A 72,089-nucleotide genomic window follows, 5' to 3' on the forward strand; every position below is an offset into this window, starting at 1 on the left:
TCTATGGGTCTAGTCACAAGGTATTTGTTATATCTAAATCGTCCATCCATTTGGCGAGCTCTTCTTAGGGCTTGAGATGAAAAATAAGACAGTTCTAATTATCAAGTGGACCACACTGCAAAAAGCAGTGGGGGGAGTGAACGTCTACCATTGAAACCCTTTTTGGGGTCACAAAAGTTTTGGATCAATATAAAATTTATTTTTCCTCTTCATTTAGGTAGTTGTGACCCTAAGAACAAATTGGATGGAAAATAAATGTTATGGTGGGCCCTATAAATTTTTTAATGGTAAAAATCATTGTCTTCGCCGCTATTTATGGTGTGATCCAGATGATCTTTAGATATGATTCATTTTTTTGGCTAATGCTCTAAAATGATCTCTAAAATAGATGAATCGGTGTAGATATAATAAATACATTACTATGGCCCCATAAAACTTTGATCTCCTTTGAACCGTTCTTACAACTTTGGAGCTCGAGGAGCGTGAGTGCTCGTCTTCGCACGACACGTACCTACAGTAACTATATAGCTGCGGTGTGATACAGCAGCCAATCCGCTTCCCCTTTGAACCGTTCGTACAGCTCGTGGGAGTCAGCGCTCGCCTGCACACGACACGTATCTACCCCATTAGCTGGTGTGTGGTACACCAGCCAATCCGCTTCCCTCAACCCGTCTGCATCTCCCGTGTAGTCAATTAATTGCATGTCTGGGCAGAGATCCCGTTGGGACGCGAATTAGATATGACCGGTTGAGTAGCGAGTCTGCTATTGAAGTGGCGTCACCAGTTATGTGGGCCCCACTATGATTAATTGTTGTATCCGCACCATGAATCCACTTTAAGATATCTTAGGGCATGAGAAAAAAATCTGTAGTAGACCCCACCACATGAAAGAGTGAGGAGAGTACTCCTAAGACCCACCCTAGTATTTATTTGAAATCCAATCTGCTCAAAAGTAAAAAAAAAAAAAAGACATGAATGATGGGAAAAAACAAGCAACAGCTTGATCTAAAACTTTTGTAGTCATTGGAAGTTTTTAATGGTAAGCGTCATTGTCCCACTGTTTTCTGTGCTGGGTCCACAAAAGCTTAGAATTTAGCTCATTCTTTGAGTATTGCCCTAAAATGAACTCTCCAAATGGATCAAAGGTGTGGACACTGAACATACATATTGGTGGGGCCTATGAAACTTGGTGATGTCACTTCAATGGTGAGTTTCACTACTCAAACTGCCAGTAGCTAGATAATCCGCGCCCTCCCATCGGGTGGACTAACTCTAGGATCGACGGTTAGATACTCACAAGTTGAGCAGCGAGATTCCTATGAAGTGATGTCACCAACTTCTGTGGTCCACTATGATATATGTTTTGTATCCATATCGTTTATCCATTTGGAGAGATCATATTAGGGCACAATTCAAAGAATGAGTCGGATCTAAAGATCTAATGGGCCCTACCACAGAAAATAGTGGGGAGAGTGACACCCACCATTAAAAAGTTCTAACGGCTACAAAAGTTTTCGACCAAGCTGATATTTGTGTGTTCCCTTCTTTCATGTCTGATTTAACACATGAACAAGTTGGATCTCAAAGAAAAATCACGGTGGACTTTCAAAAGGTTTCAACAGTGGTGTCACTATCTCTCCACTATTTTCCACTATTTTCTGTGGTGGGGTCCAGTTCAGCCTTGGATCAGCGTCATTCTTTGTATCATGCTTTAAAATGATCTCTCAAAATGTACTGTCAGTGTGGATACAAAACATACATCATGGTGGGGCCACATAACTTGGTCATTTCACTTCAGTAGCGAGTCTCGCTACTCAACCTGTAAGTAGCTAATCCACGTCCTAACTCTAGCGCCTCGACTGCACAAGGCCCACCTTGATATTAGTGAGAAATCAGTCTGGTCTCTATATTTTCCCATCTCATCTAAGGCCATTGGCCCAAAAGAGATCAATCCAAAGCTCAAGAGGCCATGTGACACAAAACACATCTATGGTCAGGATTAGTGTCCACGTCAATTTATTTCATGTATTTTGTCGCTGAATAGCTTGGAGTAATACCACCCATATCCATAGCTCAACTGGCAGACTTAGTGGAGATACCTCGTTTCAACACTTGAGGTCTTGGTTTCGATCCCTAGTTAAGGTGATGTCATGTTCAAGTGCATAGACAAAGCATAGGGCAATGACTCATGCAACAGTGAGCTTGTTGAGATGGAGATATTGATGAGTGAGTTGGGATTTATGGTTGTTGCTCCCATGAAGCTATGTTTTAATAATCAAGTCAATGAGGCTGATTCAAATGCAAGTACATATAGGTAACTACGTGCAGGTGTTTACCAGTGAAAAGTAGATGCAGACTTTGGGAGATGCGGATTGCGTCCCCCAAGCTGCAGATGCGGTTTGCACGAACGTGGGCGGGTGCGTGGTCTTTGGCGGTTTGTGCTGTTCCAGTCACCGTCGAGGAACTTTCCTGTGAGGTGTGCAGATGAAACTTACGGTCCGTCGCCACTAGACAGTAGAAATATATGTACGGACAGTCAATCCAGACCATCCATCTGGAGGAATCTTCTATAGATGGTCTATACAGATCCCAAACCATCCAACTATTCATAAAGTCATGTAGGCGTGGATTAAGTGAAAAAACAAATGTCATCTTGATCCGAAACTTCTCCAGCTCCCAAGAAGTTTTTAATGGTGATGTTCAATCCCCACTTTGTGGTCCATTCAAGCCATTTAGCTGCCTCATTGTTTTGCACATACCTTAAAATTATCTGATAAAAACTATGAATGGCGTGGATAAAACACTTACATCACACTGGGCTCCACAGATCCCTACCCGGACGGATTACCGTCCGGGCGGGGGTAGGACGCGATCCGCGTCCGGCAATATGAAAAAGAAAAAAACAATAATCCCTTTTTCCCTTAAAGAACAGCGGAGCAGGTTAGGTGTTACCGTGTTACACTCATCGTGGGGCTGAATTAAATGATTTGTTATAATCCACGCCGTCCATCCGTTACTACAGCCTAGTTTAGGGAGTTTTGAGAGGAGTCCGGATCCTCTGTTATCAGGTGAGCAGAGAATTCCTGATATCCTTAATTCTCATTGGTCCACATCATCACTTTCTAAAACAATATAAATAATAAAAAACAGCTTCGGATGCAAACCATCAGGGTGACAGGAATTCTCTGTTGACCCGATAACAGAGGATCCCGACTTAGAAAACCCAAATCTCAGGTGGACCACACCACATGAAACAGTGATAATTGAACTTTCACCATAAAAAACTTTCTGGGGTTCAAAATAATGCCTACCGTAATGTTTCCTTTCCATCCGGTGATAAGGAGAAATAGACATGGATGAAAGGAAACTACAGAGATCAGATTAATCCAAAACTTTTGTAGCCCACAAATAGCCTTTAAAAGTCATCCACCACTATTTTAAGTTGTGTGGTCCATCTGATGTTTGGATATGCTTAATTTTGAAATTACCTTCTAAAATGCTACGGGATAATGGATGTACGGCGTGGATATATATAAAAAGCTCATCAAGTTAGCCCCCAAAAGGTAAGGGTAACACCCACCTATTCGGCTCCTAAAGAGGATAGAACCATTTATAGGACGGAGTGGTTTGAATAGTGACCCAACACCGCACAGAGCTATGACAGCAGCTAGCTGGCTGGTGTTGGGTCACTAGCCAAACCATCCTCGTCAGACCCATGCAGACTCACTTTTATATTTGCCAGTGCGTAAGATACTTTCGATGCATATCAACAGCATTTATTGGCTACCTTGGCATTTGGATGTTTGTCTATCTATCCACAACCAAGTTCGGCGTAAAAGATATGGCATCTACCCAAGGTGACCAACCAAACAGAGGATTTAAAGATATGGAACTGGTTTAAGGAGATCAACCAAGCATGACATCTCAAGGTATGATCCCTCTCCAAGGTACGTATCTTACCAAACATGGATTTTCAAGGATGACATCTCAAGGAATGATCCCTCTCCAAGTTATGGCAGGTGTTGCAAGTGATCACCCAAATAAAGGCATTCTACCATCCCAAGGTGGCCCACCAATGGTGGTGATGTTTCAAGAAGCGCATGAGAAAACCCCAATGGATGTGTTCCTTTGCCAACCAATGGAGCCTATGCCTGAACTCAAGGAAGACAGAGAGAAATTGTTCTGTTTAACCATGAACGGTAATTAGGATCAAGTTGTGAACATTTACGAGGATCCATCCATCCAAAAAGCCATGATCACCAAATCAGAAGGAACAGTATTACACATAGCAGTCAGCAATGGTAAGACAGACATAGTCGAGAATCTTGTGGAGAAATTGATGGATTTGAGAGTTCTAGATATAGTGAACAAGGTGGGCAACACTGCAATCCACTTAGCGGCGATAGCGGGGAATGTGAGGATGTGCAAATGCATGGCAGAAAAGCGGCCTCAACTGGTTGTGAAACCAAACACAATGGGCGAGACTCCACTGTTTGCAGCGGTTAAGTATGGCAGAAAGGAGGCATTTATCTACCTACATTCCAAATGCTACAAAGTTGATGGAAATGACTACTTGATCAGAAAGAATGGTTATCAGAACATTCTTCATGCGGCCATTGAAAGGGAATACTTTGGTAAGACTTAACTGAAATTCATTGATACTGGTTGTTTGATGGTCCACACCACACACGTTTGGAACCAACTTCAGATTGGTCATAAAGTATTTTTTTAAAAAAAAAATTTGCTGAATTATTTGTGTGTGTGTCGTGTTTAGAATTTAGGGTGCATAGTTACTCATACTTTGTTACTATTCTACTTGCAAGATTTGGCCTACCAAATTATAAAAAGGTACAACAACAATTTGAAATCGGATTGGGATCTTGCCAACTTTTTGAATGTACAAGGATTCTCAGCTTTGCATTTGCTAGCAAGCAGACCTTCTGCCTTTAGAAGTGGAAGTCAGCTGGGAAGATTTAAGCGTCTTCTCTACAAATGTAAGTCTCTCTCTCTCTCTCTCTCTCTCTCTCTCTCTCTCTCTCTCTCTCTCTCTCTCTCTCTCTCTCTCTCTCTATATATATATATATATATATATATATATATAGCACTCACTTGCGCACCTTTGCACACGTTTCATGGGCCTCTAATCCGAATGGTCCATGTAATGCAGAAATCCCATGAAACCTTGAGGGACTAATTTTCACCCCGATCTAAAATCTAGTGGGCCATAGCAAACAGAAGATGCAAGTCAAGGGAGGAAATTGTTTTCCTCTTTCATAGCCTACTAGAGTTTTGTCTCAAGTAAAATTTTGGCCGTAGAGGTTTCATGTGGTGCCGCATCACGTTGACTGTTCTGATTTTGGACTCACATCACGTATAATGAGGGGGAGAATTTGGATATATACATATATATACATATATATATATATATATATATATATATATATATATATATATATATGGTACTATAAGGTCGACCTCATGGGAACTGTTGTTTGGGCCCACCATGGTGTGTGTTGAACATTTACCTTATCGGTCAGATATAGATGCAGCATTCCATGGTATGACATGGGCTTAAAAATCAAGTTAATCAATGACTAGGGTGGGCCACAACACATACAACAGGCAAGAGGGGTTATCCTCCCATTAAAACATTCATAATCATTACATGGGATGTGGTTCACAAATTCAAACCATTCATTGTGTGTCCCACTTGAACGACCAATCCACTGTAAATTTGTTGGAGAAAGTGTTGTTGACATATATAGTTGGAAAGTTGCTTGTCACTTAAGTACAGTTCAACAACATGCGACAAGGAGAAGGATATTTAAAAGCGCCGGTAAAACCCAACGATTTTTATTTTCCCCGGCGCTTGCCAAGCGCCGACAAATGGAGGTGTCGGTAAAAGCTTTATCGGCGCTAGTACATTTTTATTGTGGATCTTTTCCGGCGCTCATTTAGCCTTTAGCGACGCTTTTGGTGGCGCTGTAATTTCCGACGGAAGCGCCGGCAAAAGTCTGGCCAAACCCCTGTAATAGTACTGTTTTTGAACACTTTTTTCCACATAAAAAGCACCGCTAATCTACACAAGCGCCGGTAAATGTCTTTGTATAGAGTTGAAAGGCCCCAATGGGCCAATAATATTTTTTTTATTATATATAATTCAATTGAAAAACCTGCAATTTTTTAATATTTGAAACATAAAAAATGATGCAATACAATTAAAACTGAATATTAAATAATATTTATATTACTTCATAATAAAAAAGTATAATATTTATTACAATAAATTAAAAATGGTCATGAATTCTATATATATATATATATATAAACAAATCCTCTATGTGGTCTACTCGTAGCACGAGTGGTGTCAAAAGGCTAAAGTGCTTGTAGGCCTAAATTTAGGCACAATTGATTAAAATCTTACACACAAGGGGAAAAAAAATCAAAAAGTAGCATTCAACGAATTGATGCATGGAAAACAATCAATCCTTTGATCCTCTGTCCTTAAAAAGTCACAAACTATCAAGGCAACAAATGTTGTAACTTGAATTCCGTTACATCTATTGGCCCTACATTGATGCATGTGTTTTGTCCACGCCCGTCCATCCATATGCACCCTTCACACGTGACATTCAAGTGTACATGTGACCAATATCAGTGGTGAATTTAGTTCATTAATTACAATTCTATGATCTACTTTAGGTGACATGGATGAAACTGGATGGTATCTAAGATGTGTTGAGAATCTAAGCAAGAATCTTCTACATAATGATCACAATCATAGTAGTAAAGGAACAGATTTAGAAAGTTGAGAATCTATTAGCATCTACAACAACTCTCAATTTAATTACACTCTAATATTAAAAAAAGAAAAAATCAAAGAAAACCATTCCAAAATATCAAAGCATTACCTCATATATTGTTGGGGTAAATGAAAACCCACGCCTTATTTCTCTGCATAGATAAAGAAACAATGTTCAAAAACTGAATCTCCAGACAAACCAATGAAAAAGAAAAAAATTGAGTTGATAAAAACTTGTCTATAATCAAAAGAAGACATGGCCCCAAGCTCATGTTCCAACTGTTGCATGGCAGCAAGGTTTTGCCTGATCCTTGCATCAAGTCTACAAATCTGCAGGAATTTCAATTTACTACAACTGAATATCAGAAAAAATGTAGAGAAAGTTTCTTCTTCTTCCTCTTCTTCTTTTCTTTTGCATTAAAGGAATTTCAGTTTAAGCCATGCTTGAATCCAAGGTTACTTCAAACATGAGGAATTTGAATTCACAAAAATATTGTTTAATTTTCTGTATACCTTTTTAAACTCTAGAAATTCAGTTAATTTTACTTATTTTTAGCTGGTGAATCTCTGATTTCAATTTTTCCAAAAACCCATTTTAGGATTCTTTTCCTTATGCTTGGGTGATCAACTGGATTCCATGTTTTAATCCAATCAAAATTGCATGGCACACAACTGGAGTCGAAGAATGTAGTATCAAAAGATTCTCTTCTCAAGAATGTAATATAAAACATGACAGAAAAAAGATCCTAGAATGTATATTTGTTGGAATTTCACTTCAGAAAATGGTAGGTTCTGGTAATATTCTCCCATTGAATTAGGTGTGAAATATTCCTTTTCACTATTTGTTTGAAGGTTACCAATCAGATAAAGCAGGGCGTGATTTTAGAAATCTACAAAATCTGCATTTAAAAAAGGAGCCAAGCTAGCATTGCAAGGCCCAGCACATTTTCACAATTTTTTTTACTGAAATTTCTATCCAAGCTGTCCCTAAATCATGTGGTTGGAAAAACTTTTAGGAAACAAGTCATCCATGGGCCTTAGAATAGGAACAATTCATATAGAACTCACATTCAACAAAAAAAGCAAAAAAAAGAAAAGCCTATAAAATAGTGGCATGGCTCTGGATCATTTGGTTTTTATGATTTCGGACATATGGAGTATCCACAATTAGGTATAATAGATGAACGGTTTGGATCTCATACATATGTGCCTTGCGTACCTGAAATAACTAAGATATTAGCATCTAGCACTGGATACTTGATGATTTATACAACAATGAAGCACTTTGGCATCTGCCCCATCTAAAGATGGGCCCATGGTTTGAGTTTGGATTAGTACATGTATGCCCATGATTTGAGCCTGACTTGTATTAGGCTGAAGTGTCCTGTTACCTGTTACAAGTGTGGCCAGTAGTTGTGAGATATAAACTTTAATTTGATAAGCTTTGTCAAAGAATATAGAATATCAATATCAATTGTTTAGGAAAAAGATGGACAACGATTAGATGGTAAGGTACACCCAATTAGATTTGGTTGGGTTATGGCAAAAAGAGAACTTATAAATTCCTAGATGGCCAAGGAGAACTTAGATGGTAAGGTACACCCAATCAGTTTCTCATAAAGAATTTGTTTCAAGAAAATAAATTCTTTAGCAAGTTGTAAATTCCTAGTTTCCAAACAACCCAAAATATAGATTCATTACATCACATATGGATAAGGAATAGAAGATTATAACCAAGTTATTTGGAAGTGTAAACAAATAGATGCATATGAGTTATACTGTGTGCTTGTAACTAATCAGATTACAGGCAAAATCATTCATGTTGATAGCTTCCAACATTCTCAATCTACAAAATCATTCATGTTGATAACTTCCAACATTCTCAATATGATCTAACATGAACCTTGCATGTATTTGGAGTTCTTTTGGAATGGGTCTGCTTCCGAAAGAAAACTACTTCAACTGGTATACTTACCGAGACGAGGTTGATTGCCTCTTTACTGGCAGATGGTATGAGCACAGAAAGCTGGACACTTGCACACTGCAATATTAAATCAGCAACATTTAATTCTCTGATTTATTGACAGCAAATAATTGACCACTTCATTGTGGCAAGCAACAACCATTGAGAACAACACATGCTAATTAGGAAACAGTTAGAGACTATTCAAGCTAGTCCATTGCTTGGGCACATTATGACAACAAAACATGAGATTCTCCCTGTAGGATATAAAATGGGTTATAGCATATTACAGCCAATTGTAGCTGTGAATTTGAAGAATAAAATAAAGTCCAACCTCTGGGAATTGGTAGTTGATTGCATTTGCAAATTGCAGGCCTTCAGCCCAAGAATCCTGACTGGGACTGCCTATCACATTGCATATTTTGTAAATTTCATCTGCTTCGCTACATCCCAGAATGAAATCATATCAGCCACGTAAGTTTACACAAAGGCCAGAAGACAGAACAATGTGAACTGAGGGAAAAAAGGAATATAAAGAGAGAGGAACTTTTTTTTTTCTACACAAGCACACACGCACGCTGTAGTGGAATTTCACCACCTATGGGTACTCGAACCCTTGACCCAGTGTTAAGGAGAGAGGAACTTGCAAGAATGTGGAGACAATGGGAATTGAGTTCCTTTCACAAACTGAAGAATATTGATTACAATATGGAAACAGGAGAAAGTAGGCTAATGTATAAACTAGCATGTTACATTCATAAACTTGAGTGAGAGTAAAATACTTAAGGCCCCAATTATACTACGATACTCATATGGATTAGGGAGAGGCTCTCCGTCATTATGAGAAACCTAGAAGAAATGACAAGAATAGTGGTAGACCAACTCACCTAAAGCTTTGAAGCATTATACATTAGTATGGTGAAAATCATGCTTACAGGTCCAGCTTCCTTTGCGATGTTTCCTGATACAAAAATTTTCAAAGAATTAGGCCAATGTTTACACTGAATAGAAAATAAACAAGATGTGTCATGAAAGCTTACAGGATATGTTGGGTTTGTTCATAAGATATATCCAGATTTATCTATTGCATACCGATACATGCAGATTTTCTTTCCAGAAAAGGTACTTATATTGCCTGCTTATGCAACTAAATCTGCAATTTAAGAAAACAAAAGTCAATGTTTTAAATTCATTTTTCTGACATAATCAACACCCAAACAATACATCATGACTTGAAGTGTCTATTTAGAAGCAAGGAAATTACAATTTGGTCATTTCAGTTTATAAGTACAAATAATTGCAATTTGTTTTGACAACACATCCAAACATTCACATCAAAATAATAACAAACCATCCAAGTAAAATGATAAAATCCAATAACCAGTCTCCAACATCACTATCTTAATCATGTTCTTTCGCATCTCAACACTTTCTAGTAATAGAATTACTCTCTATTACTTAGACAGCCTGCATGTGGATGGCAGGGCTGCCATGTGAATTTAGCAAACCTCAACTTTTTCCTTTCCAATAGAGTCAACAACACAATTAAAAGAAATACTAGGAATCTACACATGACATGATGGTTAACTATGAAGGGCAATAAGATCACAGGGTTACTAAAATTGAAACCTCCAAGATAACTAATAATATTGAAATTTGTCACAATAGCGGGAATATCATGAAAGGATCCATAAAAGCATTGTTTTATACAAGGCAACCAATCTAGGAAGTCCTCTAGCTATGCGTCTCTATATGAATTGTGACTCAGATTCCTGCACTTGGAAAAAAGATCGGTTGGCAACCACTAAAAAAAAAAAAAAAAAACAATATTCAATAAATGATGTTTGACAATTAGAATCTGAATGTATCAAAGCTACCCCTTTGTTGAATTGAAGGCAGATCATGGGAATTCAATTAGAAGCTGGCCCCCCCATGCGCCAACCCAATCTCACATAGATTCCCAATTTCGACTTTCGTGTATTTGAGATAATATATTTTCATAAAAAATAAAAATAAAGTGGCACTTTCAACACTCTGTAGGAATTTTTCATACATATTAGAGGTGACTTGGTCAAGAAATACAAATGAAACAGAAAATAAATAAACAAAATAAAAATCTCTAATTTGTCAAACTTCTAAATCAGCCAAATGTAAAAGGAGACACATGCAGACATGAAGTGGTTGCACTAATTGTTATTTGGTAAATTGATGAAAAAGGTGCAAACATTATTTGGTAAATCTGAAATGAAGTGTGCAAGCTAAAATATCATGTTGCAACTTAATTATTGCAATCAAAATCAGTCTATACCCAAACAACGACAGCTAGTTACAACACACGCACACTCATATTGGGGTAAAAACTAATCCTTCCTAGTTTACTCTAACCTCCCACAAATTGAAAATATTGTTGGGTGTAGGATATTATTTCACAATCTGCAAATTGCTTTTTTTTTTTTCCTTATAAAAAAAATATATATATATTTTCATGCTTCTTCAGTTAAAAACCAACAAATAACTAGGCCAACCCAGAGCATTAGTACAGATCATAGGAAGTGGGTACCATGAGTTCAGCCCTGCTTTGTGGCCATACCCAAAGGCAGCGATATGGCTTCTAACCTTCCAAGAAAGACAATAATCTTGGATATTATCTAGGGAAACAATGATCTCTTCGAGTTAATGAAAATCCAACTAGCAGTTAGGTGCCTGCTTGTCATGAGCATACCACATCCAAACAGAAAATACAACAAAATCTCTCCCAATGTGATCACTAGTCTCACGACATTCCCCTCATCATTTGGGCAACGTTCGACAGTCCTGATGTCCATATAAAATTTCAACAATTCAGTCATATGATCTGAAAGTTTCAGATTTTAACATGGGTAACATACATATGAAAATGATAAATAGCAATGCAATGTAACAAAAATACTAAGTTGAAGAGTTGAGGACTGACAAAACAATTAAAACCACCGGTTTCCAGATTTAGGACCTGTGCAGTAACCAGCGGGTCCCATCATTAAAAGACTGGGTCACGTGGAGGGAGTAAGTAGAAATCACATTCCTCTTTACAAGTAGTTTGGATAAAAATAGAATTGTCTCCATCATGATTAGAACAAGATCTCTCTATCACTTATATTTGTAAATGCAAAGTCTAGAAATTCCTTAGCTCCACTTACGTATGCATTGCTTATCCTAAATCATTCAATGTAATTGGAGGACATATCAAATAATGCATCTTAAGCATTGGGCCACAACAACTAGAAGGAGAAGTTACTAAGATACCTTGACAAATGAATCCAACTCTTATCCATCACTATGTTTCTCGGCTACTTCGACAAGTTAGTTGAAATACAACGTGAGCCTGATAAAGCTTCCTAGGAGAGATAAACTAGAATGGGTATAAGAGAAATTTAAGGAAGAGTACTAAAGAGACAAATTATAATGAAACAAGCACCATTATTGCTCACCCCACAAGCAACAACGATTTAGGCATCTAATAGAATCTCTAATGGTATCTTTAACTGACTAACTAAATCAGTCACCCATCCAAGACTGGATAGATTGTAATACTTTCATGTTCCCATTTAAATGCCCACACTGAAATTCCGGCAGCATCTCCCCATGTCTCTCCGGATACGTTGATCTTGCATTTGATTCCCATGTCAAGTATCCACATAATGTGAGGATATTTGACATTAGAAATAAATATAAGAAATGTAACCAGAGAGAAAAGGACAGATACAACGCAGAACTAGCATGTGCATTTAAATCAGGTAACCGAAAGCATTATAATTTATCCAGCCTTGAATTGTCCAAACGTGGAACAATTTGAGAAATTTTATGCCTCCAAAAGCACACTATATCTATACTTAGCCACATAAAAATTCTCAAATTGGCAACTGATTGTCCTATACTTAAACAAATACATAATCAATCACAATTGGCATTCATGATTTAGCTAAATAATAACAAAATAAATTTTAAATTAAAGAAATGAATTTTGATTTGATAAATTAACCTAGTAATATCTACTACATACTAGTAACATACGAGCAATATTAGGGCATGATATCATAGGCTGCAAGAATATCATGTCCCCTTAAAAAATAAATCCTCCAAGGATAACATATATATATATATATATATAAAATAAAAGACATCCAATCAACTCTATATAATAACTTGCAACTTAACCTGCTGGGAACCGTCATACACCGTAATATCTTACAGTAGAGCGGGTTCTGAGGAGTTACAAGTTGGGCCTCTACTCTCTAGGAAAACATATAAGTGAAGCGACAAAAATATAAATTAAGCAAGATCAATTATTTGTGGAAGAGATTGATGAATAATACCTGTCAAACAAATGGAGAGAAACCCGTTGACTTACTTTGTAGAGCTATGTAGGAAGAGATTGCTTGTATTGGTTCTAAGAATCAAAGATAAACAATTTACTTTGTAGAGCTATATAGGAAAAGATTGCTTGTATTGGTTCTAAGAATCAAAGATATGCAATTTGGAAGATCATGTTGAATTTCATCTAAAAAGAGGAAAAAAATCTATAGCTGAAATTCTAGAAGATACTAACATAGAACTTGAAAATTTGTTTGGAAATTTAACATATGGACAACAACTTTCAGTTTTGCTCTCCATTAAGCACCAAATATGACAGAACAACAAATAGAGAATTGTAGCACCAAAATGAATTGGGACAGCACCTCATCGCTTTGGACATCGATTTGAAGCTTGCAACAAGTACAGTAAATAAGATAATGATTCTCTCTCAACTCTCCTTGCTTGCAGATGGGACACCAAACCCTATCGTCCTTGCCAACCTAGCACCCAATTTAGACAGTCTATACATGTAATCTATAAGAAACATAGTTATTGGTACACAAATTAGAAGATTCATGCAACTACAATAAAAACTAAAATTCAAGAAAAGTGCAAATGTCGTGTATAGCTGTTTTTGTTGTAGTGTTGGTTGCATGTGGTAGCATATGAGGCTTTGAATGTGGATGCATCATGAACCAAAAACTTAGTTGAAAATACTTGGACATTACATGCAGCATGCAAGCACATCAAATCAAACAGTCCAAATTGTAAGGTCGCATTTTACATGCACCGTGAACCAAAAACTACACTTATTTAATCAGTTTATTTTGAGTTAATGCATGCCTCATGTACAAGCTTGGAATGCATACATATCAAGCATCATACTCTGCAATTGATGGCAAGCTCAAATCAGATGATGATTGTCATTTGCATAAAAGTGAGGGGCACGTCAGTAGAAAGTTTATTTTTGAGGTTGTTAATGATAGCCTGTGTAAGAAAAACAAAATACTTAACACAGATAAATTACAGATCATATAGTTTGCACAATAGAAAATATGAGTAAAGCACCTTCAGTGTTGTCAGCTACTCAACAAGGTCAGCTCTTGTAAAAGAAAATATGAGTAAAGCACCTTCAGTATTGTCAGCTGCTCAACATGATCTATCATATAGTTTGAACTGTTGAATTTTTCTAGTATGACTGTGGCTCTATCACAGTGTACTCTAATTGATGAATGGCCCTGAACTGTGACACATAGAAGTTAAATCACAAACCTTTCAAATTTACGCAAAAATCCGTCAGCGGTGAAGTCTGACAAATGTTCTGGCCCTAATATAAGTTGGATAATGACCCTTTTGAATTAATGCAACAAAAAAAAAGAGCACAGGCCCGCCAATCTGATCCATGTGGGAGGTACAAGTCTGTGGCAAATTCCTTCCAACACCTTGTGACAACCATATTAATTGTCATGAAGAAATGAAAACAGTGGTTGAAGAACAAGCTAAATATCAAATATGAATGTCTCACACATTGCATGAATGCTACATGTACAGCGGCAAATACAAATAGCAAGCTGATTGACTCCAAGAAAAAGGGCCTGGACTTAAATCAATAAATGCCCATCTGATACAAAATATGTACAATAAATAGTCCTCCAAAATGTAGATTTTCTCACTATTATTTGATTATTTATCTGGAGATTGGATTAGTGGTCATTCGTTATGCTGTTAGAAAATGGAAAATACCTATTGGTCCTATTTCAACAAACAAGTGTCCACGAACCAGTGGTTAGGATCTTGCTCTGCATTTTTTGGATTCCCGCATATCAAGCTCTCATACTTTGTGACTATCCAGATCATTTAAACAAACAACTGTTTTTCTATTGTGGAGATGATGGCATGTCCTTATCTACTACGATTTCAGCACATACAAATGGGTCCTGCTGTAGATAGCCATCCATGGAAAAACCATGCTATCCTACTCACTGGATAAATGGTGACAATTATTAGAACCCGGGCAATATTCAACTTTCAAAGGAGAATAAACAAACAGCTAAGATCTCCTAGTTGTATTTGGGTGGTCCACCTGCAGATGGTTCAGATTCACAGAAAAATACAGCCACATGTACTATGATGAGTAACAAGAAACTAAAATACAGTCATTAACGACAATATGGGAAGGGGAAATGATCCAATTCTGCAAGTCAGTACAACATCAGAGTAAGGTTCGTTGAAATTAGACAAGTCATCTCCATCTTAAATGATCTGGATGGTGGGATATGTGGGTATCTTCAATCATCCACGACCAAAAATCGTCTCCACAGGGAGGATGGTAACCACCGTCAGATCAAATGCCTGAAAATAGAAAGACATGAAAATAGAGAGACATTCCATATTCAAAGACTAAAAAGAACTTTGGATCCCCTGATCAGACCGAGAGTGATGGCCCATGGACAATTTGGGGAAATTATCACTTGTGTTTCGACAGGACGGTACTTGCCATGTGTTTTGAGCCATGCAGGGCCCACCGTAATGGGCCAGCACCATCCAACCCCACATCAATAGTGCATTAGCACCATCCAACGAGGATACATTTGAAGAAGCCGCCATGAAAATCGCAACAGAACATGACAATAGAAAAATAGTTGTTTGTTGAAATGGACTATCTGCTAGTGATTCGTCTCAAATCCTAAAACAGTTTCAACAAAAATGATGGACAAGATACAAACAGGAACAATATATGAAGGTTTTAGCTAATACCTTTGAACTCGTGAATCAGATCAACACCATCAACAACCGTGATTCGAGAATCTGCAGATGCAACAAGCACTTCTAAATTAGGGATTCCACCATGCAAATCCCTAAAAATGGATTCGACAATGCAAATATCTAAAAATGGATTCGACAATGCAAATCCCTAATTAGGGATTTGTATTCAACAAAGCACATTCCTAATCAAGTATTCTAAAATAGATCATACCTGAAAATCTGAGATTCACCAGCAGTAGAAGACCGAACTACAGCAGAGTGCAGAAAATAGATCCAAAACCCTAGGAAACAATAGAGTAGCAGATCTAGATACTACGGTGAGATCCCAAAGCAGCCGTGAGAGAGAGAGATCGCAAAGCAGCCGTGAGAGAGAAAGAGGAGAGAGAGAAGGAGAGAGTTGTGGAGTTGCAGAGAGAGATAGAGAGAAAAGAGAGAGAGAGAGAGAGGGTAGGAAATGTGAGAGTTCTTTTATGTTTGCTTCCTTTTGCGCTTCCCATTTCTTTCTTCTCAAAGACAAGCTCCACCACAGCATGGCCTATCCACTGTATCTCATCTATCTCATCGTATGCTTCATTATCACACTCTTTGCTATATGTCAATTTCCTCTCTACTTCGATATCATAAAATATTCTATTACAAGAGAGCTCCCCGATAATTAGATTGCAGTGTGATTGTAGCTTCTTTCTTCACCTTCTTTGTGTTCTTTGTGTATGATTGGATTGAATGAAGCAGCTTCGATATTCCTACCTTTGTATTTGCATCACTACTTGCTGATGGTGGAATGCAATTCTAGCATTTTTTATTTTTTCTTCTTCTAATGAATACTCTTCATAACAACTTGAGACTCATTTTAGTATGTGATTTTCAATGTTGTTGTTGATATAGATATCTTTGGCTTCCATTTCATTTCATTGACTAAGTATACTTGTATCTCTGTTGTCATTTCATTTTCTCGGGGCATTTTTAGATGGCATGAGGAAATCTCATATTCCTCTAACAATAGTCACCAAGTTTATTGAGCCAATAATTCAAATTAGAGTCGATCCTTTTGTTTGCTATACAAACAACACAAGTCATCATATCAAAGGAAAACCCCTTTCCCTTTTCATTGTTCGGCATGGAATCCATATTCTCCATACATGGCCTCAGTATAAGTATTGAGCAAAATCATTTTCCTTATAACCTGGCTGTTTGAAAGCTTTTGACAGCGGTTGGGGATTGTTGGTGGCTAAATGTTGTTAGGATAGTTCACATGGAAGGATGCAGAGGTAATGGATGGATCCAACAAGCAAATAAAGGCAAACCTTGATGAATCAATAGCCAAAATGACAAGCTCAACTGATGGCCCACTACTAACCAACCAACCACTGTAAGGAAAAATTAAGTCCACCCATCTTATTCAAAGGCTCAGATTTTCTATAGGATGATCAAATGATGTATGTAACGGACAGTTGGATCACCAACTAAATGAATGGCTTTCTCAACTATCAGTTTCGCTGCGCTAACACGCATGGTATCTCAAGAATGATACGAGTCTTGTGATTGCCACTAGTACTCTTACACTACGTGAAAAATGAGAAAAAATGACTGATTTAGAGACGGTTTTGGACCGTCTCTAAAATTGCTTGGTTTAAAGACGCTTTAGAGACGGCCGTAAACCGTCTCTGAATTTTTAGACGGCCCTTGACCGTCCTTATTATTGTATTAAAAATTTAAACGTCCGCAAATTATTTAAGACGGCAAAAAACCGTCGTTAACTGCAGATAAAAGACAGACATTGACCGTCTGGAATAAGAGACGGTCCCTGACCGTCTTATATGCCAAAATTTGCGACGGTCAAAGACCGTCCCTATTAGAGACGGTCATTGGCCGTCTCTTACTGGTGGTTTGAGACTGTCAAAGACCGTCTCAATTAGAGACGGTCGTTAGCGGTCTTTTCCTGGTGCATGGGACTGCCACGCCGTGGACTGTATTATGGACGGTTTTTAGCTGTCGCTGTTTGAGACTGTCAAGGACCGTCTCTATTAGGGACGGTCATTAACCATCTCGTATGGGTAATCAGAGACTGTCATTGACCGTCTCAATTATAGACGGCCGATGGCCGTCCTTCTCACCCAGCCCATTCCCAGCGTCTAATAGAGACGGTCCTAAACCGTCTCTAATGCTCAATAAACCTTTACCCATAAAAAATTTATGAATTACGGAAAAAAAAAAAGTTTAAAAACTCAGAAAAATAACTAACAAAGTTTAAGAAAAAAATTTAGATTTTGAAAAAAAATGTAATTTTATAAAAATCTAGATTTTGAAATAAAAATTAAGAACTTTTAATAATGTTGATAATTTTGAAAAAAAAAAAAATGATAAGAAAATGATATTTTGAAAAAGAAAATTTTAAAAATTAAACAAAATTGTCAAATTGCAAAAAATATATATATTTTAAAAAAGAAAACTAGATTTTGTATTTTGAAAAGAAAATTTAAAAAGTTGTATAACAAAAGTGATATTTAAAAAATGATATTTTGAAAAAGAAAAATTAAAAAATTAAACAAAATTATGAAAAAATTGACAAATTGTAAAAAAATATATTTTTTTAAAAAAGAAAACTAGATATTGTATTTTGAAAAGAAAAATTAAAAAGTTATATAACAAAAATAATATTTAAAAAAAGATATATAGAAAAAGAAAATTTAAAAAATTAAACAAAATTGTGAAAAATTGACAAATTTTAAAAAAATATATATTCAAAAAACAGAAAAGTAGATTATGTATTTTGAAAAGAAAAATTAAAAAGTTATATAACAAAAGTGATATTTAAAATATTATATTTTGAAAAGGAAAAATTAAAAAATAAAAAAAAATGGTGAAAATATAGACAAATTATAAAAAAATATATATATATATATATATATATATATATATATATATATATATATATATATATATATATATATATATATATATATATATATATATAAAAAAGAAAACTAGATTTTTTATTTTGAAAAGAAAAATTAAAAAGTTATATAACAAGATTTCGATAAAAAAAAATGATATTTTAAAAAAGAAAATATAAAAAATTAAATGAAATTGTGAAAAAATTGACAAATTGTAAAAATATATATATATATTTTTAAAAAAAAAGAAAACTAGATTTTGTATTTTGACAACAAAAATTAATAAGTTTTATAACAAAAGTGAGATTAAAAATTGATATTTTGAAAAAAAAACTAAATTAAACAAAATTATGAAAAAATTAAAAAAATGTAAAAATATATATTTTTTAAAAAAGAAAACTAGATTTTGTATTTTGACAAGAAAAATTGAAAAAAAAAAAAGGGATCTATACCAAATTGAATGGATGTGGCCTACAATACACAAGGTGGGATTAAAAACATGTAAACGTGAAAAGAAAAAAGAAAAAGAAGAAGAAGAAGAGTGTTAACTCGAGGTTAAAAAAAAATATATATACATGTTTAAGAAACAGGAGTGCAAATCAAAGTTCCTCAATACCTTGGTAAAAAAGAAAATGGTCTAAATTCAACGGTAATATCAGATGGTTGAGATTATCCAATCATCGTGATATTAAAATAAGTGTTCTACCCAACAGAATAGATGTGCCTTTCAACAAGTGCAGACCAAAGGAGATTGAAGCATATAGATGTTTAAAAAGAATAATACAAGTCAATATTATTCATCGGGATAGGCAAAAAGAAAATGGTCCAAATTAATCCAACGGCAATTTCATAAGATCATCCAATCAGTGTGACCTTTGGAGAGGTACAGGTATGCCAGGTGTTGCCAACATTAAGAATTGGTACCAAATGCATACATTAATATGGGTCATTCTCATGTTATCATTTTTCGGCTATTAACTCGTCTCAAAAGCAATGAGATGTAAACTTGCACAGCTTAGATATAGTTTAAGCTGCTTGTTAATTAAAAAGGAATGGAATATAGTTTAAGCCAAATGGAATCTCAAAAAAAAAAAAAAAGCGACCGACATCCATCTAATCGTACCAAGTCCACCAATTAGGTGGCAAAGATTGTTCCATGAAAGGCATTCCCTGCTCTCCACCCATCGATAATCGGCCCCTACATATTACCTCCAAGGACTCCAAAACAGTAAAACACAACACATAAGTCTCACTAAAAACCCTAGAACTTGTAGAAACACAAGACAATGACATAAACAAAATTTTTCCCAAATGGAATCAAATTAATATCAGAGGTTAGTTTCCAAACACCACTAGTAGAATCGAACAATCTTTAACAAGAAAACAAAATCAAACCCTATAACCCTTAAAATTCAACATACAGCCTCATCAAAACAGCAAAATCTAAAGGTGAAAAAATCATCATAAGAGTGATTTCATGACCCACCTGAGATTATTGAGTTCTTATGATTCGAAATCACATCCTAAATATATGATGGAAAAATATATGGACGATGTCGATATATATAAAATATATCAAGGTGGGCCATACATGGTTAGAGTAACACCCATGAAGGAGTTATCTAAATAGTGAAATGGTACTATAAGGTCACCTCTTGGGAACTTCCCATGAGGTTAATTTGTGGCGCCCCACCACGATGTATGTAGAACATCAACACCATGCATTTGATGTGTCCCATTTAAGTCCAAAAATCCCGTATACAAAACTCAGGTGAGCCATAGCATCTAAAACTATGTGAAGACATCACTAAAACATATAAAAGTATTCAATTGGTGGGGCCCACATGAGTTTTCGATGTTTGTGAAACTTGGGTTGACTCCTCTCAACTATAGTGAATGGGCTGGATCTATGAACCACAACTAGGTGGGCCCAATAAATGATTGTGAATGTTTTAATGGGAGGGTAACCCTCTCAACTATAATATGTGGGTGTGGCCCATCCAAGTCATGGATTGACTTTATTTTTAAGCTTGTGGCCCAAAGTCACGGTTTATGATATCCACATCGTCAATCCATTTTTTCAGATCATTTTAGGGCCCGTTTGGACAAGTAGATTGGAAGGGATTGGAAGTTAAATCCCTATAGATTGGCCGAGCGTGCCAAACAAACTGGGTGATCTGATCCTGGGATATACAATCCCATGGATCTTAAGACAATCTACTGACAACACCATCATTACCTTTAAATCCCATCCAATCCACCCTAATCCGGTCAAATTTGCCCGGGACATGTTTGGTTCGAGGGATTGGAAGGGATGGGAAGGTTTAATCCTAGGATTGGCCGAGTGTGCCAAACAGACTTGATATATAGCAATCCGGGGGAATATAGCAATTTCATGGATCTTAAGACAATCCATTGACAACGCCATCATTACCTTGAAATCCATGCCATCCACCTTAAAACCATTCAATCCCTTCCAATCCACCCATCCAAACAGGCCCTTAGTGGTTGAGTCCACAATCAAAGTATATCTAAAGCTCAAGTGGACCATACCACAGAAACAGTGGGAATAATGATTTCCACCGTTGAAATCTGCCTACAGTGATTTTGATTTGTCATCCAACCTGTTCAATAGATCACAAATACATGGATGAAGGGAAAACTAAAATATCAACTTGATCTAAAACTTCAGTGGCCTCCCAAAAAATTTCAATGGTAGACGTCCAATTTATACTGTTTCCTATGATGTGGTCCACTTCAAATTTTTATAGGCTTCAATTTTGACCTTACGTAATAAAATTATATGTTAAAATGGATGGATGGAGTGGATAAATTGAATAAATCATAGTGGGCCCCACGGGAGGGTATGAGGGCCCTATAGTGCCTAAAAATGTCTTATCTAAGCCGTCTATATATTTTAAAATATTATTATAGGGCATGAAACCAAAAATCATCTAGATTAAAGGTTAAAGTGGACCATACGGTAGGAAACATGGAGATTAAATCACATGTATTTGCTATGGTGGGGACCAGATTGGCTACTCCACCCGACACCGGCCAATGGCTGGTGGTCGGTGCTCTATGGGGCCCACCATGATGTATGTGTATCATCCATGCCGTCCATCTATTTGTTATATATATCATTTTATGAGATGATAAAAAAATGACTTATATCTCAATCTCAAGTGGACCACATTACAGGAAATAGTGTTGAATGAATTTTGACCATTAAAAATGTTTTGGGGGCCATTTTTGGATCAAGTTAATTTTTTTTCCTTCATTTGGGTCTTTATGACCAACTAAACAGATTGGATGTCAAATAAACGACAATGGGCCTTAGGAGGATTTTAATTGTGAATATCCATTCATTAATTTTGTCGTGGTGTGGCCCACCTAGGATTTCTAGGTATCAATTTTTGCATCAAGCACTAAAATGATCTATAAAAATGGATGAACCGAATGGATGAAACATTTACATCATGGTGGGGCCACCCCCAGTGTACCATCCCCAATCAAAACAGAGTTGCGCGCCCAACCCCTCCCCATTTCAATAACCCGCGCGTCCCGCCCTCTCTCTCTCTCTTTTCTCTCGCCCGGTCTCTCTCTCTCTCCCCCCTCTCTCTCTCCCCTCTCTCCCTCCCCTCTCTCTCTATCTCTCTCGGTCCTCTCTCCCACACCCGCGCCACTCTCTCTCTCTCGTCCCGCTCCTCCCCACCCCACCTCTCTCTCTCTCTCTCTCTCTCTCTCTCTCTCTCTCTTCCTCACCTCACCTCACGTAGCCAGCAGCCCCTCCCCTTCATCTCTTCCCCGGCCAGGTACTCATTTGTTGTTAATGTTTAAGGTATGCACAACATGTGTTTGATGAAATGTCTTTGCGGGAGAAGGTGGATTGGAAGGGTTTGAATGGTATTAGGGTGGATGGCATGGATTTCTAGGTAATAATGGTGTTGTCAGTGGATTGTCTTGAGAGATCCATGGGATGGATTGGAAGGGATTGAATGGTATTAGGGTGGATGGCATGGATTCCTAGGTAATAATGGTGTTGTCGGTGGATTGTTTGGAGATCCATGGGATTGATATATCCCTGGATTGCAATATCCAGTCTGGCCAATCCCACGATTAAACTTTCTCATCCCTCTAATCCCTCAAACCAAACACGTCCTAAAGGGATTAGGGTGGATTTGATGGGATTTAAATGTAATGATGGTGTTGTCTGGATTGTCTTGAGATACCCGGATTGGGATCATCACCCTCTTTTGGGGCCAATCCCGGTTTGACTTCCAATCCCTTCCAATACCATCCAATCCCTTCCAATCCGACCCCAAACGGGCCCTAAATGGAAGCATATCCGGTAAGTGGGCCCACCACAGAAAAGTGGGAATTGAATGCCTCAGTTGAAAACTTCTTAGGGCAAATTTTGAATCGGGCTAATATTTGTGTTTTCCTGTTATCTTATGAACAAGTTGGGTGATAAATAAACATCGTTGTGGGCCTCTCAATGGTGGATGTCATAATCCCCACTCTTTCTTGTGGTGTGGTCCAGTGAGCTTTGGATAAAATGAGGATTGCTGGTCCTGGTCTCTGCCATCTATTTTTCAACTCATTTTATGGCATGAGCCTAAATGGAAGCATATCCGGTGCTCAAGTGGACCCACCACAGGAAACAGTGGGAATCGAAGACCCACTCTTGAAAACTTCTTAGGGTAGCACCAACAATGTGCAAACTGTCCATCTCATGGGACAAAATGACAACTGATGGTTGAAAAAAATCAAACTGATAGGACAATCCTAGCTGCCTAACATTTTCCCACTGAATGTGATCCAATGCCATTTTATTTAACTGCTCGTTTTAAGGCCATTAATCTGACGAATAGGAATAACCACATCTATTTTTCTCATACATGTGGGTCCCACCTGATAGTAGACCATCGTTCTTCATTTTTTTTCCAAGGCATGTTCTCAGCAGGTTACACCTGATGAATAGGCCAAATATTTTCAAGTTGTAGAGACAGAGGATGACAAAAGGATTGAGAAAAACCAAAGATACTAAAGTATCTAATGCATCTTAAATATTTAGAATTAAGAAGTCTCAAGTCCAACTAGTTGGACTGCAATTTATTGCATCCTAAACATTTTTACAGATCATTTTATAAATCATTTACATCTTTGCTATCAATTGTATTATCAAATGAAATTCAAACTCTTTGTTGGGGTTAACTGTAAATCATTTACAGTTGTTTATAATAATATGAAAAAAATCTGTTTTTGTTTATAATAATATTAAAAAAATCTGTTTGTAAAAAAATAATTTCATTTGATTTTTTTTTTGTATGGATGCATCATGCATGGTTTTATGATAAAACATATGTATGTATGTGTGTATATGGATGCATGCGCACATGGATGGATGAAACGTATGCATGCATGCATGGATGGACAGATTATGCATGTGTGTATGCATGCATACATGCATGGATGGATTTATGTGTGTGTATATGTATGTATGTATGCATGCATGGATGGAAGACTGGATGGATGGATCATCACGCCTGTGTGTATGTGTGTATGCATGCATGGATAGATGGATGGATTGTTAGATCATGGATGGATGGGTCATCATGCATGTGTTTATGTATGTATGCATGCATGGATGGATGGATGTATCATCATGTATGTTTGTATGCATTTATGTATGTATGCATGATCCCAAACCTAAACCCAACCCCAAACCCGAACCCGATTTCCTAAACCTAAACCTTAACTTATCCTCAGTTCCCTAAAGCTATAACCTATAACCTATAACCTAAAACCTAAAACCTACACTTAATCATGTGCATATATTTGTGGATATATATAGATTTATATTTTTTTGTGATTGGTGACTTTCATGTGTGACATGTTTTGACAGTTTATGAAAAGTCTCTTTTTTATTGTATCTCACTTTTTATATGCTACATGCACGTGATATCAGAAATGGATTTGATGCCCCGAGCAAGAATTGGATGGCGAAAGATATAATGAGTGATGAATACATTAAAGGCGTTGAATCGTTTATTATTTTTGCGAAAAGGAATTCGAGAGGTGTTGATTGGTATAGTTGTCCTTGTGATAGATGTCGTAATGTGCGTGGGAAGAAAATACTAAGTACAGTTTCTGAGCATTTGATTATGAATGGTATAGATTAGACATACACAACTTGGTTTTTTCATGGAGAACAACTTCCCAATATGGGTGCCAATGCCAAGGCTCCTAGTACATCTGCCACTAATTGTAATGAAGAGTTGTTGCCCAGAATGATTGATTTGGTTAATGATACTTTTGGTTGTGTTCAACCCGATGACTTAGATGCATGTATGAATGAGGTCAATGAGGAACATGGTAGTCTGCCTCCAGATGACATAGACAATGATACTCAGTACAATAAATTAAGGGAGGATGTGGTACAACCCCTATATCCATCGTGTAAACGTGAGTATACAAAGTTGTCAGTGACAGTTGAGTTGATGAGAATGAAGGCTCGATATCAGTGGTCAGATAATAGCTTTATGAGTTTGTTGCAACTGCTCAAGAAGATTTTGTCAAGCGAGAACTCTTTGCCAGATAGTACCTATAATGCAAAGAGATTGATCAGTTCGTTGGGTATGAACTATGAGGTGATACATGCATGCCGTAATGATTGTATTCTGTACTGGAAGGAGCATGTAGTAAGGAAAGTTGTCCTACATGTAAAGCAAGTAGATGGAAAGTGAATAGTGTTGTAAGATCAAGAGTCTCACATGTACCATGGAAGGTGCTAAGATACTTCCCATTAACACCAAGGTTACAAAGACTTTATAGCATATCATAGATTGCAGAGACTATGTTGTGGCATTCAAAGGAGGCTAAATATGACTCGTACATGCGTCATCCTGTGGATTCTTCTATGTGGAAGTTTGTAGATAGAAAATTTAGTGATTTTGTTGCGGATCCACGTAACGTTCGGTTGGGACTTACAACAGATTGATTCAACCCCTTTGGGCATATGAGCATCTCATATAGTTGTTGGCTTGTTATGGTTTTGAATTTTTTTTAAATGCACCAACTAGAAACGATTTGAGACGACGTTCAATGATACTTTGTTAGATATGAAATTTATGACCTTTAGTTACTTGGTTAATTAAAAAAACTACTAGTGGCTTATCCCAATATTTTTACGTTTCTAATGTCTAAATATTCCCAAAATCTTTTTCTCCTTTAATTAATGTTCGGTTGCATTTTTCTTTCATACATTTCTATCAAAATATAATATCCTTCTTTAAAAACATTTAATGATTTTATAAATTCAATTTTCCTTATATTGTTTCCCATTTATTTTTGGTTTATTAATAGAAAGGTTGGCTTTCTTTACAAAAAGTAACCAACAATAGAATATGGGAGGCCTTTATCCAAATGCTTTTAGATATAATTATTTTTTTAAATGTATTAGATCAAATTGATCAAACCATTCTCCTACCATTTATTAATAAAATCTAATAATGTATTTCCTATGGGCCAAAATGAATTTAATCTTTTATTAAACTCAAATTATGGGGACCATTCCACTACCAAATTTACCCTAAATAAGCCTTAACCGGAACTCCATTTTCTTAAACCCCATTTACACCTGTTTATGTATTTAAAATTAAACAAACCGGATTGCCCTACAAATTTCCCTAAAAAAACCTAAACCATGATGTCCATTTTTATACTTAACCCATTTTTACCCTTTATATCTTTTCTAACCATACCCTTAACCTAAACCAAAACCTAAACTTAAACACCTAATCCTAATCTTAACTCCCTAACCTAAACCTAACCTAAACTTGAAAACCAAACATAAACCCCATCCCGACCCCGATTTCCTAAACCCCTTAACCTATTCTCAATTCCCTAAACCTATATCTTTAACCTAAACCTAAAAAATCCAAAACCTAAACCTTAACTTTAAATATAACCAAAACTAAAAACAATGAAATAAAACCTTAACCTATAACCCTAAACCTCAACCTTAACTTAAACCTAAACCTTAACCTAAACTTAAAACTAAAACCAAAACCAAAACCTAAACCTAAACCTAAATTATTCTCAATTCCCTAAACTTAAACCTAACCTAACCTAACTTAACCTAACCTAAACCTAACCTAAACTTAAAACCCAAACATAAACCCACCAACCCAAACCCATTTCCTAAACCTAAACCTTAACCTATTTCAATTCCCTAAACCTTTAACCCTTAAACCTAAACCCCTAAACCTAAACCTTAACTTATACCTAACTTAAACCTAAACCTAAAAAAAACCTTAACCAAACCTAAACCTTAACCTAAACCTATAACCTTAACCTAAAACCTAAACCTATAACCTAAACCTAACTCAAAACATATAACCATAACCTAAACCTAAACCTAAACCTAAACCTAAACCTTAACCTAAAACTAAACCTAAACCTAAACCTATAACCTATAACCTAAACCAAAACCTATAACCTAAACCAAACCAAAACCTAACCTAAACCCAAACCCATTCTCAAATCCAAAACCTATAACCTAAACCTTAACCTTAACCTAAATCAAAACCTAAACCTAAACCAAACCTAAACCAAAAAAAACCCAAAACCTAAACCTAAAACTTAACCTAAATCAAAACAAGAACAAACCAAACCCAAACCCAAACCTAAACCTAAACCTCCTAAAACATAAACCTAAACCTAAATAAACTCAAATCCCTAAACCTAAACCTAAACCTAACCTTAAAACTCAAACCTTAAAACCTACAACCTAACCTAAACCTAACTTTAACCTATTCTCAAATCCCAAAACCTATTTACTAAACCTTTCCTAAACCTTAACCTAAACTAAACCCCAAACCTAAACCTAACAAACCAAACTAACAAACTAAATCCCTAAACCTTAACCTAAACTAAACCTTAACCTAAACCTTAACCTTAGCCTTAAAAAGTAACCTATAACCTAAATAAACCTAAAACCTAAATGTATTCTCAAATCCCTAAACCTAAACCACACCTAATCCTAATCTCAACTCCCTAACCTAAACCTAAACCTAAACTTGATAACCCAAACCTAAACCCGATCCCGAACCCGAATCCGATTTTCTAAACCTAAACCTTAACATATTCTCAATTCCCTAAACCTATAAAAACCTAAAAACCTAAACCTTAACCAAAACCTTAACCTAAACCATAACCTTAAATAAACCTAAACCTAAACCTAAACCTAAATAATAAACCTAAAACTAAATGTATTCTCAAATCCTTAAACCTAAATCTAAACCTTAACCTAAACCTAAAAAACCTAAACCTAAACCCTTATAACCTAAAATTAAACTTAAAACCTAAATTATTCTCAAACCTAAACTTAAACCTACACCTAACCTAACCTAACTTCCTAACTAAACCTAAACCTAAACTTAAAAAACAAAACCTAAAATATTCCAACCCAAACCTAAACCTAAACCTTAACCTATTCTAATTCCCTAAACCTAACTTAAACCTAAACTTAAACCTAAACATAAACCTTAAACCTAAACCTTACCTTAACCTAAACCTATTAAACCTAAAATAAACCTAAAACCTAAATTATTCTAAACCCTAAACTTAAACCTAACCTAATTAATCTCAACCCCTAACCTAAACCTAAACCTAAACAAAAACTCAAATCCCTAAACCATTCTTAGGAAGATTTCCTAAACCTAAACCTTAACCTATTCTCAATTCCCTAAACCTATCTTAAAACCTAAACTTAAACCTAAACCTTAACCTAAACCTTAACCTAAACCTATAACCTATCATAAACCTAAACCTAAACCTAAACCTAACCTAAAAAACCAAACCCAAAACCTAAATTATTCTCAAATCCTTAAACCTAAACTAAAACCTTAACCTAAACCTTTATAACCTAAAAAATAACCTAAACTAAATATAAACCTAAAACTAAATGTATTCTCAAATCCTAAACATAAACCTACACCTAATCCTAATCTCAACTCCCTAATTAAACCTAAAACTAAATTAAAAAACAAAAACAAAACTGAACCCAAACCCAATTTCCAAACCTAAACCTTAACCAATTCCAATTCCCTAAACCTAAACTTAACCCTAAACTTAAACCTAAACTAAACCTTAACCTAAACCTTTAACCTATAGCCTTATCCTAAACCTGTATCCTATAACCTAAATTTAAACCTATAAAATAATTGTATTCTCAAATCCCTAAACTTAAACCTACACCTAATCCTAATCTCAACTCCCTAACCTAAACCTAAACCTAAACTTGAAAACTAAAACCTAAACCCGATCCCGAACCCGAACACGATTTCCTAAACTTAAACCGTAACCTATTCTCAATTCCCTAAACCTATTATATTGCTTATAACCTAAACCGAAACCTAAACTTATACCTAAACCTAAACCTATAACCTATAACCTAAACTAAACCTAAAACCTAAAAATGTATTCTCAAATCCCTAAACCTAAACCTACACTTAATCCTAATCTAAACTCCCTAACCTAAACCTAAACCTAAACTTGATAACCCAAACCTAAACCCCTCTAAACCTAAACCTTAACCTATTCTCAATTCCCTAAACCCATTGCTTATAACCTAAACCGAAACCTAAACCTATACCTTAACTTAAATCTATAACCTATAACCTAAACATAAACCTAAAACCTAAATGTATTCTCAACTCCCTAACCTAAACCTAAACCTAAACTTAAAAACTCAAACCTAAACCAGATCCCGAACCCGAACCCGATTTCCTAAACCTAAACCTTAACCTATTCTCAATTTCCAAACCTATATTAAACCTAAACAAACCTAAACCTTAACCTAAACCTTAACTAAACCTATAACCTTTAAAACCCAAAACCCCTAAACCAAAAACCCAAAACCTAAATGTATTCTCAAATCCTTAAACCAAACTAAACCTTAACCTAAACTTAACCTACCTTAACCTAAACAAACAAAACCTAAATAAAACCTAAAACCTAAATGTATTCTCAAATTCTAAACCAAAACCTACACCTAATCCTAATCTCAACTCCCTAACTAAACCTAAACCTAAACTTAAAAAACAAAACCTAAACCTCCACCCGAACCCAACCCGATTTTAAACCTAAACCTTAACCTATTCTCAATTCCCTAAACCTATACATAACCTAAACCTCTTAAAATAAACCTTAACCTAAACCTATAACCTTTTAATAAAAACCTAAACCAAAATAAACCTAAAACTAAATGTATTCTCAAATCCTTAAATTTAAACCTACACCTAATCCTAATCTAACTCCCAACCTAAACCTAAACCTAAACTTGAAAATAAAACCTAAAGATGAAAGAAGATTTTAAAAAACCAATATTTAATTCTAAAACCTTTGTTAAATAAAAAACAAACCAAACCTAAACCTAAATATCCTAAACCTAAACATAAACCTAAAACCTAAAAATTTTCTCAAATCCCAAACTAAAAACAAAAATCAAATTAAAAAAAATTAAACTTTCCCAAACCAAAGATCCCAAAAACCCGAAGATTTTCTAAATAAACCTTAATTTTCAATTCCCTAAAATTGCTTATAATAAACCGAAATAAACCTATACCTTAACCAAATCTATAAATAAAATAAACATAAACCAAAAAAATAAATTGTAATTTAAATAAACCTAAATTAAAAATCAAATAAACGTGTAAGAAAGATTTTAAATAAATTAACCTATTCTAATTTTAAATTAGTTTAACCTAAATAAATAAATAAAATAAAATAAATTATTCTGAATCCAAATAAATACATAATCCAATTATTAACCTAAATAAACCTCTTAAAACTCAACCTAAACCCGATCCAAACCCGAACCCGATTTTCTAAAACTATACCTTTTTTCAATTCCCTAAACCTTACTTAAAACCTAAACTTAAACCTAAACCTTCCAAACCTTCCTTGCATAAAAAACCATCTTTAAATAAACCAAACCCAAAACCTTAAGTATTCCCCTTTAAATTAAACCTTAACCTCCTTCCTTGCCTTAATAAAATACTATAACCAAATATAAACCTAAAACCTAAATGATTTAAATCCCTAAACCTCCTACACCTAATCCTAATCTTCCAATCATAAACCACCTAAATTGAAAAAAAAAACTTCCAACCTATTCTCAATTCCCTAAACCTATAAACTTATAACCAAATTAAACCTAAAATAAAAACCTTTAAACCTTAAACCTATGACCTTTATAAATATAAACCTAAAACGTAAATGATTCTAAATCCCAAATTAAATACACCTAATCCTAATTAACTCCTAACCTAAACCTAAACCAAATTCAAATTGAATTTATACCATCCCGAACCCGAACCCGTTTCCTAAACGTAAATTATACTATTTTTCTTAAACCATTCTTATAACCTAAACCAAATAAACCTTCCTAAACCTAAACCTAAACCTAAACCTATAACCTATAACCTAAACTAAACCTAAAATAAAAATGTATTCTCAAATCCCTAAACCTAAACCTACACCAATCCAATTAAATCCCTAACCTAAACCTAAATAAATTGATAACCCAAACCTAAACCCACCCGACTCATAAGAGACGATCCATGACCGTCCTTTTTTCGTCAATAAGAATGATGGTTTTCGACCGTCCTTTAAGTAATACGACACGTCAAAATTTGACGGCCCATGCGACGGTCCATGACCGTCCTTTTTGGTCATTTGAGACGGTTTTAGACCATCTTTTTTTATAGTTTTGGCGTAGTGTAAGGTAGCCGTAGTTCAGGACTGGGAACAGCCCAGTTCGGTTACAGAAGTGAGGACGTCTTGGAGTGAGGGATTTTTAGCAGGAGTTTGAGAGTTCCACATATTTCAAATTACCCTGCCCATGAGACTGAAAGGAATGAATAGGATCCCAACCCCATAAATCTATGAATTTGGGGTAAATTCAAATCATAAAAATTACTAAAGACAGTGAAATCCTTATATAAGGGAACTAGTGTGCGTCCTGTCCCGGTAGTTTATCCATTTTTTTCAGATCATTGTACTGGCATGATTTTAAAAATTAGGTAGGTTCAATGTTCAAGTGGACTGCACCACAAGGAGCAACGGTAATGAAACTCATTGTTGAAAACTTCCTAGGGCCACGATGATGTTTATTTGCCATCCAGCCTGTTCATAAACCTGGATGAAAGGAAAACACAAATATTACATTGATCCAAAACTTCTGCTGCTCACAAGTTTTTAATGGTAGGAGTTCAATCTCCACTGTGTGGTCCACTGAGCCTTGGATTTGCCTCATTTTTTGGTTTGTATCCTAAAATGATCTGAAAAAAATAGATGGATAGCATAGATAAAACCCATACATCATGGTGAGGCCCACATAGCCCTGCGTGGATGGATTATCATCCAAGTGGGGGCAAGGCACACTGCACTTCCTAAAATGAGAGGCTTAAAAAATAAAAATAAAAAAACAAAAACAAAAAATAACTCTTATTCTAATTCTGTACCATACAATAAATGCTCCTCAAATTCATAGACTTAGAGGTGATTCTTAAATAATGGACTTGGGAATATGCTGAAACCAAATCCAATTTAAATCTATGAATTTAGCAAGTTCATGGATTTACCAAATTTTCATTCTCATTTCCTTGATCCAAAACAGAGGCTAAGGAGAGATAAAGAGGAGAGATATGCGTGGTGCCTTCTAGGAAGTTGCATTTACCGCTTCCGCCTGCTAAAAAGAGTGACTACAACATTGGAAGTACAAACAACGAACCAGTTATGTAGAGTTGATTTGTCCTCTTAAAAGCGTCGGATATGCCCAACTTTCTTGTAGTGTCGAATACGCAATGTGGACATTTCTACTTCAACTATCATATATGGTTTTCCATCCATACCATATCTTAAGAATATCCAATCTTTAACATACGTGAATCATATGAACAGGCCCAGCTAGGATTTTAATGTCTATACACTATTCTTGGTGCATCGAGCAACCATATAGTCTCAGGAAAGGGTACTGAAATGTATTCAAAGCAATTAACTCAAGGATGAATGTTGTGGATCTATTAACAGGGGGTTTATCTTATGTTAGCATTAGAATTTTGGTACTTAGCTAAAATGAGCACCACGTATTCACAAGCACCCTTGTGTCGCACCATCTCAGCTCTAGTAGCACTACACCCCACAATAATGTTACCATGTCATGACGAGAAGGAGAAAAATTAGAAGGAAATCATGCACCGCACTTGAAAAGGCCGTACCCCTAGCCTTGGCATTAGAAGGCTGCAAGTACTCATCCCTGAAGTTTGTTCGGCCCACTCTTAATATCCACCCTTCATCATGAGGGTCTAACTTTTGATGTAGACTATTCATTATGTTGGGCCTTGTCTTCAATGTGAATCATCCATCGTGTAGGACCTACCTCCAATACAAACCATTCACCTTGTGAGGCCCACCTTCAATGTGGGCTATCCATCATGTAAAATGTACCTTGGATGTGGGCCATCCATCACGTGGGCCCACCTTTTATGTGGATCATCCATCATGTAGGCCCAACTTCAAAGTGGGCCCTTCATCAATTGGGGCCTACATTGGATGTGGGTCATTCATCATTAAGGGGAGACCTTCGATGTGAATTGTCTTCATATGGGGTCCACCTTGATATAGGTCATCTTTCATGTGGGACCCACCATCAATGTTATTGTCCATTATGTGGGGCCTACCCTTAATATCCACCTCCCATCACTTGGAGCCCACCTTTGAAGTGTACTATCCATTGCGTGGGCACACCTTTGATGTGGGCTATCCATCATGCAAGACCACCTTGGATGTGCGTTATTCATCATCGGCACCTTAGATGTGGACCACCCATTATGTGGGGCCTACCTTGATATGGGTCATCCAGCATGTGAGTCCACCATCTAAATAATTTGTCCATCGAGGCCCACTTTTAATGTCCACCGCTCATCATGTAGAGCCTACCTTTAATATGGACCGTCCCCACCCTCGATGTGAGCCGTCCATGATGCAAACCGGCCTTGGATGTAGGCCATTCATCATAATGACCCACATTTGATGTGAATTGTCCATTGTGTCCATTATATGGAGCCCACCTTTAGTGTTATTGTCCATCACGTGGGGCAACCTTCAATATCTACAGCCCCTCATGTGGAGCCCAGCTTTGATATTGGGCCTCCCTTCACTGTGGGTTGCCCATCATGTAGGGCCTGCTTTGAATGTGGGCCATTCATCTTGGGTTATCAAATGATTCAGGGACGGTTTAAACCCGTTCCTAAATGAGGTGTCGCAGAGAAACCTTACCGAGTTTATTACTACATCACAACCCTATACTTGGGGAGTGAACACTGTTCCAAGCTAAGACTGGCCTATTGACACCCTTAGCTGTAGCTTCTAAAACATTTTGATGCATCTAAGAAGAAAACCTGACAGAGATGTCATAGATGGATTTATTTATTTATTTTGAATTTGAATTTATTACAAGAAAAGAAATGATAAAAAGATATGATCTAAAGTTGTAACATATTTTTAGATCTAAAGTCGTAACAAATTGTGGACAATCTGTTAGATAAAAGAAAAGCGAAATAGAGTGTTCTTGTGCAGGAATGATCATAGCTGTCCGTCCAAACCATTGAATCTCCTGAGCATAGGTGGGTTCATTGGCCTGTTGTTCTACTGTCTTGGGAGGGGTCTAAAAATCTGATATTCCCATTAGTGGTCATGCTCAGCAGAGTCCATGTCATCAGTGTTCGGGCTTTATATCTAGTTGGGTCAGGTCTATTTTGACTGCAGCCCTAGTGCCCAACTCAATCTATAACACTGTCAGTGTCATGGGCATGCACCTCTGCCATGGCCAATTCCAATGCCAGGTAAATGAGAGTGCATGTGGTATGGTCAGCAGATATATCATAGGACTTCTACCAACCATTTAAAGCACGACCCAAATTGCTACATGAAAGCTTAAGATAATGATGATAGTTTAATGGAAAGCCGACATTGAAGGTTAATACTAATACAAAAGTGGCACCCGCTGGCATGTTTTCTTCATAGCACAAGAAAAGATGCATGCAGTTATTTAGGAAGAAAAGAAATTTTGAAAAAAAAATAAAATGAAAAGAACTTGAGAAGACAACACAAAACTTACAAAACAGTAAGAGCTTGCATGAGTCCTATCACCTCTGGAATCTTCCCAATAAGCCTATTTCCCTGAAGAGATCTAATAATAGAAAGTTTTTTTTTTTCAGAAGGGTCAGCACATCATTATCAAGAACAACCTAATTAAATGCAACAAGAATGGATGACAACTGGATGCAAAAAATAAAAGAAAAAAAGTTGCAGATTATCAGCTGCAATAGAGATTCAGTGGAGTATACTACAACAAGCAGTTTAACTAGAGTTCAAAAATATCAGTAGCTGAATGATTCTAGTTGGTTGATTAGTAGATGAAACGAATAGTTATTTGCAAATGAAAGAAGAGATACAGCAGAGCTTTTGAGAGATGGAAACATACAATGTAGCTACTTGCAAGAAACCAATGTTGCAAGGAATCTCTCTAGTTATTTAATTGTAAGAAATATCCCTGGAAGTCATAACAGTCAATAGACCATAAACAATTGAAGAAAGAACAAGAACACCCACACCAAAAGGAATGCCAGCCATCTTACAGGATTTCGTAGCTCGTACAATTCCCAATGTTATCCGGTATGGTTCCTGAGAGGTTATTGCGCCTCACATCACTGCAACAACACCGGTAGAGATGGTTCAAACATGGGTATGAACAAAATCTCAAATATAAATTCCTAGACAACCATTGATGCAGGTTCCATTAGTATCCACTTACAAGTACCATAGGCCAGTTAATTGGCACATATCAGGAGACAATGTTCCCGTCAGCAAATGGAATTGTGACCACAGAAAAGCTGACTAGTGTTACAGTTGCATAACAGTAAGGGCCATGTGAAAGTAAAAAATGGGTAAATTGAGAAAACAAAAAACATCAGGCGCACAAAATAACGGCTGTTTTTCATTGGAATAGTGTTACATTGGATGACATAATGCCACCAGATGAAGAAACAAAACATCCAGTGTATGCAATGGATGTAATTACATTACATGGAAGCAGTTATTGAGGAAACAATAGCCTGATTTTGGCTAACAACTATTGTTTATCTTATGTCCATCTTACATAACAAGAATCAAAGTTGCCATCGCATTACATAACACAACCCATAGTGTGGTCACAATAATGGGCGACTCCAAAACATACCAAATTACTAGATGAACTAGAACTAATTTGAGATAGACTTATAAATTGTGATTTACATGGAGTCCATAGAGTGGAGGAAGTACTAACAGATACTGTAATACTTCATTCCAGTAAATCAGCCTCGGAATGTCACCAGTAAGCTGATTCTGAGCAAGATCCCTAAAAAAATTTAAACCGCAAGGGACCCATTAAAATCACTTTGTACACACAAATCCATAGGTAGTGAAAACCCACTACGGCGTGTGTGTGGGGTGTGTACGTGCGTAAGAAATTTTATATATATATATATATATATATATCACACAGGCTGAAAATCCACAAAGGCTGGCGATCCCATGATCAGAAAAATCTATAAATGAAGTTTACCTCATGGTTGGAATGGTTGCCTTATTTTCTGTGTCCTGCAAAACTGGTGAAGAAGTGGATGTAAGGCCTCTGTCGGTGCTTTGATTGACCCCATTATCCTTTCCAGTATTAGCATTCCTCCCACTACCAACATCTGATCATATGAAATTAAGTCAAGGACTTAAAACTTGGAAATACGATAATGGTAAAAATAATCAAAAAGAGATCATTCCAGCAGCTGATCAGCATGGTGCAAGTTCTGAATGAACAACCCTAATGGTGCAAATGCAATATGATGCAATTGTCGATCATTAAAAAAATTAAAAAATTAAAAAATTATATATAAAAAAAAAGTAAGGAAGGTCTTCACCTCTAACCAAGTAGCATGAATTTTACAGTAGCAAAAGAAGGTTTGTCAAGAAAAGGTTGGAAGCTCCACGAGTCTCCTTAGAGATCAAGGCTTGCTAGTCTCCAACAATCTCCACCATAAACATGGAACATGTACATGGAAAATATACACTTTTATACGTAAGAAAAGGATTCAAATGAACATATCCAATAAATGAGAACTGAGAAAATTAAAATCACCCAGAAAAAAAAAAAGAAGGAAGACTAAATTCATACATTTTGGTGCAGTTCCCATAGAGACAGGTCCTGTACAGACCTGGCCCCCATGGTCCCAACTTGATCTAATTTTAGGCCTGCAGGTCAAACACAGGCCTATTTTTAAGTCCACCAAATGAACAGGACAGGCCCAGTCCAATTTTGACAGGCCCACCAATAATACGTCTTAGTCCTCCCACCCAATGAATCATGCAACAAACGTGAGAGTTTGCACATAGGAAATGCCTTTTCGGCCTTGAATGTATCCAAAGCCACATCTACTCCAGCAATCTCACCTTGCCAAATCACTTCCTGCAGGTTCATAAAACAGTCAGTCAAACATTATTGAGTAGGAGTATTTTTCACAATATGGGCATGGATTATGTGGATGTGACCATGCCAAAAGAAGAACAGAGTAAAGGGAACTGCCTAAATAATCAACCATGCTTTTGGAATGACATTTGAGTATTTTTATATCACTATGAGCTATTCTTGGTTAGGAGTAATGGATGTTTCAAAGACCAAGGATATTGCTAGATTGCATGAATTAATCTGAGAGCCTAGCAAGTGATAAAAAGAGCTCCAGTAGTGGGTTCTCTGATAAAATGGCAACTTCAACTCCTATAACAAGACTTGGAGAGATGTTTTGTTTTGTTTTGTTTCCTTTTCTTTTTCTTTCTTTCTTTCTTTTTTTAAGGGCTCTTTGCAAAGGAGTTAGTATTAGGTTTCCATTTAACAACCTCCATAAGGCCTCATGAGCCTTATGTAATCACAAAGAGAGAGACAGGAGACTCGGATTGAGCAGTGAAGCAAAAAGTATAGCAGAGATGTCAACAGCATATGGTGTTAGAAAAGCTATGTGAACCCCACCAGGATGTATGTGTTTAATCCAATTTCATCATTTTCTCAGCTCATTTTAGAGGCATGGGCTAAAAAATAAAGGAAATTCAAATCTCAGATAGACTACGTTATAGGAAACAAATTTGAATGAAATAAAAACACAAATTTTAACTCGATCCAAAAATTTTGTAGCCCTTACGTTTTTAAGGACGGATGAATGGAAAAAACAAATATCAACTTGATCCAAAACTTTTGTAGGCCCAAGAAGTTTAATGGTGAGCTGCATTTACCATTGTTTCATATGGTGTGGTCTATTTGAGAATTGGACCTGCCTATATTTAGGTTACGTCCTAAAATGAGCTGCTAAAATGGATGAATGGAGTGGATAAAACATGTACATCATGGCTGGGCTACAGAACTTTTCCAGCACCAACCAGTGCCCAAATCAGTGGTGTTCCGTAGATAGGAAGAATAACATGTGGTATGAGCTGAAAAGCCATAGAAACTTTCACCCTAGATACCAAGATTTATGCAGATAAAAGACTCAGGTGGGCCACACCAAAGTAAATGGTGTAAAATAATTTTAAAAAGCTATGAATTCACCAAAAATTAGTTTTAGAGAACATTGTTCTCCAATCTTCTCTTTTACTCCAAAAGCATGTTTCAAAAACAGATCATTCATCTAGGGAGCTCCAATGTGTTTGTTTTATTTGAATCATTTGGCATACATTTTCAGGTCTAGCAACTATGAGAAAGAGGTTCTCCACAACTATGAAATTAAAATGACATATGACAGTGAAAATTTTAGCCTACCAGCAGCATTTCAGGCAGATAAATTTGGATACACTCATTGGTACCCCACAACTATGAAATTAAAATGACATATGACATATGCTTACACATGCATATATACACTCATTGATTGGCACATTTACATTCTAGATAATGTATTTATATATGCGTATGGGGAATGGCAGAAGGAATTTACATGGAACAGGAGTACAAATGCAAGCATACCTTCTGGGAGACGGCAAAAGCAGCCTGTTCTGGAGTCATGTCATGGAATGGTATCAATGTACTTAAGAGCTCCCAAAGGACTATGTCAAACCTGTACACATCAACTTTCCTAGTATGATGTTTTTCTTTAATCATTTCTGGTGCCATCCATCGGTAAGTGCCCATGATTCCTTCTCTACTGCCACACTGAGATTCTAAGCATGAGATTCCAAAATCCACTACTTTCACACACATATCTTCCCCAAGAAGTAGATTTTCTGATTTGAGGTCCCTATGAAGAATTCCCTGAGAATGAAGATAATGCATCCCATGTGCAATATCAAGTGCCAATATCAAAACCAGATCTAGTGGAAGAGAATGAGGCTCTGTCTGTGGACATACTGTCTCAGAGACCCCCCTGCCAAACACTCGGTGATGAAGCAGAACACTGGGGGCTTCTTGCATGCTGCAACAAACTATCATTGGAAACAGAATGCAAGTATTTCAGTTAAAGAACAAAACTGCATGGTAGTAGAGCTCGTTAAACAAATTGCTACTGAAAATTTAAAAACTGAACTGAATTGTTGTCATGAATAACATAATTTGATGCATTTACAATGAATTAACTTAGTTTTACCATGTCTTCCCATGCATATTTTCTCTGCGGTGTTTCTCCAACTGTTGACCTGGTAAGCAGAGGAATCAGCCACAAACATAAAACCAGGCATGACTTCATGTGAGGAATAAAACAATTACAAAAGAAAGAACAGAAACAGGACACAAATTGCATGCACGGCATAGGTACATATGGTCAAACAAGTGTAATTTTTGTTTATGAAGATTATAAACTGAGAGGACTTGTTAATGTACATCGTTTGTTCTTTAAGTGGATTTTCATGAAAATGTCTATGGATTAGCTTATAAAAAGAACAACTTTTCAAGAGAAAGCGTCACTGTGATGGACAATTTTCAAAACTAGTTTTTACAATACAAACAATGAAAAACATAATATTAATGAGAAGGAAAAAAAAATAAAAATCATTCTTTCAACCCATTGTACAGGACTTGGGTTAAAATGCTCACACTTTTTTTTGTCAAACTGCATTGTCACAAAAATAAGAAATTTAAGAAAATAAAATTGAAAATATACATGTAAAATGTGCAGGAAAGGTGGGCCCCTCTGTGAAGATCACCTGGTATAATAATAGTTATGCTGATCCACTCATAAATTGGCATACCCTTATATTGCATGAGGCCATCTACTGTCCATTGATTTCAAGCCCTCCCAATGGGTGGATCAGCCAGATTTTTGCACCAAGCGATCTTCATGGTGTCTCCAACCTACTGCACGGTTCTGATATCCAATATACGTGACACACGGACTAGAATATGTGAAATTTCACTTACACTGATTGTATCTAATCGTTTCTCTTAACAAAATCAACCAATTTTCAAAATCAACTTCATCATTTTATAGAAGAGATAGCTCAGAGATTGAGTGTCAATTGATGCTTCTGAGATCGATTACTATGCGATGTTGGCGAAGGTTGGAGTTCACCACTTTAATGGGAATAATGTGGATTTGGGCAGAGAGAGAGAGAGAGAGAGAGGGAGGGAGGGAGGGAGGGAGGGAGGGAGGGAGGGAGAGAGAGAGACACAGACAGAGACAGAGAGAGAGCGAGAGGGCGAGAGCGACAGAGAGAGAGAGAGAGAGAGAGAGAGAGAGAGAGAGAGAGAGAGAGAGAGAGAGAGAGAGAGAGAGAGAGAGAGAGAGAGAGAGGATGAGTAAAATTCTAATTTTAATGGCTGGTTTTACAGAGGTCTGTTTGTGATAGAGGCCCTTTCAGTATAATGTGAATTTTGTTGTTAGAGGTCACTCTAGAACGGTTTTTAGAGACTAAAACCTTTGAAACCTTATGCGGCTGTGGTACTGCCCATTTAGTGGGTCCTATATGGACAGCTTGGAGACTGCACCAGTTGGATGATCCGCCTCGAATTTGTCACTGGCATTATTCAGACTGGTGGTGGAAAACTGAGAGGATTACTGTGAAAAAAAAATATAATTTATGCTTCTGAATCTATAGTACTGCCGATGATTTATATTCTCAATGGTCTGTTTGCATGCCGCCAATTAACAGTGTCGATCACGCATTGCGTTATCTAGAGCAAGGCCCATCTGCATTGTGCCTAGTAGATGGGTAGCTCCAATCTCCCAACCACAGCTGTGAATGGACCCCATCAAACAGTGGATGGATGCTTAGGGCTGTTGATGGGCTGGGTTCAGGACATGGCTTGCGAGTCGGATAGACACAAACACTGAAATCCCTACCATTTATCTCTCCTCAATCCACTCCTTCCAAGAAGATTCTTGGTTGAAGCATTTCTTCAAACATGTAGTTTTCTGCACAAAATCCCCCTTATTTTTAAGTTCTAGACCAAAACCCCATCTACAGTGATGCTGACCTGATGAACTCTCCACAACCATGTTTCAGTAATGAACTAACTCCAAAAGACGGGGCTTTTGTAATTAGGGAGTTTTCGGAATGAATTAACAGAGCAGGGAGAGAGTTCACGGTCCTTATACTGAAAATACGGGTGTTTTGGTAATTTCTTTGGCTTTTACCTTTGAAGTAGAGACCGTCGGTAGAAGAGAGAGGAACCTCCATGAAATGAGGATCCTCAAGATGGTCGTTCCTGCATAGATAATAAACAACTGCGACTTTCCTTTTGATCTTCTTCGGCTTCAGCTCTGTCCACACCTTCATCCTTTTAGGACTCGTCTCTTCCCATTCTTTCCATTTCTTCGGAAATGGAAGTTATGTTCTTCCTTTGGAAGAAACCGCCATTTCTCCGCAGAAAATAGAGGATTTGAAAAGAAAATCTCGGAAAGAGATGGTAGTAATTGCAAGAGAGGAAAATCGGAGGGGTTTTTTTGGTAAAATCAAATGACCGGGATTGTAAACAGGTACCCGGTTTGAGGATTGCAATGAGAAGAAGATTCCAAGGTGAGAGAGAGAGAGAGAGAGAGAGAGAGAGAGAGAGAGAGAGAGAGAGAGAGAGAGACCCTAGGGTTCCAACTTCTTCCTTCATGAATCGTGCACAAAAATGCCGAATCTCCATTTAAGAGAGAGAAGGAGATTTCCATTTGACATGGTTCTACCATTTGGGTGGTTCTTGGCTGACTGGAGGACGGACGTAGATCTCCATGAGAGAGAGAGAGAGATGCGAGACAAGATTGAAGAAAATGGGAGCAAAGAGCCCTAATATCGTAGAATAGTGATTTATGCCTACACTTGAAAACGGTTTAGAACAGTGTGCAATCAGAAACGGTTTAAACTTGTTCCTGAACCGAAAAACTAGCCGTTCCTGATAAACAATTTTGGTGTAGTGGGCTCACCTTGATTTGGGCCATCAGTAATGTGGAGCCCACCTTTGATGTGGACCATCCATTGTGTGGGGCCCCCCTTTGATGTGGACCACCCATGGTGTGCGCAACTTCTATGATGTAGACAGCCCATCACGAGGGTCTTCTTTGATATAGACCATTCACATGGAGAGTGTGTAAGAGAGAGATCAGTAGAAAAGTTAGAACTTGAAAAAATAAATAAATTTATGAGAATAAGTAACTTTCATCACATAAGTTATTTTTACAAAGGTGCTTACCAAGCTGATGTAAGTTAAAAATAAAAAAAAAAATAAAAAATCATAATAATAACAATAACAATAAAAACCTTATTACCTTAAGTTAAAAAGTTATTTATTGGCTGTTTGTATGGGTTGCCTGTGTATTCTGATGGCCGGGTGGGCCCAGAGAGAGAACGACCTAAGCCTTAGATCATGGATGGGCTTATATACGATTTGGCCTGTTTGCCACCCCAGAGTTCCTCCTCAGTTTGTACAAGTGCGACCATGGGTCCACTCATCAAGATCGAAATTAAGATCCCAGCCATGGGTCGAATGCGGATCATTGTTGCATTTCCGTTCTTAAACCGTTGATTTTCTACAAAGCTATTGAAATTCGAAGACGTTCTCATTTGGGAGATTTTTTTATTTTTTTATTTTTTTTGGTACATGGGCAATCCATGGCGGCCAATCAAATCAATGATTTGGATTGTCAGCCCACTTGTATAAACTCATAGCCCGATCGATCGAGTGTGACCTCTTGGGCTGGTTATTGTATAATATCTCCTGGGCCCCACGATATTCATCCATCTGAGCCATTCCCAGATACTATTAGTCTCCATTACTGTTCAATTAGGGGCACCGGTCCACTTATAAGGGGATTGAAATCCCACCATTGAAACATTATCGAGTCCACAGAGATTTTGTCTCATGAAGATTTCTATCGTCTTCGTTTCCATCCCCACATTTTCATCTTTTGTGGCTTACTTGATGCTTGGTTTTCTTAACTTTTGGCATGGCAACCTAACATGATCGGTCGAAACTGATGGACAGAGTGGATGTCACACGTACATCGTGGTGGGCCTCACAGAGCTCTTGGAGCCAAACTCGTCATTAGCAAAACAAGGCTTTATTGCCCGTGTACTGACCTATGTCAATGCATGCAGCTGTGACTTTCCACGACGAAACCGGTACGTTGCAGGCAATACCTCCTTGGAAAATACTTTAAAGAGAAATTTACCCAAAAAACTACATATTTTATATAGAATTTACATTTTGATACCTTTTTCAAAATAATTTTTCAATAAGTTGGGGTCGTTGGCTCGGTTGGGCCTTCATGATGTTTATATGAAATCCAACTACTTAAGAGATGCGTCACCCCATTTTTAGCCCATGGCTAAAAAATAGCCCCATTTATAATTTAGGCAGACCACATGAGTGGAAACAACATGCAGGGCAGCGCTCGCGCACCTTCAAAACGTTTCCTTTAATGAGGCCCACCTGACTCATGAATGGGCCTACTTTTAGGATTAGAATAATTTCCATATTTGTTAAGATATGTATTGGTTAAGAATTTTATCTTTTTCTTATAAATCTCTAGCATCTTATATATATTCATGTTATTCTCAATTATATATATATATATATATATATATATATATATATATAGAGAGAGAGAGAGAGAGAGAGAGAGAGAGAGAGAGAGAGAGAGAGAGAGAGAGAGAGAGAGAGAGAGAGAGAGAGAGTTACGATTATATTTAGATTTCAACTTGCTTCAATTCATGACTTGTGGTGCATTTTGGTATTTCGGTGTGATGATTTATTTTATTGCCCATCAAAATCATGATAATTTGATTGATGTGACTTAGGTTTGGATGATACTTAGAGATGTATCCTCAATATTATAAATATAAGGAAACCACAATTTGTTTATGAATTTTCTTTGCTAGATTAATGGATCACATTTCCGTGCATTGATGCATCCAAATACACATTCACATCTAGAAAGTCAAAGGAGCTAGGCCCATGACTTTGGCAAGCCCCACCTTTAGATTGTATTGTTACACATAGTGGAATGGTATAGGACGTGGCATAGACGCATTCCTTGCATGACTAGACTAAAAGAATGTCAAATAGAAGCGAAAGTAATTCATCATATATGAGGCCGGTCCTACATAGGGCATGATATAATTATCCCCCGGGCATGTCCAGTTCAAAGAAATCCAATCTGGATGGGAAGAAATTGACTTTTGAAGTGTGAACTATAAGTCGACCATAACTTTTGATCTGGGTATTGTTACGGGATGCATGACCTATCAATGTTTATCATAACAAGTCATTCAGAGTCAACCAATCCACAATGTGGGTCATGTCTATCCATTTCATTAGAAAATGCATGCTTCCAACTTAAATTTGAGATTTTTTTTAAAAAAAGATTTATTTTTTGTAATTTCAATTTTTGTTGTATTTTTTTAGTTTTTTTAGTTTTAGATATTCATATTTTTTCAGAGATTGATTGTAATCATGTCAGGAATGCTCCAATATGATTAATTTAGGACTTTCTAATTTTAGAAGAACTTGCTATTTTTGGTAAGTTATATTTTAGTTGAATTAAGACTTTTATTAAGGAATTTTTCTATTTTTGGTAATTAAAAATTTTGGGGGTATTTTTATTAATGGTATAATTGAGAAAAAAAAAAATATTACACATTATTCAATAAATTATTGAGATTTTCTATCTTAATGTTTAGTGGATTCCAAAACTCTCCTTACGAATTCAAGGTTTTAATCACTTGAAGAAGATAATGATCTCTCTTATTGTCTCACACCCTTCCCCACATCAAATGGGCTTTGGTCTTGGTACTGTTTTGTTGTCTGGGACCCAAATTTTCTATGGTTGAGGTATTATACATAGGTTAGATTGACCTTGTGGACAATTATATACTACACATGTGACACATTGATAAATTCGTGGAGTACACACATTCTCTCTTACGTACCATGCTTGGGCTTTGCAAACCTCATTTAATTGCTAGAAGAATTAATATATCATCATCATCATCATCATCATAGTAATCATTGGAGCCTTGTCTTAATTAATTAGGATAAGATATCTTTACAAATATTGTTACACTAATCCAATACCAAGGACTATATCCTCAATTACATTAGAGATCACGAGCTTTTAGTTCGATCTCTATCAACATCCTTTGGATCTTAGCTTCCCTTGTCTGTTTATCACCTTGAATGAACTCCCTAGAACTAGTGTAGTTAGTTCGTGGTACTTTCCCCTCATCTTGTTATGCATTGGAGTTGCTTTTAATTTTCTCTCAATGCCTTTGTTTCTAATTTTATTCTTTCCTACTTAACCACTCATCCTTTTCAATATTCTTTATTTAGGTACACCCATTTTATGCATGTGTCGTTCATTGTTTTTCTTTGTTCCAAGAAGTTGGTCTCTTATGAGTTCGATTGTGGGAGACCTTACCTGCAGAAAAAGTGACTTAACTTGGATTGGCCTCACCTTGAAATATATATCATTTTGACATTAAAGAATATCAAATAATTTTCACATTCCACTCAAACCATCAGTTGTGTCGTTCATTGTAATGTCTAGGGTGCAAACATCAGGCTGATGCATCTGATGGTCAAATTGGATTTCACAAATACAAGATGGCGAGGCCGACCCAAGTTAAGTATAACTTTCTCTACATATAAGGTCTCCTGCGGTCACTCCAACACTCCTGCACGTGAGTGGTAGAACTCCGCATGGGAATATATGGGCAAAGGTGGAGGAACACTGAACACACACCATAAATGACCCCTATGGGAGAATATATTCTAGTAGTATATTTGCTACTTTCAAAATTTGAATACTTGATATTTTGCTCTGATTCCATGTCGAACAACCACTTTCTCTAAAAGATCGAGCCATGAGAGGATGGTGTATCATATCAAGGGACTTGGAAAGATGGTGGTTACAAAAAATGAGGCAAAATTAAGGTAGATTAGATCATATCAGATCATCCAACTTGTATGGGTTTTTGCAGGGTATCACATGGAATGTGTTCGGAATTCAATGAATAGTTTAAATCAATTGATTGGACTGTCCAAGTGAACCGATGCAACTAAGAACACTATAATTTATCATGGTATCCGAACACCAATATAAATGATGAATTTGGATCCCTTGCTTGCCACACAAGGATTTTTAATTTTCCTGCGTTGTGATTGGTTGACATCATCATTGACCTTGTCAGCAATGCTGCATTTAATGCAATCTATGATGATGTGGCCCAATCACATTACAACCAATAGGGAATTCCTCCTTGTGGGTAAGCAGGTGATCTAGACTCATATATGATATTATTTGCAACCTTTTCAAGTCTTTTAAATAGAACATGGGATGACCTCTCATCAATCTAAACCATTAATTCATTCATATAACTAAGAACAAGCCATGGTACAAGAATCACTCCAATTGATTGATCATAAGCCCTTGAATTGAGCCAATTTGTTACAACTAACCGTTGTTTCTAAGCTATAAATTAAATAGTAAGGATCACCCAAGTGATGTTTTAACACATGATTGAACTCATTTTGTGAATGGTAACTGTCAATTTACATGCTCTTGTTGGGAAAGCAAAGGATCACTTATATACTTTTCTCTTAGTTGTATAAATGAATGAATGGTTTAGATCAATGATAGGTTATTTGATGCAGGGATGAACGTGATGAGGTCGATCACCATCTTCCTCAAGGGTAATTACTCCGAATCCGTGGAGCTTCTTTGGACTCCTTACAGAGACTTCTTGAATCCATGAGGAGAAGAAATAGAAATAATTTTAAGATATATATATGAAAGAAACTTCTTGGATGATTGATAGCTGAAATAAATGAGTCTACAACCCTTTAAATAGGGATACCAAGACTTGGAATAAGTTTAAGAATTAAACTATAACTAAAACTCCCTAAAATTCGCAACTTACTATAAATAGTAAATTTACTATTTATAGTAAGCGTCCTATGTGGCTTAACCATGTTATTCTCCTAATTTTTATAAACACTTTCCATGTGGGACACAACTCCTAAAGCCCAACGGATGAAGAGTTATAATCAAACTAAAACTTACTTAAAATATTAAAAAAGGAAATAAACATGGAATTTGACTGTCGATATGATGGAATCTCGCAAATTTGGCATGGGCAACCTGGAAAAGTTGGGTTGGTTGGCTAAAGTAGCTCGTCCTACCCCAAAATCATATATGGTACGTCGAATAACTCATTCCAGTTTGCGAGATATGTCTGTTTTAAGGTTATGACGGTCTTGATGACCTTTGTCGTCGACTGAGCCTTTTCTGATCCATCTTGGCCATGAAACTGTTCGCGACCCGCTTTACATCAGTCCCCTCCACTTCAAAAGAACTCGTCCTACTCTAGTTCATTATACTCGTTCAGGTCCACGACGTTGAAAGTTCGTGAGATAGCCATGTCATATAGAAGATCAACAACGTAAGTGTCGTCATTGATTTTTCAGATGATTAGTACCTGTCCAATCTTCTTATTTTTCAATTTGTTATATGTCCTGGTTAAAAATCTTTCTTTGCGCAGATGGACCATAATGTGGTTGCCCACCTCGAACACTTTTTGTCACCAATGCTTGTCCACTTGCTCCTTATACTTCTCATTCGAGAGACATGTACCTTAGTCTGCACCTCCACATGAATGCCCATGATCATGTCTACCATATGTTCTATTGCAATACTCGTGCCTGAGAGTTTGGGCAGAGGGACTAAGTCAAGTGTGTGGTGAGGCATTCATCCGTAAATAATCTGAAACGGGAATTTTCCTGTCGAGCGGTTTATCATGTTTTTGAACGTAAACTCCGCTTCTCACTACTTTGATTTTTCTCCTGAAATACACCGAAGGAGGTTTTCCAAAGTGCGATTCACAACCTCGATCTACCCATCAGTCTGTGGATGGTAAGCACTGCTGAACAAAAGTCCTGTATTGAATCGAGTCCACAAAGTTCGCCAAAAGTGACTAATGAACTTTGTGTCACGGTCGAAAGTAACAGTCTTGGGAACCCTGTGTAGCCACACAACCTCTCTGAAGAATAAATTCTCTACGTGTGTTGCATCGAGAGTTTTCTTGCATGGGATAAAGTGAGTCATCTTGGAGAAACGATCTACCACCACGAACACTGAATCCATGCCGTGTTGTGTTCGTGGAAGACCAAGCATGAAGTCCATAAATAAATACTCCCAAGGGCCGTCAGGCACAGGTAACGAGGTGTAGAGGCCTATATTCTGAGATTGACCCTTTGAGGTTTGACAAATATGACAATGTTGTACTGTTTTTCCCACATCACGTACCAATTGTGGCCAGTAATACCACTCTTCCACAAGAGCTCGCGTCTTATCTAGCCTAAGGTGTTCACCAAGGCCACCTCTATGTAGCTCCTAAATAATACGCTCCCTTAGAAAACTTTGGGGGATGCACAATCGATTTCCCTTGAAGATGAAACCGTCCTGTATATGTAGGTCATTGGGATGACCTTCTTGGCACTTCATCCAAGAATCCTTGAAGTCCTCGTCCTTGGCATACAGCTCTTTGAGACAGTCAAAGCTGACCACCTCATTACTCATTGGAACAGGTAGTGATGCACGACGACTAAGTACATCAGTCACCTTGTTTTGCTGCCTTAACTTGTGCTTTAGAACGAATACGAATTCTTGTAAAAACACAACCCATCTAACATACACACGATTCACGTTAGTCTGACTATTAATAAACCTTAATGCTTGATGATCAGTGTACATAACAAACTGTCTTTGAATCAAATAATGCCGCCAATGTCGTAGCGCCTAAACAACTACATACAACTCAAGCTCATACATCGACCACTTCTTTCGAGCTTCACTGAGCTTCTCACTGTAGAAGGCTACTGGCCTACCTTCCTGTGATAATACTCCTCCAATTCCTACATATAAAGCATCACACTCAACCTCAAATAGTTTGTCGAAATTAGGAAGCACCAAGATTGGTATTATGGACAAACGATGCTTGATCTCGTGAAAGCTTTTGTTAGTCTCATCGGTCCACTGAAACGGTCCATTCTTCATGCAATTTGTAATAGGTGTGACTATATCGTGCTAAAATTTCGCACAGATCAATGATAGAAGGTCACCAACCTATGAAAACTCCTCACCTCATGAATGTTTGTTAGGATCGACCATTTCCTAATAGCTCACACCTTTTCATCATCCACACGGATGCCAACGGATGTTACAACAAATTCGAGGAACAACAGGCTATTTGTTAAAAAGCTATACTTCTTCAAGTTGAGGTACAACTTGTTAATTTGTAGGACTTACAGCACCTGCTTGAGATGTTTCTTACGCTCCGTCTCATCCTGGTTATATATCAGTATGTCATCAAAATATACTACCACAAATTAGCCAGTGAACGGTTTTAAAACTTAATTTATCAAATGCGTAAAAGTACTTGGTGCGTTCGATAGACCGAAGGACATGACCAGCCACTCATACAACCCTTCCTTGGTCTTAAATGTCATTTTCCACTCATCACCGAGTCAGATACGAATCTGATAGTACTCACTCCTTAGGTCTAGTTTAAAGAACACTTTGGCCCCTTCTAGCGTATCGAGCATGTCGTCCAATTGCGGTATTAGAAACAGATATCTGATTGTAATTTTGTTAATTGCCCAGCTGTCGAGACACATGCACTAGCTCCCTTTTTTTATGTTAATAATGCTGGTACAATACATGAGCTCATGCTCTCTCTCAAGAGACCCTTACGGATCAATTCCTTCACTTGCCCCTGAAGTATCTCACATTCCTTCGGACTCATCTGATAATGAGTGTGGTTAAGCAGGCTAGCCCTAGGGACAAGGTCTATGTGATGTTGGATGTCCCTCATGGGGGGTAATCCATCGGGTAAATCTTCAGGCCATACTTTTTTGAATTCATTTAGCAATAGTCTTAAACTTAAAGAAATGTTTGAGAGTTCCGATTCCTCTACCTTCACCACTATGGTGTATACCTCACCGATTTCCATGATTCCTCCATGAAATCTTGAATGGTCAGGAGAGAACTCCCCTCTACTTTAAAGGCTTTAGGGTGGTTCTCTGGTGTTATAGGGGCAATGGTTATTTTTTTTACTATCCTTAACGAAGACATAGACATTGTCTCGTCCTCGATAGGTCGCATCATGGTCCGACTACCAGGATCGACCGAGTAACATATGGCATGCTTTCATGTCGACCACGTAATAAAGTATTTGATCCTTATAATTTTTGCTAATTGAAAACGAGATAGTGCATTGTTCAGTTACCTTGGTCTCATTCATATTTTTTTATCCAACCAATTAAGTACGAGGAAAGATGTTTTGTCATTGGTAGCTACAACTTGTCCACCATCACTCTTGAGACGATGTTCTCACTACTTCTACTGTCTATGATCACGTCACAGACTTTCCATTGACACTGCACCGCGTACGAAATATATTGTCTCTTTGGATGTATTTCCTTTCGTGGGGTATACAGTAATCGCCTCACAACTAGAGATTCGCCACGATCCTGGACCATCCATTCATCATCATTTGCTCCTTCCTCGGTAGCTTGCTCATATTCATCAAAGCCAAGGTCTTCTTCTGTGGCCTCACCTTCAGTGCCTCCTTCGTTTATGGCCAAGTGTGTTGCGTGATGTTGAGGACAAATATTTGATAAGTGGCCTGGTTGGCCACAGTGGTAACAATTGTTCGACTTTGGCCGAACATAATGAATTGGAATCCTACTCGGGCCCGTTGTTGTAAGTGTTACACGTTGAGGTCTAGATGAGCTGCTTCCCATATCACCGTTTGCGGTTGCGGGAGGTTGAGGATGTTCTCCTACTGGTTCTTTTCCTCGTGCCAGTACTGGATCTTATGTGGGACCCATAATGGGGGTCGCGTTGAAGGATAAGGCTGATTAGAGACTCTTGCAAGCTGCGTTTCTTCCCTACCTGCCAACTGAACTACCTCATCTACGTTCCTGACTAGGTGCATCTGAACTTGATCCTGAATTGTCGATCATAACCCTCCTATAAATTGTGTTACTTTTTGTGACTCAGATTCTAACAGATCATTTCGTGTTGCCAACCGCTGGAATTCTTTAGTGTAATCTGTGACGGTTCGATTTATTTACTGGCGTCGGCAATTCTGGTATTGCTAGAATAATATCTGTTAGTGCAGTCATTTTTGCACCCTGGTTTGTCGGTCATGTGAGTCGTTATGTCGTAAAGTCGGTTGAGCCATTAGAATGTGAAGACCGAAGACATAGCGGAGCAGAACTATCAAGGTGGCGAGAACAGGTAAACAAGTGGCCTTGGTGATACTAACCCTTGTCCTAAAACAACTCATTAACCTCTAGATGATTTGGACCCAAATAGGAAAAACCACTTAGATCATCTATTCAAGCCATTCAAAGTTCAAAATTTTCATCATTCTATGGTTGGCTTAAGGAAGAATGAAGTTGTTGAAGATTTAAAGGACAAAGAATTTAAACAGGAAAATTTGTCCAATTTAGGTAGCCGAATGTGCCACCGAAGTTGTTTAGGTAGCAAAATGTGCCACCAAAGCTGTTTAGGTAGCAGACCATTGAAAAGTGAATGTTTTTGTCCAACAACTTCAGGATATAATTCGGTACCACCGAAGTAAGTTCGGTGATACTGAAGGTATCTTCGGTAACACCGAGAACTAGCCATTTTTTATCAATTAGAACTTTTTCTTTATAAAAGAAGCTTGTAGAAACTTGCAAAAACGATGGATTAAGGCATTTTAGAGACTCTAGTGCATCCCAAGCCTAATCTATAGCCTAGAACTCTTTTCCATTGAGATTCATGTCCTCTTCCTTGTGATTCATCACTTAACAAGCATTCCATGCTTCTATTAAGCAAGAACATGATCTCATGCCTTCTTTGGAGTATTGAGACCAACCTTATAGGTACATCTATAGTCTCTATGACACTTTAGAGTGTCCATCGGTTGAATTACCTAGGATAAGCAACTTCCCATTAGTTGTAGGAGATTCAACCTACTCCCATCACCTTGGTCATCTTGAAGAAGAATCAAATACAAGGAGATTGACCGTATCGCTAAAAGACAAATTTTTGTAGCTAAAACATTTTACCGATGAAAATTTTCGTCGCTACATTCGTCGCTAAAAAACCGACGCAAGAGGTTTTTATCGATGAAAATTTTAAATCGTCGCCAAAGGCAAGCTTTTTAGCGATGATTTTTTTCATCGCTAAAAATACTTTTAGTGACGAATTGTTTCATTGCCAAACACTTCTACCGACAAAATTTTATTTGTAGGTAAAAATACTAAAACAACTTTTAGCGACGATAGTTTTCGTCCCTAATATTTATTACAAAACTTTTAGTGACGAATATTTTCATCGCTAAAAATAGTCATAAAACTTTTAGCGACGAATACTTTGGCAACAGATCAAATAAATCCTTTCAAAATATACTTTTACTAATGCTATTTGGCGCCAGTTTTGATTTGGCGAGTATTTTTGCATTTTGCTCCATTTTTTTGTTTAAATCGTACCAAATTAATGCCAATATGTGAGAAATGCTTGATTCTTCATGTTTTTCTAGCAAAGTCAAGGATTTGAACCTTTGATTTCAAAATTTGAGGGCAGGAGATCCAATTTGGGAGAAATTGGTGAACTTGATTTAAACATCTGAAGTTATTTACTCTTCAATCTGAACTGATTAAATTGTCCAAAAAGAGTTGATTAAAGGTTCAATTAGTGGATGTCCCTAATAATTTAGTAATTTTATTTTTCACAGATAAATTTCAATTTCCATTTAAAAATAACATTTTTTTTCAAAATGTATATTTTTTTACTCTTTTAACAAAATATCATTTTTATTATAAAATATTTCAAAAAAAAATTAAAATACAAATTTTGAATTTTTATTTTCAAAATCTCAAAAAATTTCTCATATTTTATTTTTTTTTCAAAAATTTCAAATTTTCAATTTTTTTCTTCAAAAGTATCATTTTGTTCTCAAAATTTTTCTCAAACATAGTTAAAATTTCTAAACTTTTCAATATTCTTTTTCATATGATATTTTAAATCATTTAAATATTACCTTTTAATTATATATAAAAAAAATTTCCAATCATATGATATAAAAACTATATATATATATATATATATATATATATATATATATATACACATACATTTTTACGGACAAAATTTTTTAAAAATTAAAACATTTTTACATTATTACCGACGGTTTTCAGCCGTTGGGAAAAGGATTTAGGAAAAACACTTATATTGACGAACATTTTCGTCGGTAAAAGTGTTACCACGGACATTTCTAAGACAGCACAAAATTTTTTTTGTTAAAATTCAAAACACCCTTTGGCAACGAAAATTTTCATCGCTACAAGTAGTTTTTAGTTATGAAATTAATTTCGTCGCTAAAAGGAAACTTCTCGACTTTTTTGTTTTGATCAAAAATTCAAAACACCCTTTAGCAATGAAAATTTTCATCTCTAAAGACACCTTTAGCTACGAAATTAATTTCGTCGCTAAAAGGAAACTTCTTGACTTTTTCGTTTTTTTCAAAAATTTAAAACACCCTTTAACGACAAAAATTTTCTTCGCTAAAAGCCACCTTTTCGCTAAAAGGAAACTTCTCGACTTTTTTGTTTTTTTAAAAATTCAAAACACCCTTTAGCAACGAAAATTTTCGTCGCTAAAAGCAACCTTTAGCTACGAAATTAATTTTGTCGCTAAAAGGAAACTTCTTGACTTTTTTGTTTTTTCAAAAACACCCTTTAGCAATGAAAATTTTCGTCGATAAAAGCCATCTTTAGCTACGAAATTAATTTCGTCACTAAAAGGACTTCTTGACTTTTTTGTTTTTTTCAAAAATTCAAAACACCCTTTAGCAATGAAAATTTTCATCGCTAAAAACCACTTTTAGGTACGAAATTAATTTCATCGCTAAAAGGAAACTTCTCGACTTTTTATTTTTTTCAAAAATTCAAAACACCCTTTAGCGATGAAAATTTTTGTCGCTAAAAGCCACCTTTAGCTACGAAATTAATTTCGTCGCTAAAAGGACTTCTCGACTTTTTGTTTTTTTGAAAAACGTCGGTAAAGTAAACTTTAGAGTGTCCATCGGTTGAATTACCTAGGATAAGCAACTTCCCATTAGTTGTAGGAGATTCAACCTACTCCCATCACCTTGGTCATCTTGAAGAAGAATCAAATACAAGGAGATTGACCGTGGAGCTGAAGCCTTAGCGAAGTAACGACAACACGATTGGGGGAGCATTGAGAGTTGATTGAAGCACGGAATAGTAGAGATCAAATAACCCAAGAGGAGCTAAAAAATGGACTCAATCCGACAAGTAAGTATCATTTTTAGAAGTTCAAAGGTTAGCCTCCTTCCTTGTAAAGGATTAATGCTAAGAGTTTGCTATCCACAAACTCGATTAGGTTCGAGATTAGGACCTTGGCCTGTGTGGCCTAAATTGCCTGGTTCGGGAGTAGGACCCTTGCTCTTGAGTAGAGCATAAATCTTAGGTTCGGGATTAGGACCTTGGCCTGTGTAGCTTAAATTGTTGGGTTCGGGATTAGGACCTTGGCCTGTGTGGCCTAAATTGTTGGGTTCTAGAGTAGGATCCTTGCTTTTTAGTAGAGCATAAATCTTAGGTTCGGGATTAGGACCTTGGTTTGTGTGGCCTAAATTGTTGGGTTCGGGAGTAGGACCCTTGCTCTTGTGAAGAGCATAAATCTTAGGTTCGGGATTAAGACCTTGGTTTGTGTGGCCTAAATTGTTGAGTTCGGGAGTAGGACCCTTGCTCTTGTGAAGAGCATAAATCTTAGGTTCGGGATTAGGACCTTGGCCTATATGGCCTAAACTGTCAGGTTTGGGATTAGGACCTTTGCTCTTATGTATGGCATAAATTGTAGAGTTCTTGTGTAGGGCTGTAAAGGTTTCGGGTGAACCTGATTTGAAACCTCTGATAGTGAAATTCGGTGCACTCATGGGTTAAGTACGTTCGCCGGGAGTAGAGTAGGCACGTAGTCGAACCACTATATATAATCATGTTTGGGATTACTATTTGTGCATTTATTTTCTTAGTCCGCACCATTCCGTAGATTCCCGCGATCTTCCTTGTTGAATTTCGATGACCCGCGACCTGTAATCGGTGTTTGCGCCTGAACCTGAGTCGCACCCTGTCAATCTGAGTTGACTCAACCTGAGACTTGTATCATAGCGACCGCGCCGTTGCCGTGGTTCCGATGCCGCATCTCGCTTGCCGAGGCAATACCCAATTCAAGAGATGTGTGCCTGCGTTCAGTTCGAGGAAAATGACATGTATTGCAAAACCAAAGAGAATCTCTACCCTAATGTCATATCAATCAATCAATTAATCCCATCAAGGGTCAAGCACATGTCAAGTATACACATCACCCAACACATCACTCACCCCATCACAACACATACCTCTCTTACACAACAACCCCAAAAGTCAACAATCCTTTACACAACCCATCCCTCTCTCCCATCCATCACTCCATCCCATCTCCTCTTTCTCTTATTTCTCCCTTCTCTTCCAAGTAATCTAAGCTCCTACGTCCAATGTCCAAGCTCCATGAGGGAGAGCTAGATGTGGCCCACCTTCCTACCTCCCATCTCCACCATCCAAAAATCTTCTCAACCGTTGAAATTGTTTCCTTGGAGCTCTAGAAGCTATAGGCGGAAGAAGGAAGAGGAGATCAAAGGTGGGTGATCTTGGATCTACATTTTTGTCATTTATTTTATTTTATTTTATTGTTGTGATTTAAGGGCCCACATATGGTGGGACCCACCTTGGTGTATGCTTTGTATCTAAGAGGGGCCCATAGTGGCGGGGCCCCTCCGTCATTGCCGATCTCTCTCCTTCTCTCTCTCTCTCTCTCTCTCTCTCTCTCTCTCCTTATGAACGATGGCCCACCTGGATGGATGTATCCACACCATCCATCTAGAACGTCCAGAGGATTTGGACGTTGGCATATGTGGGATGTGTATATGTATACATATATTGTATGTATATATTATAATATTATATTATATTATAATAAAATAATATGATATTATATATATATGGTATGTATATATTCATATGTATATCTGTGCATGTGGGCCCCATGTGTGACCCACCTATCTTGAATCTGATTGGCTGATGTACCTCATACCTGCTGTATAACTGGTATTAAAGTCACCAGCTCTGAGGGTCCCACCATGCCATGTGTTTCATCCCACCGTCCATCTGGACGGTGGGGACGACCGTGATGTTTGTATCCTTACACCCTTCGTTGCAGCTGGAAGTTGCTGTGGACGGCAACAAGATCCGGGACCCACCGTGATGTATATGTTACATCCTAACCATTCATCCATTTGAGAATGGTGGGACCCCACCATGACATGTGTGTTTCATCAAGCTGTTCATCCATCTGGACATGGCCCACTGTGATGTGGGCTTCATCCACGTCGTGCACCTCTTTGCAGCAGTAGCTGCTGCTGCTGCTAACGTCAGTGGACAGGTGGGGCCCACCTCCTATGATATGTGTTAAATCCAAATCGTCCGTCCATTGGTGGACCACCCTGATGTATTTATTCCATCCATATCGTCCAGATGGTGCTAGACGGTGATGGACAATGGCTGGACGGTGCTGATTTACATGGACAATGGCTAGAAGGTGCTGATTTACATGGACAATGGCTGGACGGTGCTGATTTACATGGACAATGGCTAGAAGGTGCTGATTTACATGGGTAATGGCTGGACGGTGCTGATTTACATGGGTAATGGCTGGATGGTGCTGATTTACATGGAAAATGTTTAGATGGTGCTGATTTACCTAGACAATGTTTGGACAGTGCTGATCATCATTAGTGGGCCATGTGCCCCATGGAATGATAGCGTACAGTGGTATAAATGTTACACCTACAACTATTGAAATGATTTTTGGTGTGGTCTAAGCCCACTTAAGGCCCATCATGATGTATATTTGAGGCCCATGTGATAGGGCCCACCTGCCTTGTATTTGAGGCTCATGTGATAGGGCCCACCTGCCCTGTATTTAAGGCCCATGTAATAAGGCCCATAGCCTTATTTGAGGCCCATCCATAAGGCCCATCATGATGTGTATTTAAGGCCCATGTGATAGGGCCCACCTGCCTTGTATTTAAAGCCCATATGATGAAGCCCACCTACATTGTATTTAAGGCCCATATGATGGGGCCCACCTACTTGAAGGCCCATGGGCAAGGCCCATTGTGATGTATTCGAGGCCCATGGCAAGGCCCATTGTGATGTATTCGAGGCCCATAGGCAAGGCCCATTGTGATGTATTCGATGTAAGACCCGTATCACTGGCCCATCTGCCCATAGGCTTCCGCGTCCTCTCGATCGCTCGGTGACCGAGCGTGTCGGCGCAAGGCGCGTGATCCTAAGTTGTGTTCCATATATCAGAGTCGGCTCGACTCGAGACTTGTACCATTGCGACCGCACCGTCGCCGCGGTTCCAATGCCGCGACTCGCGGACCGATCCGATACCCTGGCAGGGAAATGTAGACCCGCGTTCAGTTCGAGAAAAAACACCGCGCGTTGCAAATCCCAAGAGAATCTTGACAACATGTCCCATCAATCAATCACATCACATCATGTCAAGTACAAGAGCAACCCATGCTTCCTTTCTCCACAAGTCAAGCAAACTCCAAAGTCAACCAATCTCTCACCTCACCCATCACTCACCTTACCCATCACTCACCTCACATCCATCACTCACATCTCTCTTACAACCACCACACCTCTCTCTCTTATTCTCAACACAAATTCCAAGCAACAATTCCAAGAGAGAAGAGAGGTGGATATCCATGCATTTCTAAGGAGAGAAGTGATTTTTGTAGCCCACTTTCCCATCCCATAAACCTTCATCCTAGCCATTCAAACCTCATCTCCCTCCATCAAAGTGAAGCACAAGGAGACCGGCATTCCAACATACTAAGAAGATCGACGGTGGGTGCTTCCATAGGCTAGATTTCATTATTTTGACGATGGGCCAAGTGAGGCCTACCGATTGATGGTATGGATCTCGCTTTGGACCCTAGATGTGGCCAATGGCCCACCTTGATTTTTATTATAATTCCATGATGGGGCCATTCTCCATAGACCCATCATGATGTTTACTTTTCTAGCTTGAATAAAGGTCATTTACACCGTCCATTTTAGTGGAGAAGGAATCTCCACCGTTGAATTTTGATTTAATGGGCCCACATGTATTGGGACCCACTTGATGTATGATTGGATGCTTGAAAACGGAGGGCCCATAGTGTTGGGGTCCCTCCATCACACGTGTTTTGATCTCTCTCTTTCTCTCTCTCCCTCTCTCTCTCTCTCTCTCTCTCTCTCTCTCTCTCCCTTTTTGTGATGATTTGGTTGTGTGGCCCACATGGATGGACCCCACCTTATATATGTGTTGTATCTACACCATCTACCATTTGGTGGCCCACCTCAATGCATGTGTTATGCCCAACCGTCCAGCAGAACTGGGGAAAACGCAAATATTAGCTTGTTTCCAAGCTTATGGGGAGGCCCGCTCATATAGGCCCCACCTTGATGTATGTATTCAATCCACGCCGTCCATCCTTTTCCTCAGACTATTTTAGGCGTTGAGCCAAAAAATGGGGCCAATCCGATCTTCTGGCGGGCCATAGCTTATAAAATAATGGTTTCTACTATTGAAAACCACCCTACCATTTCCATACACCGAAAAATCTCAGATATTGGGCTTGTTCAGCTTGTTTTGAACCATGGAAGCCAGTGCACGGGGTGGATTTTGCCCGTGTGGGCCCCACCTGAGAAAAACCGCCTTTCTTCAAAAAAAATAAAAAATAAAATACAACAGCAGCATTGCTGCAGTCAGAGGATGCCAGCAACGTCCTGCTGCTTGACGCTGGAGGCAGCCGTGGGCCCCACTGTGATGTGTATATAACATCCACGCCGTTCATTTGTTGGCCCCCCCTCCCTGGCTGTGGGCCACCCAAAAATCAGCCATATTCAAAGCTCAGGTGGCCCACGTCTCAGAAAATAGTAGGGAATGGACGTCTGCCATTGAAACTCTTCTGGGCGTCCAGAAGTTTTGGATCATTATGAAATTTGTGTTCCTTTTCATCTAGGGTCCGTGTGACCTTACCAACGGGTTGGATTGCAAATAAGCATTATGGTGGGCCCCACGTGGGACCCACAGTGATGTATGTGTTTTATTCACACCGTCCACTGACTGTGGACGGTGGAACCCACAGTGATGTATGTGCTTTATGCATACCGTCCACGGACGGTGGGACCCATTATGTATGTGTTTTGTTCACACTGTCCAATGACAGTGGGACCCACCATGATGCATGTGCTGTATCCCATCCACTCAGTGTGTGTGTATTATATTAGATATAATATTGTATTATATTATATATAATATTGTATATGTTATATACATTATATGTAGATTATATATTATGTTATATATAATATATACTTGATGATGGGCCTTCATGTGGACTCCCCCACCATGATGCATGTGATGCATCCAAGCCATCCAACCCCTTTGAAAGCTCATTTGATGGCATGAGCTAAAGACTGAGTCAAATCCATAGTTCTGTGGGCCCCACCCTTGATGCATGTGTTGCATCCAAACCGTCCAACCATTTGGCAAGCTTGTCTTAACAGGCTTGAGACTAGAAATAAGACAGACCTATGGTTCAAGTGTACCCCACCTTAGTATATGTATGGGGCCCATTTTGATTTATTTATGGCCGTCCATTGAGGCCCACCTTAGTATATGTATGGGGCCCATCTTGATTTATTTGTGGCCGCTCATTGAGGCCCACCTTGGTATATGTATGGGGCCCATTTTGATTTATTTATGGCCGTCCATTGAAGCCCACCTTAGTATATGTATGGGGCCCATCTTGATTTATTTGTGGCCGCCCATTGAGGCCCACCTTGGTATATGTATGGGGCCCATTTTGATTTATTTATGACCGTCCATTGAGGCCCACCTTGGTATGTGTATGAGGCCCATCTTGATTTATTTGTGGCCGTCCATTGAGGCCCATATGATATGCATATGACGCATGTGATTAGGCCCATTTTGACGTATTCTAAGGCCCATCTTGATGTAGTTATGACCCATCCATTGGGGCCCACCTTTGATATGCTTATGGCCCGTTATTGAGGCCCACTTGATGTATATGTGGCCCATTTGATCTATTTGGAGCCCATGGGTTGAGGCCCATTTGATGTATTTGAGGCCCATGGGTTAAGGCGCATTGTGATGTATTAGGGCCCTTGGGTTGAGGCCCATTTGATGTATTTGAGGCCCAATGGGATGTATACAAGGTCTATTGCATTGTGTGATTCCACCATGGGTTATGTAATGACATTTATGGTGGGCCATGCCTTAAGAGCTATGTTGGTTTGACGTCCACATTGTAAGAATAATGTTGGTTAAATGTCCGCATTATAACTCTCCCTAGGGCCCATTGATAGGCCCATACTTGTTGTGTGTAGGCCATCAAGGCCCATCTTCGTTGTGAGGATAGTTCATCACCATATAAAATGCTTAGTATAACTCCATGATTCATGCCCATACGCATCATATGTATGCCTGATATGAGGAATGTTTGATCATAGCATATGCCATTGGGCAGACTATTTACGGGACTCCTTATGAGACGGAGTGCCCACATTATCGCGCCCTATGCGCAGAATTGTTGTATGACTGGATAGTGTGACTCATGCATCTCACATATATGTGACTTGATCATTGTACGCCCTAGCGACATCAGGGCCGTGGCCTCCACAGACACATCGTGGATGGCCAGATGGGACACCGAAAATGCTTGGTTCTAGCACTGTGGGCACGTAGGATGTCCTTGGGTGAAAATCCCAGAACCTCCTTGGTACCAGGAGATGCTCCAACGTCTAGACCGAGTGGAATATGAGCGCCAGTGCTGAATACCAGTAGGCCGCGTCTCTCACTATGTCGTGGTCGGTTGGAAGGGGGTGTGGCCTTATCCGCCCGAGTGAGGGGGCTATAAGCTAGGCTGAGTATGACCAGCTCATAAATGGGTCCGCTATCGACGAGCCGGGCCCGATATTGGCAGGCGGATAGTGAGGTCTCTTCCACTCACTGGGCTGTGCAGCTAGGGAGGAGGCAGTCGGAGTGGAGTGTAATAGACCCCGGTGATTTCTCCAGAGAGCAACCGTACTGATATGTGGACTTATTGAGCAGGAATTGCATATCCATTCATTCATTCATTCACTATCCACTCGGGCTGGTGGTGCGTAACTATTTGTCACGTGTACCTTCGCATGGCCAGGATTTCGGTTGGGCGCGCGACTAACCTGAGATCAGGAGTTTACTACATTGAGTCGGACTATCCAAATTTAGGTATGGGACTGGTTTGGATAGAAGTCCCTTGTGGTGAACCCCGTAGCCTGCGATACTACGTACTATCATCCCGACTTCACATTCCAGCATGACCATTTCATTTGCACCGCATATTACATTGCATCCGCAATACTTAGCATTTTGTGTTACTATGTTTTTGCACTAATATGGCCTAAATGAGGTTGATGGTATTCATGACTCGTCAGGATTTGCATATTGCATTGCATCCTCAGCATCTGTTATTGTCTTATTATGTTTTACATCACATAGCCTTGGTACGACTGATAGCGCTTATGGACTTACCAGTATATTTTCTCTTACTTTGATATCGTATGATTTATGTCTTGTCAGTATTTTCGCTTATTCCGATGATGTATGATTTATGGGCTTTATGGTATACTTGACACTTATCTTGTGCACACACTTTCACCACCCTCTAAGCTTTTGTAAGCTTATGCACGATAGATGTGTGCAGGTGGCGTTAGGTTGCAGCAGCATTGAGCTTGGAGCATGCAGCTATCCTCTGGAGCTTTGATTTTGATATATATGTATTTCCCTTCCTGCATTGTATCCAAATGATTATATTAGTGGATATGTGATGATGATGTTGTCTTTATGATTTGTGTATACTTGCAGTTATGCTTCTCATGAGACAAATGTACGTTGGAAAATCCTCCTTGTGGGATCCCAGGATTGGAACCTGGCGTATGTATGCTAGGGGCCGAGAATGGGGTACTACGGAGGTTGTCGGCACCTAGTTCGGTGATCGGTATGGGCGTGACCATTGTGTTATATGTGAGGCTCATGAATGAGGCCCAATACGATGTACGTGAGGCCTGTTACGTTGTGTATGATTCCCTTGTATGAGGTCATGGGCCCACTATATGTTAGGCTCTATGTGGGCCACTCCTTGGGAGCAATGTTGGTTAAATGACCACATTGATGGGCAATGATGGTTAAATGATCTCGTTGTGACCTTCCCTTAGGCCTTTTTAGGCCCATTCTCATCATTCTCTAAGTGGGTTGACCCTAATTATTGGGCCCCATTTACATGCTCTATCTATTCTCATTGAGCTATTCTAAGATGTTGGGCCCTCATTGGTTGTTAGTTGGATTACTTCTTTTATTCTTGGGGTCCGTCCAGGACTCATTTGGGCCCCCTAGGGCATTTAGCAGGCCATGTAATAGTATGGTGAAGGAACCCTTTCCGGATCCCTAAGTTTATGGGTAAGTCACTTAGGCCTAACCTAGATATAAGGGAGAGTACATTATCATCATATAATATGCTTAGTATAGATCCACGATCCGTGCCCATATGCATCATATGTATGCTTGATATGAGGAGTGATTGATCATATATAGTACATGCCTTTGGGTAGATTATTATGATACTCCCTGATAGGAGGAGTTGCTCACATGAGCACGCGATACGCGCAAAATTACTTCATGACTGGACAGTGTGATTCATGCATTTCGCATTGTGTGACATGATTACTATACGCCCTAGTAACATTAGGGTCGTAGCCTCCACATGCGTATCGTGGTTGGCAGGATTGGACACCGAAAATTTTATTTTACACGAGGTGCTATAGATGTCCCTGGGTGAAATTCCCTAAACCCTTATGGTACTAGGAGGTTGCTCCAACGTCTAAACCGAGTGGATGCATGAGCGCTGAGTATCGAATACCAGGAGGCCGCGCTTTCCACTGTGTCATAGTCAGTTGGAAGGGGGTGCAGCCTTACCTGCCTGAGAGGAGGGGGCAAAGCTAGGCTGAGTTTGACCAACTCGAGGAATGGGTCCACTACCGACGAGCTGGGCCCAATATTGGCAGGAGGATAGTGAGGTCACTTTCACTCACCTTGTTGCGCGCTATGGGGTGGCAACCTGGTTTGGAGTGTACTAGATCTCGGTGATATTCAAGAGTTGAATTGTATTGATATATAGACTCAGATGAGGATTGGTGTGCTTAAGTTACATCTTGCATCGCATGGCCTTGGTACGGCTGATAGTATTCATGAATTCACTTATATTTTCTACATTGCTCCGATATTGTAGAATTGTATTACTACAATGCGCCTACACTTTCACCACCCTCTAAGCTTTTCGTAAGCTTATGCATAACAATTGCGTGCAGGTAACGTTGGACCATAGCAGCGCTGAGGCAGGAGCGCATAGCAGATCATCTTGGAGCTTTTGTCTATCTTCATTGTATTTCCCTTTATACGCATTGTACTTATAAGTTTTTGGTCATAGTGGATTTTGTGATGGCGTTCTTGTGGTTATTGTTTGTGGGTTATGCTTATTACGAATCAAACTGATGTTGAAAATCCTCCTTGTAGGATTCCAGGATCGGAACCTGGTAAATGGGTGCCAAGAGCCGAGAATGGGGTATTACGGAGGCTGTCGGCGCCAGATTCGCCAATCAAAAATTTTGTGAGCTCGGTTTCTGAGTTTGGGGCGTGACAGAAGTTGGAATCTGAGTATAACTTAGGAATAATTGAGAACAACATCACATGTTTGCTATGAGTTTAGAATGATTAAGTCCCGAGTTCGGATAGCTTAGCGATCTTCTGTTATAGAGCTTTAACGTGTGTGCCTTCGAGAGTTTTCAAGGTTGATAGGCGCCTTTGCTCTTTCTTGTAGGACATGCCACCCAAGAGAGTGACTTGAGCAACTCCCCCTCCACCACCTGAGGCTCCCGCTCCACCACCTGAGACTCCCGCACTACCACCTACAATTCCCACTCCACCACCAGAGATTCCTACCCCCCAGCCTGAGGATGTGGCTCCTCTACCAGAGACCGATGCGGATCCGACCGTACCCGTGAGTGCCTACCAGTTATAACAGATGTTGCAGGCTGTGACGATCGCCCTTCAGGGGCAGGGCAGGCACCTCGTTGTTTCACCAGCCTAAGCAGAGTAGGAGCACCCAAGCGCCCTTCTTCAAGAGTTCCGACAACTCGATCCCCCGCATTTCTAGGGCGAGCCAGACCCGACAGCAGTCGAGAGGTGGCACTCTGATGTGGAGAAGATTTTTGATACGATGAGATGTACGACCCAGCGGCGGGTTTGATTAGTTGTATTTCTTCTCAAGAGAGAGGCTAAGCATTGGTGGGCATCAGTCGCCCGAGCAGCAGAAGCTGATTTTGAGTGGACCTGGGAGGATTTTGTAGATCGGTTTAACCGACCGTATTTTCCTGATTATATCCAACAACAATGAGCATTGGAATTCGAGGCCCTGGTATAGGGAGATATGACGGTGGCTCAGTGTGCGGCTCATTTTGTGGCACTGTCCAGATTTACGTCGTACTTGGTAGATGATGAGGAGCGGAGAACCCGTCGTTTCAAGGACAACTTGCATTACGGTCTTCGAGGTCGTGTTATTGGGCATGAGCTCTCGACTTTTGAGGAGGTAGTACGGAAGGCCCAGATTTTTTAAGCTGAGTGGGCCAGTTCTCAGAGTGATCGCGGTCAGAGGAGAGACCGAAAGAGGTAGGCTCCCTCCGGTAACTCCTAGTAGCGTTGACCACAATAGCAAAGGTGCATAGGTCACCCAGCTTTTCAAGCGCTAGCACCACCTCTGAAGCAGTTCACCGGCACCTGTTTTGGGTCTGATGCGACAGGAAACCATATCTGGGAGTGTCCCCGCCCCCAGCAGCAGCCGAGAGGTTCACAACAGCCTCTCCCACAGCAACAACAGAGACCCCTACAATAGCAGCGACAACAGCCCCCACCACTGAGGCCCCCTCAGCAGCAGTAGCAGCATCAGCACTAGCCTCCGAGGATGCAGCAGCAGAGGCAGCAGTTTCGACCACCTCAGCGACAACAGCAGCAGTAGCACGCTTAAAGGGGACAGGCACCTCCCCAACTGACTCAGGCTAGGTTTTATGCGGCTCAGCTTTTAGTCATGCGGAGGGGTTGTCAAGGGTATACTTTTAGTCTTTGCATGCATTGCATGTGTGTTGTTTGATTCTAGTGCATCGTATTCCTTTATGGCTGAGAGTTTCTACTGATCGACTGGTTTACCTTTGGAGTCTGCTCGTGAAGGCCTGTCAGTATCGACTCCCTTGGAGAAGACTGTCGTGTTGGGCTGATTTTACTTATCTATCCCTGTTCTAGTTGGGGACATCTTTTCGCCTACCGATCTGTTTGCATTGCCAATGTCCAAGTTCTATGTCATCCTAGGCATGGATTGGCTTGTCGAGTACCACGCCATATTGGACTGCTCTGCCAGGATAGTCACGTTCTGTATACCCGGCTTGCCGCAGTTCAAGTTCATTGCCGAACCTAGAGGAGAGTCGTTGTCTTTTATGATGTCGTGTGCCATATAGGAGCCCATAGCAGTGAGCATCGACCAATTACCTATGGTTTGTGATTTTTCAAATATGTTCTAGGAGATTCCAGGATTACCACCTTGCCGACACACCGAGTTTCAGATTGATCTCATGCCCGGTACTATGCCTATTTCAAAGGCCCCGTATCATATGGCACCGTTAGAGTTGTAGGAACTGCAGAAGCAGTTAGATGAGTTGTGCGAGTTAGGCTTTATCCGTCCGAGCAGTTCGCCATGAGGAGCGCCGGTACTCTTCATGAAGAAGAAGGATGACTGGCTCGTTAAGGCTCTGGGTGGATTACACTGAGCTTAATAAAGTCACGATCAAGAATAAGTATCTGCTCCCGAGGATTAATGATTTATTTGATCAACTGCAGGGTGCACAGTTCTTTTCAAAAATTGACCTGCGTTCTGGCTATCATCAGATTCGGGTCTTAGAGGAGGACATTCCGAAGATAGCTTTCAGTACACGTTATGGTCATTTTGAGTTTTAGGTCATGTCCTTCGGACAGACTAATGCACCCGCGGTCTTCATGCAGTTGATGAATGAGGTCTTTCGTCCATATCTCGATCAGTTTGTTGTAGTATTCATCAACGACATTCTGATTTATTCGAGGACCTGTGAGGAGCATGTGCAGCATCTGGAGGTTACCTTCCAGACCCTCCGCGCACACCAGCTGTATGCAAAGCTGGAGAAGTATGAATTCTGGCAGGAGGAGGTGAAGTTCCTCGGTCACGTGGTGACGAAAGAGGACGTCGTAATGGACCTCTCAAAGATTGATGCAGTGCGTCAGTGGGGCCAGCACACGAACGCGTCTGAGATCTGCAGTTTTCTTAGTTTGGCGGGCTACTACCGACGTTTCATTAAGGGCTTCTCCCGTAATGCAGCCCCGTTGACCAGGTTGACTTGGAAGGGAGCAGAGTTTGTTTGGAACGACGCATGTGAGCAGGCATTCACAGAGCTGAAGGACCGTCTGACTTCTGCACCTGTCCTCACTCTTCCCTCTAGGAGTGATGGATTCGTAGTTTTTACCGATGCCTTGCATATTGGTTTGGGTGTTGTCCTGATGCAACATGGGAAACCGGTGGCCTTCGCGTCTCGCCAACTCAAGGTCTATGAGCAGAACTACCCCACGCATGATTTGGAGCTGACATCAGTCATCTTCGCACTGAAGGTGTAAAGGCACTATCTCTATGGAGTTAGGTTGAAGCTCTTCTCCAATCACAAGAGCTTGAAGTACTTCTTCTCACAGTTTGAGTTGAACATGAGGCAGAGACGCTGGATGGAGCTCCTGAAGGATTATGATTTCGATCTTTAGTACCACTTGGGTAAGGCGAACATGGTGACAGATGCCCTCAGCCATTAGCCATAAGGCTTGGTGGCGCATATGATAGTCCAAGAGTGGAGGATGCTCGAGGATATAATAGAGTATGATTTTGAGTTCAGTCTGCAGTCTTCTATCATGAAGTTATCGAGTCTATCGATTTAACCCTCTCTTGTCGCAATGGTGATCGAGGTTCAGCAGGTTGATGAGTCGTTGTAGAGTTATATGGCTGAGGCGGCATCTAAGAGTCAGTTAGATTGGCAAATTGGTTCTGATGGTGGACTTCACTTCAAAGGCAGATTATGTGTCCTGGATGTTCCTAAGTTATGTAAAGACCTTATGACCAAGGCACATCGATCGCGATTTTCTATTCACCCTGGCTCGACGAAGATGTACCGTGAGATGAGGCGACAGTATTTTTGGGCGAGGATGAAATGTCAGATCGCCAGTTTTGTGGCCGAGTGTGACACATGCTAGCGTGTCAAGGCCAATCATCAGAGACCCCCTGGTCTGTTGCAGCCGTTGAGCATCTCGACGTGGAAGTGGGAGCACGTGTTAACAGATTTTATTATGGGCTTGCCGAGGACTCAGCGCCGTCATGACGTCATTTAGGTTGTTGTGGATCGTCTGACGAAGTCAGAACATTTTCTTACGATACGTGCGATTTGGTCTATGGACCGGCTTGCGAGGTTATTCGTCGAGGAGATTGTGAGACTACATGGCATTCCAGTCTCGATCGTTTCTAACCGAGACCCGAGGTTCACGTCTTAGTTTTGGAGGAGCTTCCAGAGAACAATGGGGACCGTTTTGCAGCTCAGCACCTCGTATCATTCACAGACCGATAGCCAGACCGAGAGGGTCAACCAGATCCTTGAGGATATGCTTTGGGCCTGCCCGGTTGATTTCGGGAGTAGCTGGGATGAGCATCTGCTATTGGCTGAGTTCGCATATAACAACAGCTTTCGTATCATTGGCATGATCCTTTTAAGGCACTATATGGCAGACCGTGCAGATCACCGAGTTATTAGACTGAGGTTGGAGAGCGTCGTCTCCTAGGTCCCGAGCTTGTGCGATAGGTTAGAAGTTATCGATATCATCGGGCAGAGGATGCGCCAGCTCAGAGTCGAAGTTTTGCTGATCGTCGATGTTGTCCCTTGGAGTTTATTATAAGGGACCATGTGTATCTCAAGGTCTTGCCCATGAAAGGCGTAGTTCGATTTGGAGTGAAGGGTAAGCTTGCCCCGATATTCATAGGACCTTTTGAAATCACCGGGCACGTTGACACCGTGGCCTATTAGCTTGCCTTGCCATCTTAGTTGTCCGGCGTCCACAACGTTTTTCATGTCTCTATGCTAAGGAAGTGTGGGTCGACATCGTTCTTGTTATTGATTGGCGCCGTTGGAGGTTCGTGAGGACGCTTCTTACATTGAGTAACAGTTCGTATCCTTAATCGGAAGGAGAAGGTCCTCCGGACTAAGGTTATCCTGTTGGTGAAGGTTCGGTGGGGTCACCATTCTGTTGAAGAGGCTTCTTGGGAGTGCAAGGCTAAGATTTGAGAGCGCTATCCCCATCTATTTGATGATTGATTATGTGTTGTATTTTGTATCTTGTCTCCGATTTTATATGATGATGTTATGAATTTGGTCCTTAGTGATTTCTGCCTGAGGTGGTACTCGGGTCTTTATATGAATTTTTTCGAGACGTTACACGTAAATTCTCGCGATCCTCCTTGTCAAATTCTGGCGACCCGCGACATATAATCGGCGTTTGCGTATGACCCTGAGTTGCACCCTTTCAACCTGAGTCGACTCAACCCGAGACTTGTACCCTAGCGACCACGTTATCGCCATAGTTCAAATGCCGCATCTCACGCACCAAGGTGATACCTAGGCCAGGAGATGTGAACCCGCGTTTAGTTTGAAGAAACGCCTCGCATTTGCAATTCCGAGAGAATCTCTACCCAATATATCCCATCAATTCCATCAATAGTCAAGTACATGTCAAATACACACATCACTCAACCCATCACAACCCATACCTCTCTTATACAACAACCCCAAAAGTCAACAATCCCTTTACAACCCATCCCTCTCTCCCATCCATCACTCCATCTCATCTCCTCTCTCTCTTATTCCCCCTTCTTTTCCAAGAAACCCAAATAAAAAATAAAAAATCCAACGTCCAAGCTCTTCAAACCTCCAAGAGAGCTAGGTGTGGCCCACCTTCCTACCACCCAATCCCATCATCCAAAGTCCATCTCGATCGTTGAATCGCACCCCTTGGAGTTCTAGATCACATTGGTGGAAGAAGGAAGAGGAGATCTATGGTGGGTGATCTTGGATCTACATTTTTGTTATTTTTATTTATTTCTTTGTGATTTAAGGTCCCACATATGGTGGGACCCACCTTGATGTATGCTTTGTATCAAAGAGGGGCCCATAGTGGCGGGGGTCCTCCATCATCGGCGATCTCTCTCTCTCTCTCTCTCTCTCTCTCTCTCTCTCTCTCTCTCTCTCCCTATGAACAATGGCCCACCTGGATGGATGTATCCACACCATCCGTCCAGAACGTCCAGAGGATCTGGACGTTGGCATATGTGGGATGTGTATATGTATACATATATGGTATGTATATATTATAATAATATAATATGATATAATATTATATTATATATATATATATATTTATATATGGTATTATATATACATATATATATATCTATGCGTGTGGGCCCCATGTGAGACCCACCTATCTTGAATCCGATTGGCTGATGTACCTCATACCTGCTGTATAGCTGGTATTGATGTCACCAGCTTTGAGGGTCCCACCATGGCAGGTGTTTCATCCCACCGTCCATCTGGACAATGGGGACAACCATGATGTTTGTATCCTTAATCATGGGATCTCATGATAGGGGCCTACTAGTCGGATTAAGTTCATATTTTAAGTTTTGATTATTTATGTTATTTAGAATATCATGAATACTTTAGATTTTTTTTATTAGTTTTTGTTTTAGTTTACTTCATCAGCAAGTAATAATTGCATACATGGCGTGAGTTTTGGGGTATAGGGTTTTCCCCATAAATAGGTGTTCACTCTCCAAGTATAGGGTTGTGATGTACTAATAAACTCGGTGAGACCGAGGTCGAATCCCAAGGGACTAATACCTGTACGTAATCTGAAACTCACTAGAACTAGAACTAGATTAAGATGAAATCTAAATCGAATGATTTTGAGGAATAATGGTGAAGTATTAATGTAAAACTTAAGAAATTTAGAGGTAGGAAACTAGGGATTCAGAGGATCCACTTGTAGAGATCAGGGAGATCTTATGCCTGTTTCAAGAACTCAACTGGACTTAGAGTCCCATCTTCATCCAGTTGAAGGGTGTAACCATGAAAATCAACTGAACTTCCTTTGATATAGTTTTTAAGAGATGAAAGGTATATGAATTAAAATGGATTCCATCACCAAACCATGCACAAGAGACAAAGTAAACAACAGAATTAAACTAATTAAAAATCAATCAACATGATATGAAGGTTAGGAAGGGTACCGACATCCAACCATGCCCAGGAGACGATGGCGAACAACAGGGCTTCCTGACGTCATAATCAAAATAAGGGAAAGCAATACTTAAAGCTATTGCACAGCCATTGTAATTTCAGACACAACAGACCATTAAAGACTAAAAACATTCCCTTAATAATTAAAATAAAATCAAATTCAGTTCATAAATTTAAATTAAATTAAAAGCATAATATAGTGTCTCCCATCTCGCTTCAAGCTTCACCTCTTAGCCCTAGCTAAGAGGTTTAGCCAACCCTAGTTTTGATTAACTAAAAACTCTTAGGAAAGAAAAACCCAAAAAGAAAAGAATAAGGAGATGACCAGTCACGATCCCTCTCTCTCTCTGCTTCACATGTCCACCTTGCCTCCACAGCTGCCCACCTGCAAGACGTAGGCCCACAGCTCTTCCCATCGGATGCCAGTCCGTGCGCATACCGGACTGTGCAACTCTGTTGTGCGCAGTGAAAACGCAACTAACTTGCATTTAGATGGTGTTTGCGGCGGATGCATGGCCTATCTTTAGGATTTGACTTCATGGTGTGGTTCAAGATCCCCTTATCCATCATTTGAATGGTCTGAATCATTTATCCGATCGTGATTGAGATCACATAAGAGCCTACGGAAGACGACAGCGTCCGGGCTCTGCTTGGACGCACGGCCTGCGCAAGACCTACGCTGAGATGATGGTGAAGCCCATGATTAGTGTCGGATGACAAATCCACGCTGTCCATTAGATTCAGCTCAAAAAACCCATCAGGAACGAATAGTTCTTGCCTAATTTTGGTCTGGCCCACCAGATTTCTCCTTACACCGTCTATCCTCCGCTTGAACGGTGGATTTCGATCGTTGTGATATTTTTCAAATCTGCCACCTAGGAAGTGATAAGAAGCTCGATGGAAGACTAATGGACGGTCCGGATCGGTCATGTAGATCGAGATCATGGTCTACAAGAAAGGACCGCAGGTCCCTGTTTCGTTTTTGATTTTGAATTGGAGCCAGCGTCGGGTTAGCGTAAGCTGACCGGCTTTGGCTAGTTCGGTACATGGCAGGTGTACACCTACTGTGTACACCATCCA

General features: G+C 39.0%; 1 protein-coding gene across 1 annotated transcript; it reads right to left on the bottom strand.

Moving 5' to 3' along the window:
- Positions 1-35,807: 35,807 nt before the first annotated feature.
- LOC131235504 (serine/threonine/tyrosine-protein kinase HT1-like) lies at positions 35,808-39,657 on the bottom strand. The gene is made up of 4 exons (XM_058232689.1): positions 39,490-39,657; positions 38,874-39,328; positions 36,435-36,567; positions 35,808-36,227 (listed from the first exon to the last, which is right to left on the bottom strand). Exons 1-3 carry the CDS (start codon positions 39,578-39,580, stop codon positions 36,436-36,438), a joined length of 678 nt encoding a protein of 225 aa, XP_058088672.1. The 5' UTR covers positions 39,581-39,657; the 3' UTR covers positions 35,808-36,227; position 36,435.
- Between the last annotated feature and the right edge of the window lie 32,432 nt (positions 39,658-72,089).

The sequence above is a fragment of the Magnolia sinica genome, chromosome 19, assembly GCF_029962835.1.
Source record: "Magnolia sinica isolate HGM2019 chromosome 19, MsV1, whole genome shotgun sequence".
Classification (NCBI taxonomy): Eukaryota; Viridiplantae; Streptophyta; class Magnoliopsida; order Magnoliales; family Magnoliaceae; genus Magnolia; species Magnolia sinica.

Bases quoted from the DNA above. Each gene is read 5' to 3' on its own strand.
- LOC131235504 (XM_058232689.1), bottom strand. From the start codon at position 39,580: ATGCCTGGTTTTATGTTTGTGGCTGATTCCTCTGCTTACCAGGTCAAC. The intron at 39,329-39,489 runs GTAAAACTAAGT...TTCCAATGATAG, and splicing joins AATATGCATGGGAAGACATG to TTTGTTGCAGCATGCAAGAA. The intron at 36,568-38,873 runs GTATGCTTGCAT...TCATATGATCAG, and splicing joins CTTTTGCCGTCTCCCAGAAG to ATGTTGGTAGTGGGAGGAAT.